This window comes from Malania oleifera, chromosome 6 (genome assembly GCF_029873635.1).
Source record: "Malania oleifera isolate guangnan ecotype guangnan chromosome 6, ASM2987363v1, whole genome shotgun sequence".
NCBI classification, from domain to species: Eukaryota; Viridiplantae; Streptophyta; class Magnoliopsida; order Santalales; family Ximeniaceae; genus Malania; species Malania oleifera.
The window spans coordinates 59,589,752-59,661,840 of NC_080422.1; the positions used below are offsets into that span (position 1 = coordinate 59,589,752).

Below are 72,089 nucleotides of genomic sequence, written 5' to 3' on the forward strand. Positions count from 1 at the left end.
AGATCAGAAATAGACTTACTGGAAGAGAGACAGTACCAGGCGAGTCTAAAAGTTGCAGCATACCAGAAGAAAGTAGCTAAGTACTACAACAAACGCGTCAAACTACGAAATTTCCAGTCGGGAGACTTAGTCCTAAGGAAGACGTGGAACAACCCTTCCGAGTCAGGGTCGCACAAGTTAAAGCCCAACTGGGAGGGCCCATATAGAGTCACAACCGAGATAAAGCTAGGGATATACAAGTTGGAAGATACAGGGGGGAAAGAGATTAAGAACACATGGAACTCGGAAATGTTAAAAAATACTATTCTTAAAAAGCGCTTCTTACAGTGCTGTAATAAAAGTATCAATTACAATAGTTGTACTACGTCAATAAAGTTTGAAAAATTACAAGTTCAGTTCCTACAGACTAGTTTGCTTTATTTCCCTCTCCAGCTTCCTCCTCCTCTCCCTCCTCATCCTCGTCCAGATCTTCGGTGGATTTAGGACTCTCATTGCCATAACCATGTGAGCTCACACCATCCAGCGGAAGCTCAGGGTGCTTGGTTTTGACTTGGTCCTGGCACCTCCTAAATCCCACCCGATATGCTTTGGAAGTATCAATGACGAATTGGTTGGAGTCCTTGTACTCCTTTACTACAGTTCGGGAGGCAGTAGCAGCAGCGGCAGCTTCCCTGGCAGGCAACTCCTCCCTACGAAGGTGCTCAATCTCAACTTGCAGAGCCCGCTCACGGACATTCTGAGCAACAACGTACTTCTCCCTAGAGTCCAAGGCCTACTGGTACATCTCGACAACCTTCCCCTCTTGGGCCAGGGCCATCGTTGCCAGCTGAGAAAAAAAAAAACACGGAACAGTCAGCAAAACTATGTATTAAGGGGAGAAGAATAAAGCCAGTTAAAGAATATACACCTGGCATGAGGTGTGGCGGATCTTCGCGGAAATAGCGTCAAGAAGAGTGCACTGGGCCTGCACAAAATCCTCAACATGCACCCTCCAATGGAGAGCAGAGGTAGAATGGGTCGGTTAGTGAAAAATCGCTTCAGTAAGAGGCTAAGGGATCAGAGGAGGAGCAGCGTTGACCTCTTCCTGATGAACACCTGAATCATCTGTAGCAAGTGCATCCCTTTGGGAAGATTCCCCCTCAATCTCCCTTCTCTTCTTCCTACTCCTGTTCACCCTTTGCTTTCAAGCTTCCCCCATGAGGGATTCATATCTGGTGAAGTCCATATCTACAAGTATAAAGAGAAAAAGAGTTAACACTAACAATAGAGATAATATCTGAACATGTACATATAGAAATCAGAGGCGAGGAGAGACTTGAGGAAACGGGGCTGATCCCCTACTGAACGAGGACACGCTCTTGGAGCAGCTCCTCATGAGGGATAATACCCTACTCGCCAAGGGTTCGAAGCTCTTTCAGAATGGCCTGCTCATCGGGTGAAAGCCTTGAAAGAAGGTGGCGCACCCGAACTACAAAGGAAAATGAACGAAAGGAAAAAGTTGAGTCAGCAGATAACCTATTGGTAGCCCTACTGAAGAAGGTGGAGAAGGGAGAGACCACGTTACCATTAAGAGGAGAAGACCAGACCAAGGAGCCCTTGTAGTTTAACTCCCCCGAAGCAAAGAAGTAACGAGACTTCCAGTTAGGTATGGAAGAGCTGCCCAGCGAAAAAAGTTTACAGCCTGGTAAAGAGTTGAAATAGTACAGCTCTTTCTCTACAGAATGTGTTCGCATTTGGAAACAACTCCTAAAGAAAGGAACTGTTGGTTGGTAGCCAAGGCGGAGCAGAAGGACGGCAAAACAGGTGAGCGAGAGATAGGAGTTTGGAACAAGCTGGGAAGGCACCATCTGATAGAAACGTAACACGCTAGAGACAAAGGGGGAAAAAGGAAGCCTGGGACCCAAATCTAAATAATCTGTATAGAGGCAAAGCTCTTCGGAACCTGGATCAAGGGCTGACTCGGAAACGAAGGGTAACCTAACAGTAATACCCTGTGGTATAGCAAAGAAGTAACGAACATTCTGCAAGTCGGAAGGGGTGAGGCCACAACGGGCGTTCCTCACCGTAGTAAGAACCCTTAGAGGCTGTGAAGAAGACTCCATGAGGGGAAACAAAGCGTGTATGAGACAATACCCTTACCAGCGGATCAAATGGGCAAACACCAATAAAAACAAAGAAGAAAAGATGCCCAAGCAGATCAAAACAGTAAAATTCCGCACACAAACAGCAAGGCCATCTTACAAAAAAAGATCAAACACACAAAGTTAACGCAAGAACAGAGAAGAACATGAAGAACAATAAAACAAACATATAATAGAGAGGGGAAGCATACCTACGACGGATGGGAGACCATGGGGATTGAAGAGGAGAAAAGAATGAAGGAGCCCTCTACTCAGAAGATGTGTGCAGAATGAAGGAGTCTCCTGGCCTTTATAAAGAGAGGATGGCGCGAATCCCTGAGGCGGGAATCTTAAAATTTCTCGTCTGCAGAAAAGGATTACTCCTCAAGGTGAAGAAGGACACAGATGATCTCGTAAACCCACAGAAGATCTCTAACATATGTATACCGTGACTTCCCGAGGACAAACGGTGCCTCAGAAAGACAACGTCGCCTCGGACACAACGTTAGACAAGGAATCATAAATAAGAACATTTCATCCAATCCACTTCCCAAGGTATGGTACATTCAAAACATGCATTTATCAATCTTTCGCAGGAAGAGAAGGATGTGACCACGTCTCGGGAAAATGAGTAAACGAAACACCTAATAAAGGAGCACGACTCACTAAGCATGACACATTTGTGGCTGAGAGGATGCTACGAAGCGTGGCCCCAAAAACGGCCCAACAGATGAGCACGACTCATCAGGTCTACAGACCCAAACGATGAGCACGACTCATAAGGCCAGAAACGGCCTAACAGATGAGCACGACTCATCAGCCTTATAGGCCCAAACAACGAGCACGACTCATTAGGTCTACAGACCCAAACGGCGAGCACGACTTGTAAGGCCAGAAACGGCCTAATAGATGAGCACGACTCATCAGCCTTATAGGCCCAAACGACAAGCACGACTCGTAAGGCCAAAGACAGCCCAGCAGATGAGCACGACTCATCAGGCATTGAGGCCCAAATAACGACCACGACTCGTAAGGACAAAAACATCCAAGTAGATAAGCGCGCCGCAGACAACTCGTCTAAATCCCCTCCGTGGGACAGATCGGCCAATTTCCCTCCATAAAGTAGGTCGACCAACTTTCCTCAGGGGGCAGATAAGACAGGTCAGCAAATTTCCCTCCGTGGAGCAGGACAGACAGCTCGACCAATTTCCCTCCATGGGACAGGTCGGCCAACTTCCCTCCATGAAGCAGGTCGGCCAACTTCCCTTCATAAAGCAGGTTATACAGTTTGGTCAATTTCCCTCCATGGGACAGGTCTTGCAAATACCCTTCATGGAGGAGGTCAAACAGGTTGGACAAATTCCCTTCATGGAGCAAGTCAAACAGCTCGGTCAATTTCCCTCCGTGGGATAGGTCGGCAAATTTCCCTCCATGAAGCAGGTCGGCCAACTTTCCTTCAGGGGGGCAGATCGGACAGGTCGGCTAACTTCCCTTCAGGGAGCAGGTTAGACAGCTCGGCCAATTTCCCTCCATAGGACAGGTCGGCCATATCCCCTTCACAGAGCAGGTCGGACAAGTCGGCCAATTTCCTTTCATGGAGCGGATCAGACAGGTTGGCACGAGGAACTCGGCAAACTAACTCGGCACGAGGAACTCGACAAAACAGCTCGGTACGAGGAGCTCTGCAAAATAGTTTAGCACGAGGAGCTCGGCAAAATAGCTCGGAATGAGGAGCTCGATAAAACAGCTCGGCACAATCAGTTCGACAAAACAGCTCGGCTCGAGCAGCTCGGCAAACCTGCTCGGCACAAGCAGCTTGGGAAACCAGCTCGGCACGAGCAGATTGGAAAAACAGTTCGGCACTAACAGCTCGGCAAAACAACTCGACACGAGTAGCTCGGCAAAACAGCTTGCCTCGAGCAGCTCGGCAAAATAGCTCGGCACGAGGAGTTCGGCAAAACAGCTCGACAAGAGCAAGTCAACAACCCATCCCATGCAAAAAATGAAAAAATAAAAAAATAAAATAAAGAAGAAGAAGAAGAAGGAGAAGAAGAATAGAAACACGATGGAGCATTAAACCTTATAAGGGAAAAAAATGCAAACAAAACCATTATTCAAAATTCTGTCAAGAAATTTGAAACTGAGGGGGGGACAACTAATATGCCCAAAACAATCTAACTAATGAGGGCAGGTCAACACCTATCTCGCACCTTCTTTGGGTTTGACATTCTGACGAGTGATTAGCTCCAACCTAATAAAGAGGAGGAGAGATCCACGCCAATGGCCTTAATAACCGAGTAATAGGCGCACGCACTTATTGTTAGAGAGCGATCCACGCCCCCGTGCAATAAATTCGAGCCAACCTGCGGTAAACTCGAGCCCCTATAAAAAGGGATTAGGAGAAAAGGCAAAGGTAAGTCATTCAACACAATTATACTGTTGCATTCAGCCTCTCTAAAAGTATTCCTTTTACTTAAGCATCGGAGTGATCCCCCGGAGTACACTCCGGGTCTTCAAAGCCTTTCTTTTCCTCCTCTTTCAGGTCAACGGGAGTCGAAAAAGCATCCTTGCTATTTTTACCCCGCAACAATTTCCTTTCATAGAATCTATAGGCCTCTCCAATGCACTGCCAGCTTCCTGGATATCAATATGCTCTGCCATGGTTGACTGAGTCACTGTCTGTGAGCATATTCAGATTCAGATAGGCATGATTATGACAAGGTGCAATATTGAAAAGAGAGTTTTTTTGTGGAAAAAATTAAAATATTGTTATTTTTTTTTTAACTATAAAAAATTCTTGCAAAAAAAATTGAAAATTTGAAATAATATTTTGTGTTATGTATAAAGAAATAAAAGGAAGATATTTTGATGAATGAGGGCTTTATCTCAAAAGACTAGTATGTTGTGGATTTTCCCAATCTCAATTATTATTTCAAATATGGGATGATGAATGGACCAATATTAAATAGGGAGTCCCAAGGAATCCTGTGGCATATAATGGAATTAAAAGCCTCTCTAATGCGCCGAATGAATAAAAACTTGCAAAATAAAACCACGTTTAGTGGTGAATGAATAGGAACTTGCAAAATAAAACCACTTTCAATGGGTTTCATGCAATGACTCCATGATGTCTAAATCAAGCAAGGATTTAAAGAATCCTAAATGTAGAAAGACAAAAGAATTAAAATTACCTTGCTCTTTGGATTGTCATTTTTTTTTTTTTTTGTATGTGTTTCATCTCTAGCTACTCTCATTATAGGTGCATTAAGCAACATGAATCATTATGATGAATGCCTCAACTCAAATTATCCTCACTTTTTTTTTTTTTTCACTAAGCATCCTGCTAGGGCTAGAATTGTTTTTCTTATACCCCCATACGAGACTATTCAAAGCATGGCCCTTGGGAGACCTAATGCAAGTGATACACCATTTGCCCGACATGGCACTTTGGTTTTTCAATCAAGATGATGGGGCATCTCAAGACTTTTTTTTGTACCTCATTAATTGATTAAATGATAGTTTTGAAGATGTAGATCCTAAATTATTCTAATAAAAATATGTGAATTCTTATATTAATGTTGAGAAATTAGAAAATAAGGTAATAATTTTGTAACTTTTTAATATAATTAAATATGAGGAATTAAGTATTTTTTTCCATAATTACATTTTTTAAAAAAAAATTATGTGCCTATACATGAGTGTATATACATATGCACACTTGTAGGTATGCATAATAATAGGCACACATGATGTGATTAAACATTTTTCACTCTTTATTTGTTGCTTTTTGTTTTCCCAATCCTAAGTTGAGGTCCACATTGATACTATATTTGAAAATTTCAATTTCATGCAAGCAAAATAAATTATTTTTAAAGTTGAGATGAAACACATAATTTGGTGGGGGAAAAAAAAAAAAAAAAACTTGCAATAGATAAAAAATTCATAATAGATCAGCTATTTACTTCCGCTAGGAAGTACGTTGCATGCATCGCCAATCGAGTAATTTTGACTAATATTTCAATAATTATGATATTGTTTAAAGATTTTAAAACAAATTGATAATACACTTTTAAGAGTGTCCCTGAATTTTCAATAAGTTTCAAATATTAAAAAATATTTTTAAAAAATTGTACAATAGATTTTCGAAAGAGACGTATAAATATAATAAATTATTACATGTGATAAGAATGTAAAATAGTTTTTCAAAATGTGAAAAGTATTGTTATCAAAATAATGTCTTTTTCTTTTCTTTTTCATGTCAATGGATCATATGTTTGATCTATAACATATTTAAATAATCAAGAATTTTTATACACAATTCTTTTATTTACCAATAATTAAATACATGTGTAAGCAGTAATTTACCAACTAATAATACCTTTATGGTTACTTTTTTTAATTAATCATTAATAAATGAGTCTTCAAATTAATCTTTTTTTATTTATTTAAAAGGTACTTCTAAATTCGTTGCCCTGTTAATAATATTATTATTTATTTAAATTATTTTAAATGTTCAATCTTACTTCTAGAAAATATGTATGCTCTGTAATATTTATATTATCTTTGACAAAATAATCTACACCAATTATATTTTTTGTTATGGAAGGCTTGCCTGTGAATCAAATGACTGCTTAGTCTTCTTGCACAATCTTTGACTCAAATACGGTTTCTGTTTAAATACAACTTTAATCTTGCAATAAATCAAAACTCTAGTGTTCAAATTGACAGTTTTACCTCAGAAATTTGCCCTAACCTCTAGGCTGCCAATACTTCAATCCTAGTTTTATTGAGCAGGCAAATTCGAATCTGCTGATACTACTGAGAAAAAAATTGAATTTTTAAGAAACATACTCACCAGCTGTCTCAGTCTTCACTCGCGGCAGAGACAATTGTTTCTCACTGTTGTCAGTATAATCAAAGTCATCCAAAAGGAGAGGGAGAAGAAACAATAAAATTAATATATATATATGATATGAAGTGCAAAACCTCTATTAAACGTGAGAATTATCAAAGTTTGTCTTTCCAAATCATGTAGTTGCGGCGGTCCTGAATATTGTTTGGGGTTTCGGATGAAAGGGCAACTTTCTCGACAATGACGTTGCGATTACTATCAATTCTGTAAGAGATATCCATGCCTTCCAATACCAGGTGATAAATAATGTCCCCAGAAAGATGAAAACCATGGTCAGTTTCACGGTTAGGAAATTCTTCTTCATGGTGGCTGTCCAAATTTAAATTTCCATCGGCTGCTTCACCATTTCCCGCTGTCTTAACGGAGTTATGAGGCAACGTTCGTTGAGATAGTGAGCGTATATCCCAGGAAAGAACCTGAATGATCAAGCTTTGAAGCTCATTAGGCGATCCATAGAGAGACCACTTCTCCTGAAGCAAGCCAACAGGAAAATCAACCCAGAAGGCCGAATTATGTAGAAATTCAGTTTCTTGCTTGACTAATGTAAAGATGACATTTAAATGTGTCAAATCTTCACAAATAAATTTTCAATTCAATGATTTTTTTAGAGAAAAAAAAAAAAAAAAAAAAAGAAGAAACATACCTAGAAAAAGCTTATATTAGCATAAAACTAAGAATGTGTGGACAGCCTATTTCAGACCACTCAGCCCGTGCCAAGCCCATAAACATGTAACATTGCATAACTTGAACGCCCGCAATTGATAAGTCCAAAATCATTGAATAACCTTTTTTTTAATCAAATAGATCTTGCATACATATTTTGAAGATAAAATGGATTTAGGGGCCAGTCCTAACCTAATTTTAAGTTGTTCCACAAGTAATCACAGGAAATTGCACCAACCTGAATAAGGGTTGAAGTGGGGAAGCCAAGGAGCACAACTCACTGCTCACCGCAAGAAACAGTCCCCACCCTCTACCGCTCACAACATCCCCCCACCCCCCAACATACACACACCCAAAAGAACTCTTTGGTTGTGTTTTCAAGCATTTTTCAACCCTTAAGAGAGCCTCCTTGATCACCAAAGGAAAACCCTAACGTTATTTGTCAACATAAACCCCACAGTTAGTTGGCATTCAGAAAGCAAAGGACATAATGCTGCTAGGGATGCATGAATACAAGCCCAAATCAGGTCAGGTGTTTCCTTTCAGAGCTCAAGGTCTACTTTCATGCTATTATTTTTATTCATTTCTTTCTAAAAGCGGAGCACAAAATTGGTGCCTTGGCTTGGATTTGTGCAAAGTTCGATGAAACTTCATTCAATTGTGTATACCATTTTGTTTAAATCCAAAGCAATTCCAAATCCATGCCGCCAAACATAGGGTAAGATCTCCTAAGATGATTCTTTCAAGCAAAAAGATACCTTAATAGGTGTCATTTTTTTAGTTCAAATTTTTAGCTTGAGACAAGCCCATAACATTGTGTAATTTGAACACCCACAAGTAATTGCATGGTTTAAGTTAAAAATCATTGAAAGACATTTTTTCTTGTATTTAAATTGACCCTGCATAGGTGAATTTTAAGTTGCCCCGCACAAGGAGCCAATTGAAGAGGCAAAGCCTTGGCACACAACTCACTGCTCAATCCACTGCATCCCCACCCACCCCTACCCCCAAAATGCATGTGTGCTCCTCTTCCTATTTGGTTTCATGGATGTTCTTCTCAAAAACAGTGCACTGCATTCATGGACACCCATATTTTGTTGGTATTTTGTAGTCCCACCTCCCCAACGCATACATGAGGCAAGACATGGCCCATTCATTTTGGGGAAGCCTGATCTGGAAACGCTTAACTAGGTGCAGTGCACAAGTGCATCAAGTGCAAGGGAACCCCCTCCCCCATGGGCCCCATCCCAGCTCACTTACTATTTGGCCCATTAGCATTTTGACTTTCCACTAATGATTAATCCTCTTAAAATCAGTGTTTAAATTTCATTACTATCAGTGCTTAATATTCTCTTTAATTGTCATTTCTTTGCTGACAGTGAATATTCCTTTTTGATTTTATTTTGCTTGTCAGCCATTCTTTTTCTTCTCTAGAAATTTATTTAATTATTTATTATTATTTTTTTCAGTTTGATCACTGTACCTTTCTTGCCCAGTCCCATCACTGTACTTTTCTTGTGATTACAGTTTATTTTTGGAAAATACTACTAGCGATCACTGTGCTGTGATCGTTGTACCTTATATTGCTCATTCATCTCTATCTAGGTTAATAGAGCTATTGCTATTTCTGTCTCCTGGTTGGTGAATGCATGCCATCGAAAGGGTTGTTGTATCATGGGGGTTGATGTCGACAAGCCTTCAGCAACATGTTGGAGGGGCCAAATCATCTACCCTAAGGGCAGTGCCAATAAGTTTCCAGTTTTATTCTTCACATCTTGTTTTCAAATTAAATTTTAAGACAATCTTAGGGTAGATTTCCTGCTTACTGTAGATACATTAAGATAAATCTTTTAAGAAATAAAAATGACAATGCCGAGATATTCATTAAATATAAGAATAAAGTTGAAATCAACTAAATAGGAAAATTAAAAATTCAGATTTGATAGAAGGGAATATGAATGTACACTTCTCAATGAGTTTGTGAGAAGGAATGAATAATATATGAAGTCACACCTCCCTATTTTTTTGGATAATAAATGAAGATATATTAAGAGAATGTACAATCAGAGTGAAGATGCTAACTCCTCTAAAAGTAAAAGAAACACAATAGCAAAGAACAACCAGAAAAGAATAAAAATAGTTATAAAAAAATTTAAAAAAAACTAAACTTATCTAAGGAAGCCCCTCTTTAATCCCTTCCCATCATAGTTCACTAAACACTTCAAATTCCCTAATTCCCTCTGACCCTTCTTCACCTTAGATTTACCACCATCAAGCCGAACTTCATTTCCTCCATATGATTAGATAACATGAGGCCAAAGCTATCCAACAAATTCTGAGTTTGAATGTCTTACTCAGCAGATTCTGGAACTGGATTAGGCAGAATTCCATCTTTTACCTTCAATTCCTCTTTAGAAGCATCATCCTCAAAAATACTAATTCCATCTAAACCTTCTAGAGGAGGCGGAGCTACATAAGATAAATCCCTGAGACAGACATTAGAGGAATCGAAAAAAAATCCTTGCTGCTGCTGAATTTGATTCAAATGTAAACCCTTGTCAAGTTCAAATTCATTACTACCTACACTATCGTCCTCTGAAACATCCCTCCCATCTCTTACCATCCTTGTATTAATATAAAATACCTAATTTTTAAATCCTCAAACGAAATATGATTGCGTAGAATTATGAACAAGAGATCCTCCATCAAGCTCCCCTTGTTGTTATAGAAAACTAGACCTCGAGTTTTACAATGGCGCAACAAAAGCAGGGAATATATATTCATGAGCCATTCAACTTGTAATTTCACACCATTTCCAACAGACATGAAAATATGAACAGCAAATTATCAAATTCCTCATCAAGATTCCAATCCTGATAAATTTGATAGGTGGAGAATTATCAAAATTTGTAACATGATTCAAGGCTTGGGGCCTATGTATCACAAACTTATCACAGATTCAACCATTTCATCTTCTTAAAGGCTCTTGCTTTGAATTGCATTCCCAGTTTTAATATTGAATTTTGTTGCCTGCAGCTTGAACATTGCAAGCGGAACTGTGCTTGTTGCTAAGGATTTTCATATTTCCATTCCATCTCTATAGCTCCTGCTTGTGGCTCTGATAATGCAACCTAGTTGCTGTCAGTTCCTATTTTTGCCTGCACATGCAACCAGTAGCTGCTTTTTTTTAAATAAGAAAAAGGTAACTATATTGAAGAGGCATCAAAGGGATGCCGGCCCATGCTACACTGAATCAAGCACCCTGAAAGGTGTCACACAAATCAGAGATTACACCAAAATCATTAATAACAATCCTACCATGCCAGCTATTGACCACAGTAAACCATTGTAGTTAGCTGATTTGAATTGTTGAGGATGAACTTTTGAACACTCACCTATTTCTCTCTTTCTAAACGCACCAAAAAATTTGCAAAGGGAATGAGGGACAAGGCCTTTCTCTTTGCTTTTGTGGTCCAAATCCCTTTTCAGGCCCAGAGTTCTCTTCCCACAGAGCTAGAGATAACCCAACTTTGTCCGATCAGAGTCAGCTCCAAATTCCAGAGATTCCTTGTCCAAGCATAGTGAAGGAGGATGTGCTCTACCGATTCTACGTCAACCATGCAAAGGGGACATCTATTGACAACTGATAGACCCCTTCTCTGCAAGTTATCCATGATCAAGATCTTACCATGGGTTGCCTCCCAAACAAGGAAGGCGACTTTTGTGAGGGCTGAAGTCTTCCAAATTTGATTCCAAGGGAAAATAAAGTTGTTTGGCACCAAAGGGAAGAGCTTCCTCTAGAAGGATCTAACAGTGAAGGCACCCTTCACATCTAATGTCCAAATAGGAAGATCGGTGCTATTGTGTTGTTGGAAGCTATAGAGAAAGCTGTAGAAATCCTTGAGCTGGATGAGTTCCCAATCAACCACATTCCTAAGGGGATGTTCCAAAAGAGCCCCTGATCTGAGATTTGAAGGTGTTGACTAACCCAGGAATCTTTATCACATGCCGAGTTTTAGATGGATGGGAATAGGAAATTAAGAGCATCTTGATCACACCACGAGTCATGGAAAAAGTAAATATTGTCCCCCCTCCCACCTGCAACCTGATATACGATGCAAAATCATTCCAGCCTTTCCTAATGGAAGTGCATCCTCTGTTAGGCTGGGAGATCCAACAATGTTCAAGCCCATATTTCACAGCAATGATTCCCCAGCAGATGTTATCTTTCTCAATCATGAATCTCCATAGCCATTTCCCTAACAGGGCTTTATTGAAAGTATAGAGGGACTTCAAACCGAAGTCTCCAAAATGAAAAGGTTGTTTCACCATGCCCCATTTGAAAAGGTGAAATTTGAATTCTACCCTGAAGCGTCCCCAAAGAAACTTCCTTTGAATTTCTCCAAGTCTCTCGATAGCTGAAGTTCGAAGGGAGAGGGGGGGAGGGGGGGGGGGGGGGGAGGGAAGAGCATGAAGTAAACACGTAGATTTGTCAGGGTGCTTTCGATGAGAGTGAATCTGCCACTTTTTGATAAGAAATTCTTCTTCCATCCAGCCAGCCTTCTTTCAAACCTCTCAATGAAGGGATCTCACTCCTTTGTCTTTGAATTTGGCGCCAAGAAGTAGCCCAAGGTAATTAATAAGGTAAGCACCCATTTTGCAGCTTAGAAGACCAGCAAGGAAAGGCCATCTACATTTTCTCCAATCAAAATGATTTCACTTTTTCCAAGGTTAACTTTCAAAGCCGAAACTGCTTCAAACCCTGCCAAGATACAAAAATTCAGAATGCGGAGAGGGTCATTCTCACAAAAAACATTAGTGTCATTGGTGAACAGGAGATGTGTGACCTCCATAGGTCTATTGTGTCTACCAACTCTTAAGGCCTTTGAGCAGCCCTTCTCCTGTAGCTTCTATCAACATGAGGCTCAAGACCTCCATCACCACAATAAACAAAAAGGGGGATAGATGGTCCCCTTTGTTGGCCTAACTGGGCTTCTCAATCTTGTTTTGATGATAACAAAATGAAGGATGCTTTAACATGTGGTGTTGAGTGATTTGATTTCAAATCTAGGTAAAAGGACACTTGCGGTTAAACATGGAGGTAAGCTGAAGATCAATGTTAATCTAGTGAAAGCTCCTCAGCACTTTGAAGCAATGAACATCAAATGAAGAGATTAAAGGCCAAACAAATCTTGAAGTCAAAAGTGAACCTCGAGAGGCTGAAGGACTTACTGAGTAAGAATACCAAGCTTAGAAGGATTTTTGTAAGTACTTCAAAGTCAATGCTATTTAGATATGTGAAGCTCCTTAAGAATCAAAGACCTAGAGATCATTATTTGAAAAACTCTTAAAAATGGTTTTAAAATGTTCCAATTAAGTTTTTCAAGTAAACTAGAGTTTTAAAGAAATAAAAAATTGGAAAATGTTTGAAAATGAGGTCTGTCCAACCGACTGACAAGACCCAGCCGACTGACAGGTAAACTTCAGAAAAGTTAACTGCTCAGCCGACTGACTCAAATGAACTACAAAGGCCCAGTCGACTAACTAATTTGAACGTGGTTCAGTCAACCGATTGACAATTAATCTGAATTAATTTTTGAAAGTCAACATGGTATCAGCCGATTGTCCAGTCGACTAACTAGAGCAAAAATGACCCAGTCGAGTGAGTCAGCCAACTGATTCTGTAGGGAATTTCAAATTTCAAAAACGTGCGAGAAATCTTTCAAATTTAATTTCCTGAATTAATATTTTTTTGAAAAGTTGCCTAAATGGTCTGTATTTAATGAGGAAACTTTTAAAAAAAATATTCTATAAATACCACCTTTGATCAATGAAAAAATAACAAGCCAAAAGATCAAACGAGCAATACGTCGAAGCTATACACAATTCCTGTGTTGAAATTCTCCTAAAGTTTTTTCTTGTTCACATCATTTTGCTGGAGAAAAACTCCACGATATTGGTGGAATGAAAAAACAAAGTTTGGTTCTGAGTTAGATCTAGAATTTTTTTTAAGAACCATTGGTCACTTCTAAACCTTAAAGCTTCACATTTTCTATTTAGCTTTGGTTTTTGAAGTACGATTTAGAAATTAACTTGTACAACCTGTTCTCAATTTTGAGAGTGCTTTTGTATGCAGAATTTATCTTGTACTCTTGTAAATTGTGACAATTCCAGGCTTGTTGGATCGTTGGCTGGGCGAGGGGATATCACTTAGAGAGGTGCTGCTCTAGCCTAATTGAAGGAGTGACTGAACGAGGGTATATCGTTTGGAGAGGCGGACTCTAACCTACTGAACTTGGAAGGAAGAGGGTATAGTGAATTCCTTAGGTGGTTGACCTAAGGCGAGGACGTAGGCTGGGATAAGCCGAACCTCGTAAAAGTTGTGGTGTCACTCTCTTTTAAATTTTAGCAAAGATATAACCTGCGTGGATGTTTTAATACCTTTTAATCATAAAGTAACGCGTATTGGAAATTAAATAAACCTAAAGCCTAATTTGTTCTTGAGCTTGCGGAAACCGAAAGGGACTACGTTGGTTAATTGATCTTTTGCGGAAACCGAAAGGAAGTACGTTGATTGGTTAACAACTCAAAACCTATTAGCAGAAGGTTTATTTAAATTCTGATATTGAAAAAGTGTTTGGATGTCATTTTAATATTCAAATTGAAAAGCCAACTACAGGGATTGCACATTCATATACAGGGCCACTAAATATTCCAAATTGATTTCTTGTTGTATGGTTGTTGTGCTTAAACAGTAAATTAATTGATTGTCTTTGTTGTGATTGGGGATTGATTAGAGGAAATAGGAGTTTGTGTAGAAATCTTTAAGAGAGTGTAAAAAGGGGCAAGAACTCTTAAAAAGGAATTAAGGAATTTTTTAAATAACCCAATTCATCCCCCCTCTTGGGACTACACCTTAGGTTTCACCCTGGTCTCAGACCTCTAGAGGAGCAGAAGAAATCAATGGGTCACTCATTGATAGACACAGAGAAGCTTGGTGTGTTGATACAATAAGCGATCCAACTAGACCAGCGCTCCCCAAAATCCATTTTCCAGAGAATAAAGAGAAGGAAGTTCTAGTTGACATGATCAAAAGCTTTCTCCATATCGAGTTGGCACACCACTCCATTTTTATTTTCCCTCTGGTAAGTATCTACTACATCATTAGCTATTAAGGTTGCATCCATTATTTATCCTCCTGCTACAAAGGCATGTTAACATTTCCCAATGACTTCTAGAGTGGCTCTTTTAAGCCCCATAGCAAGGATGTGCTCAACCGATTCTACGTCAACCATGCAAAGGGGACATCTATTGATAACTGACATATCCCTTCTTTGCAAATTATCCATGATCAAGATCTTACCATGGGTTGCCTCCCAAACAAGGAAGGCAACTTTTGTGAGGGCTGAAGTCTTCCAAATTTGATTCCAAGGGAAAATAAAGTTGTTTGCCACCAAAGGGAAGAGCTTCCTGTAGAAAGATCTAACAGTAAAGGTCCCCTTCACATCTAACGTCCAAATAGGAAGATCGGTGCTATTATGGTGTTGGAAGCTATAGATAAAGCTGTAGAAATCCTTGAGCTGGATGAGTTCCCAATCGACCACATTCCTAAGGAAGGGGATGTTCCAAAAGAGCCACTGATATGAGATTTGAAGGTGCTGACTAACCCAGGAATCTTTATCACATGCTGAGTTTTAGATGGATGGGAATAGGACATTAAGAGCTTCTTGATACACCACGAGTCATGCCAAAAATAAAATTGTCCCCCCTCCTACCTGCAACCTGATATATGATGCAAAATCATTCCAGCCTTTCCTAATGAAATTGCATCCTCTGTTAGGCTGGGAGATCCAACTGTTATATTCAAGCCCATATTTCATAGCAATGATTCCCCAGCAGAGGTTATCTTTCTCAATCATGAATCTCTATAGCCATTTCCCTAACAGGGCTTTATTGAAAGTATAGAGGGACTTCAAACCGAAGTCTCCAAAATGAAAAGGTTGTTTCACCATGCCCCATTTGAAAAGGTGAAATTTGAATTCTACCCTGAAGCGTCCCCAAAGAAACTTCCTTTGAATTCCTCCAAGTCTCTCGATAGCTGAAGTTCGAAAAGCGCGGGGGGGGGGGAGAGACATGAAGTAAACATGTAGATTTGTCAGGGTGCTTTCGATGAGAGTGAATCTGCCACCTTTTGATAAGAAATTCCTCTTCCATCCAGCCAGCCTTCTTTCAAACTTCTCAATGATGGGATCTCACACTCCTTTGTCTTTGAATTTGGCACCAAGAAGTAGCCCAAGGTAATTAATAGGGAAAGCACCCATTTTGTAGCTTAGAAGACCAGCAAGGAAAGGCCCATCTACATTTTCTCCAATCAAAATGGTTTCACTTTTTCCAAGATTAACTTTCAAAGCTGAAACCGCCTCAAACCCTGCCAAGATACAAAAATTCATAATGCGGAGAGGATCATTCTCACAAAAAACAAGTGTCATTGGTGAATAGGAGATGTGTGACCTCCATAGACCTATTGTGTCTGCCAACTCTTAAGGCCTTTGAGCAGCCCTTCTGTTGTAGCTTCTATCAACAAGAGGCTCAAGACCTCCATCACCACAATGAACAAAAAGGGTTGTCTCAGACCTCTGGAGGAGCAGGAGAAATTAGTGGGTCACTCATTGATAGACATAAAGAAGCTTGGTGTGTTGATACAATAAGCGATCCAACTAGACCAGCACTCCCCAAAATCCATTTTCTTGAGAGTAAAGAGAAGGAAGTTCTAGTTGACATGATCAAAAGCTTTCTCCATATCGAGTTGGCACACCACTCCATTTTTGTTTTCCCTCTGGTAAGTATCTACTACATCATTAGCTATTAAGGTTGCATCCATTATTTGTACTCCTGCCACAAAGGCATGTTAACATTTCCCAATGACTTCTAGAGTGGCTCTTTTAAGCCCCATAGCAAGGATTCTTGCAAGGATTTTATAGATACTTCCCACCACGTTAATTGGATAAAAGTCCTTAATGTTGGTTGCCCCTGGTTTCTTCGGGATTAGGGAAAGGAAAGTGACATTGATTCGGCTAATAAATCTTCCTAATCTAAAGTATTCCTCAAAAGTGTTCGTAAAATCATACGTAAGCTTGCCCCTATTTGACTGAAAGAATAAAAGGGAGAACCCATCTGGCCTTGGCACTTTATCTCCATTACAATCTCCAATGGCTTGGAGGATTTCAACTTCATCAAAGGGTCTTTCATGCCACTCTGTAGTAGAGGGGCTAAGAAATTTTAAATTGAAGACATCCCCTACAGATCTCCAGCTTTTGCATTTAGAATAAAGAGCTTTATAAAAGTTGCAGATTCCCCTTATAATGTCCTCCTCCTAAATTAAGGTGTCCTCTCCAATTTCAATGTTGGAAATGGTGTTCAGTACACAATGGGCAATTATGGTTCAATGGAAAAATTTGGTATTCCGGTCTCCCTCCTTGAGCCATAAGGCTCTAGATTTCTACCAAAAGGAGATCTCTTCAAGGCTAATAGCCTCAATTAGCTCCTTCTTTAATAAAATTCTTTCGGCCCTCTCATCAGAATTGAGCCCTTGTCATAGCTCTTGCTTATCAAAGATCTTGATTTCGTTCAAAATAACAATCTTCTTCATCAGAAAATTTCCAAAAGAGCTTTTATTTCACACTTTGAGCTTCTCACTTTCAAACCCTTCAATTTGAAGCTAGCATGAAGCAAGCTTTCCCCTCAATGTGTAGTGTGGACCACCAGATCTTAATGAGCTCTTCGGAGCCATTATGCTTTAACCACGTTTTTTCAAAGTGGAATGGGGTTGGTCCCCATTTGATTCCACCCATGTCAATGATGATAGGGAAATGAGTTGAGGTGGGCCTAGGTAGGAGCTCCTAAGAGGTTTTGGGAAAGCAGGTATCCCAATGCACTAAGATAAGGAATCTATCATTTCTCAAGGAGGGTGGGTCCCTAGAGTTGGACCAAGCGAAAGCACCACCAACAAGAGGGAGATTAATGAGGGCTGTTCACATTGGTGAAGTCTAGGAACTCTTTCATACATCTGCTTTTTGCTCCACCTCCACTTCTTTCATAGGGGTACAACACCACGTTAAAGTCTCCTCTAATAACCCAAGTGCATCCCAACAGCCTTTAACCCCAAAGAGCCCAATCCAAAACAAATGCCTGGGAGGTCCTTCTCTTGGGACATAAACCCCAATGAGAACCCATAGAAAATTGTCATCTAGATTTTTATACAAGCACGAGACAGAGAAGGAGTTGATGGAATAATCAATCATCTCCACCACATTGAGATTCCACAAAATAAGGATGCCTCCTATGTTGCCCATGACATCAAGGGAAATCCATCCACAATTCTATTTCCCCCAAATATCTCTAAGAATCGATCCATAATTTCCCCTTTAGTTTCCTATAAGCAGACAATGTCACCTCTCAGTTCTTTAAGAAAGGATTTGATTAGGTTCATTTTATCTTTGTCATTTAATCCCCTCACATTCCAAGAAATGAGTTTCCCTGACATGGTTTAGTAGTGCACACCCAACTATTGATCGCCTCCACCAAATATGTGCAACCTCCAATTTATCATAATTAATTGTACATTCCAGGCATTTCAGCTCCCTGTTTGTGTCCACTTTCTTGTTGCTGCACATAGGTTTTTTGGAGCCAAGTTGTGCTTCCTCTCTTATCTTCCTCTCGATCTCTTCAAACAATGTCAAAGCCCCGTCTTCAAAGCCATTAAAGGACACATCAATGGATTTACTGTTCATTTTCCTTAACACCCACTCAGAGAACAGCTCCTTAAAAAGTGTACTTTATGGGTCTAAACCGTTCAACATTTCAAATCTGGGATTGTCTTGGGTATCAGCCAAATTGGGGCTGGATTGAAGGGCCTCCGGGTGGTTAGAAGGAGCTGGAATTAAGGTTTAAACAGAGGCATCAATCTACAATAATAGAGGCTCTGGATCTGGTTCCTTCTTGTCTTTGCTAGTAGCAAAGGTCTGGGAGTGGGGCTCAGTTGCAGGGTTTAACATGAAGAAAGAGAACTTTACAGTTGCCATGGAGGGACCTTTTGTGGAAGGTAAAGGGGTTGTAAGCAAAAGGTTTGGTTCAAGGGAATTTAAGAGAGTGGGGAGGCTAAAGAGGAGTTCCCCCTCAAATAGGCATTTCCTCACCTTCAGTTCCGTCCCAAGCTCAACGAAGGAGGAGAAAAAATTAGGTTTGCCTAGACCAATGATGTTCTTCTCAACAATGTTTGCACAGGAATGTGAAGATACAAACAGCTTCCCACCCCAAGAACTTCTTGGGGCTAGTCCATTTTCGAGATCATAAGAAAGCATTCTCCACAACAAGGACAGGCGCAATGGGTGTAATTCTAGGCTGTAACTGGCTTCGGCAAGGTCCCAGGGGCTGCAATAGAAGATGAGGTCTTCAAAACCTCCTAGCTCGAGGAAGGGGGCAAGGGTCTAGATTGCTGTCTAGAAAGGGGCTTCCAAAAAGAGGGTGGAAGTAGGGCCTGCTCAATTTAATAACTACATTCGAGATTCAAAGCCACCCTTTCAAATCAAATCCATTCGGGAAGATCAAATGCCTCCAGCCTCCAACCTCCAGTATTGGTTTCCAAAAGGGAAACGAACTTGCCATGTTTGTTCAACTTTAGTTGGAGAGAAAATGTTTCTCCTTGTTTCGCATTCTGCAAAACCATGAGGGTGAGTGAGGGCCTCTTCTCAAGCTCCTGAAATTAGTTTGTAGGAACCAAGCAAGCTCCACCAAGTTCAGAAAGATAGATGTGTGGCAACCATTCTGAAGTCCATGAGCCTCACGATGTCAGTTTTCTCTCCTTTGATGGCTAAATCAAGAGTCTTCCTCTCAATCCACACCAACAGCTTCGTGCCTACCATGGACAAAGGCAAGAATGGGAGTCTCCATGAACGAAAGTCAAAGATGCGGAGGGGAAAGGCGACACAAGGGGTTTAGGGTTCACAGAGAGCTTAGGGTTTCTAGCGTCAAGAGAAGGAGAAAGCAGGGGAAAGGAGGGGGGTGAAGAAAAGCAGGAGGCCTCAGGTTTAAGGGTACCTCATGTCGTCACGAGTGGGAGGAGCCCATTGTCACGAACCAAGAAGGGCACCTCTCTCTTTTCCTATCTTACAGATTTTGATTGCAGCAAGTAATGCACCTCTATTCTTTTGTGGTGTCACAGCTGAATTTTGAAGGACCAATCTACTCATACTTGCGATATGCATGTTGCAGCTGCTGTCTTGTTGTCTTGGCAACTTCTTCAATTTCTAAAGTACTTTTTCATTTTTAATGACGAAATAAAAATGTATTATGAAGAAGATAAAGAGATTACAACCTAGGAGAGGATAAGAAATCCTCAAAAGTGAAATTGCTAACAAAAGAAAGACAAAGAAAAAGCCTAACAGAAACTAAGTAAGACAACCCTTTTCAAACCCTTTCATCTTAATTAAAAGGTGCATTGTAAGTTCGTTAATTCCTGCATGCATTTCTTCACCTTTCTTTTTCAACCATCCAATTGAACTTCTTTTTCTCCAGGATCAGACTACCACAAGCCCCTCTTGTCCATGAGCAGTTGTGCTTCTAAATGCTTCGCACTAGTCTCCTCCGCTCTGGTAGGCAAAATCCCATCCATACACCAGTTACTCTCCTTCTGCTCCTTATCCAATTCATCATTCTCAAAAATAATAACACCTTCCAAACCTTTAGGGTTTATTCATGAAAATCTTTTTTTGATCTTCTGACTAGTGCTAATATCTGCTTTCAGCTCCATGAAAGTATTTGGAAGGCCAAAAGTTCCTCCAAATTAAGGATTTTATAAGGTTGGTTGCTCTTAATAGAGTTAACACCAACAATCTATTGCAGAGTAGGAGACCTTTGAAGCACTTTGTCTTGATGTGTGCTCATTATGTTTTGATAGTTCAGAACTAGCTCTCATCTGTTTTAGCATTGTGCCTTAGCTTTGAAGATTTGGAATACATTTTTAGACTACTGGGAAAAATGGGGTTTGTCCAGATTCAGTGGAGGATTCATTGGTCATTTCCTTTTCTGCCTTTGGTAGAAGCAAAGGATATAGATGCTTTGTGGAGATGAGTGGTTTTTGCAGTGCTGCGGGGATTATGGCTCGAATGGAATGCACATACATCTACAAGAGAAAAGTTGAATTCCTCTTTGTTAAGGGATAAGATCCGCTATTTAGCATTGCTTTGCTTTGCTATGCTGCTGCTGGCTGCTTTAAAGGAAGGAGTGGGGTTCTCAGACATCCAATGGGATTGGCTAGCCTTGTTAATTTGGTTGTTTTTTTTCTCCTTATTCTTTTTTCCCTTTTTGTTGAAGAGGATTCCTTTTTCTCCTTTTTGTACGTTCCTCCTAATCTAATGAATCCTCCTTCTTTTGTTATCATAAAATTAATAGTTACTAAATTTTCATAAAATAATCCCACACTTTACTCTTAATTTCCAATGTTTTTAAAATTGAAATCCAAATTGACATCATAATTTCCCTTCAAATTTCCATAGTTTTGAAGCCACAAAATTTTTGTGAAATCGAAATAGATTTGCTAGATGACAGTGGCATGTAAAGAGCTAGACCAGCTGTACCCCATGGCTATATCCCATGGACCAAATGTGAAGTTATTCAGGGATGATGGACCATATTTAAATAACAAGCGCCAGTACAGCAAGTTGGTTGGAAAACTTATTTATTTGACTATCACTTTGAGCTGATATATCCTGTGGTGTGAGGGTGGTCAGTGAGTTTATGGAGAACCCCAACTCCCAAGCAAACACATTGGATGCTTTGTTTAGGATCTCAGTACCACAAAAGCTCTCATAGTAAAGGGTGGTTGTACAGGTGTAATAGGTGCTCTAATATTGCAGGATGTGCAAATGTTGACTTGGCTGGTTCCCTTGAAGAATGGAGGTCTACCATTAGGTCATATATGTTTGTGGGTGGTAATATTGTTGCATGATATCGTAAAAGCAAGCTAGAGCTGAAGTAGAATGAAAAGCTATGGCCACATGATCAATCTGTCAGTGAGTTAATTTAGTGGAAGTTTCTTATGCCAGAGATGGTATTTTGGGTGACAAAGCCTACATATATGTTTTTTTATAATAATCAGGGTGACATCTACATTGTGATTTGCAAGTAACCTTGACTTCTGTTACAGGACTAAGTGCATTGATTTCTGGCTCCTTTGCTTGTGAAATCCTGCAACCTGCTAGGAGATTTGTTTACTGAGGCCATGTCTAGACCTGCCTTCTCCACTGCTTGTATCAAGCTGGAATCAGAAATTATATTGAGGAGCATGGCTGGTCTAGGGATGATTTTCTCTTCTCTCTCCTATACCACTTTCTCTAACCCTAGTTCCTTTTCTATATCAAATCATACCACTTGTATGGTTTCTTATCACAAAAGAGAAGGAGCTCTGCTGGCAAGGCAGGTATCCTAATCCCCCAGTCCTAGGTTTGAATCCCCTCTTTGCACAATTCAAGATTTTTTTTTTTTTGTTAAAATGTAAATAGATTGGGTCAATGTAGCCATTCCACTGGATTTAGCCAAGTCATGCCGAGTTGTTCAGCTCTGGCCAGGTTGACTCTGGTTATCATTTCCAGGTTTAGGATGTAACCCAAACCAAGACTATGACTGGTCCCATTCCAGTCTGGCCCAGTTTTCAAAACCATGGGTAAAATGACATGCCAATAGGATTGTAGCAAGAAAACACATCCTCTTGAACCCCGACAATCCGCCTCCAAACCAAAATATCTGTAGCAACGGTAGTCCGAACAATTAAACCTTCTCATTTTTCCATCAAAAATGGAATTTATCCATCCCTCACATCCCGGGATCTCTCCAACCACCAAAAGTCAACCCAACCTAGGGGTGGATTTTCTTGCAAGCAAAATAGTGAAAAGTCTCAAAGTTGAGAAAATCATGGCTACCGATAAAGCATTTTTTCTATCCAAATTGCTCTAGTGTAGTCAAAATTCACAGTAATTCAAGCCTTTTGTATTTGGAGCAAATGGCTTCTAAGGAAATTGTATTTTATCGAAAAGTTTCTTTTGTTCTATCTCCACAGTCTACATAGTTGCCTCTGAATTTGAGACTCTTTTGATTAAATTTCTTGATTTTTCCCCACCTCCTAGAGTTAATAACAACTTGCACATTCCAGAAAAAACGAATGCTAATAATTGAGGTAGTTTGTGGAATTGCACATGCACACAAATAAAGGGGAAGCAAAATGAAATAAAAGAAAAAGTAGGGAGACTAGAAATGCTTACTGCTGTAACCCAACAATCAGATAGAGTGGGAGAGAAATCCTCAGAGAATCTAACAGAAGCTACAGTTAAGAAATCATCAACCTGTGCAAACATTAGGTCTTAATTTCAGAAAATGAAACGAGTGATAGATCATATCAGAGAAAACAAACAGACAAATTTGCAAATGCTCAGTCCTTATGAGTGCGTGATGTAGAGGATGTTTCAAGTTTACATCAAGTACAAGCTTAACTAGTGTTTCAAAATTAAAAATGAAGCCAAGGATGTCAAATATGAACAATTTTGAAAGCAAAATAAATTGCATACATGAAGTATTGATGAAAAACAGGATAACATTTTCTCTATGCAAAAGATCACAAAATATATTAATCAGGTCTTGGGAAGAGGAGCAGAGATGAATGGACTCCCATGGTTTCATGCCCTTTCCCATGGTTGAGCGATGGCTCCTAGTTGGTTGCATGACAAGCAATCACTTCTGTTTAAGAGGGATTGGTTGGAACTCACAAGTAAGGGGGAGATTGAAGAGAAATCCACTTGTGAGTTTGTCCCACGTTAGAAAAAATAAAGTGGAGGATGGGTGCTTATATACATGGTTGGGTCTAAGATCCAATAGGCTTAAGCTTTTAGGTAAGGTGGTAATTTAACATGGTATCAGAGTTGGTTACCAGGAGATCCTTGGTTCTAATCTTGTTGCCCGCATTTATTTGTGTGGTTTTCTAAAAATTATTGTGTTCCTTTTAATGGGTGTATTTGTTGTTTATTTATCTTTCCACGTGCTGTTGGGCTGCACGAGCGAGGGAATGTTAAAGCGTGATATACATTATTGGCCCACAACCTAACAGCTTAAGCTTTTAAGTAAACTGGTAATCTAACATGGTATAAGAGCTGGTTACTAGGAGGTCCTGGGTTCTTAGTCTTTTTGCTCGCATTTATTGTGTGGTGTTTTAAAAATTATTGTATTTCTTGTAACGGGTGTTATCTATTGTGTGTTTATCTCTCCACTTAAAGTTTGATATACATTGTTGGCCCAAAACCTAATAGCTTAAGCTTTTAGGTAAAGTGGTATTCTAACAAAAAGAAGGGCAAAAGATACTAACCTCCCCTGAGGTTCGGCAAAAAGACAAGGACCTCCCCTAAAGTTTGTTAAAAAGATAGAAACCTCCCCTTATATTTTGCAAAAAGACAAGTCTTTTGTGGGAGGTTTGTGTCTCTTTGACAAATCTCAGGAGAGGTCAATGGGATTTTTGAAGCCTCAGGAGAAGTCCCTATCTTTTTTCCAAACCTCAAGGGAGGTTTGTGTCTTTTGCCCTAAAAGGAATACCCTTTCTACCCCTCCTCTTCACATCCTCTACCACCTCATTAGCCACCAACACCATATCTAAGACACATCAATCATGAATAAAAGCGAATTGAGCCCAAAAAGATAGTTTCCCGTAAGACAATTCCAATTCTATTAGCAAGGACTTTAGACAAGATTTTATAAAGGTTTGTAGCAAGGCTAATCGGTCTAAAGTCCCCAACTCTTCTATGAATTAGCACTAGTGTTAACCACACCCTTATGATGAAACTCTTCAAAAATTTTAAGGATATCTGCTTCCAACACACCCTAATTTTCTTAAAAGAAAGCCCTCGAAAAACCATAAAAAACCAGGGCCTTGTCTTTACTTATATCAAAAGTCGTTTTTCTAATTTCCTCAACCTCAAATAGCCTTTCCAACTACCAAGAAAAATTCTCCATAATGGGGCCCCAATAAAGGCCTTCTGCCATCAACTTGTATGGATTTTCCTCAAAAAATAGGTCTTTGCAAAAGTTGGTGATCTCAACTCCTATCTGGTCTTTACCCCTCACCACCTGACCTAGGTCCAAAATCAACTCCTTGATGTAGCATTTTGTCCTTCTCCCATTAGCAACCTTGTGGAAGTAACTAAAGTTACAATCTCCATTATTAACCCAATTAACCCTAGATTTTTTAAACTAGCAACAAACTCATGTCTTGTCTCATAAAGAGGATGTTTAACTCATTGCTAAGCTTGACCTTCCTACACCTACCCTCTTCCTCAAGGATAACACACCCATCCAACCTGTCCAAGGCAGCAGTCTCGGAGAGGATGTCATTTTTAGCGACTCTGACATTCCCAAAAGTCTCCATATTCCAAACTTTCAACTTGGGAGTCTAGGAATTTCATATTCTTGAAGAATTTAAAACCCTCCCAATCCTCCACTCGACACTCACTCCACCAACTTCTAACATTTTCTTGAAAGAAAGGATAAGTCAACCACCAGTTCTCAAAATGGAAAGGAGTAGCCCCCCACTTCGTGGGGTTGGATTCTAAAAGGAGGGGAAAGTGATCAGAAGTGGGCCTACAGAGGACTTGTTGGACGAGATGTGGGAAAGCATCCTCCCATTCAATAGTGAACAAAAAACTGTCAATACAAGAACAAGCCCTATTATCCTTAGAAGTCCCCCAAGTGAAACAACCATTATAAATAGGGATATCTCTAAGCCCACACTCACAAATAAAACAGTCAAACTTCCTCATGGTCGAAGAGGTAATAGAACATCCCAAGATTTCTCTAAAACTGCTAACAACATAGAAATCCCCCACTGCCACCCAATGAGGACCACACAAATCAAATGTCCCACAACTCCTCAAAGAGTTGGGTCCTCAAAGAAACAGCATTTGGCCCATAAACCGATGTTAACCACCACTCCCCTACACCTCTGATATCAAGGAGAATGGGCAAGGAAAAAGGACCCCTTAAGGACATCTACTAGTCTAGAGTCTCACATAGTAATCTAACCCTTAGATGTGCACGATGGAGGGAGACATACCCACTCTCTATTTCTTCTACACCAAAGACTTCTGACCAAGGAAAAATCCACATATTTTATCTTAGTTTCCTAAAAAAATATGTTGTTATAACAAGAATTAGAGATGAGATCCTTAACCACTCTTATTATATCCCTACTACCTAGACCTCTAACGTTCCAAGAAAGAAGCTTCAATTTGTATGCAAAAAGGCCTTGGCTGGAATTCCATCCTTGTCATACTTAATTGAAGACACTAGCCTCCTCAGCTCCCTCCTTAGTTTCTTAGCCTTCTTTTTATCCCTCAAATCCCCCTTCCTAAGCCCGATTATTCCTTCCTCAAACTAACCAAAGCTAAGTCCAACTCATCTAGGAGAACCTAGACATCTAGGTTGTCCCTCTCATCCTCTAAAAGGTCCAATTAAAAAGAAGAATCCTCCTCAAATCTCTCATGCGAAGAGGAGTATTCGAGTTGTTTTGGATTACCAATGGAATGGATGGATTATGCTCAGCTGCAGCAACCTATCTTGCATGTCCTCCAGAAGTTTGTTACTTAGACCACAAGAGTTCAAATTACTGATGGTATTTGGTTCAGATGAGAACTTCAAATTATCAACAGAGAGAATATGATTTGAGGGAATTTCCAACTTGAGGTTCTCATGGCTATGGACCTTGTCAGAACTTGCCTCTTCCCAAAAGGAATAACTCGCCATCATTTTCAGAAGATGGGACCCCTGAATAGGACTCATTAATCTCCATTCCTTTGCACCTATGATTATCTCTATTCTCACTCCTCCTATAGAGACAGTCAATAAGAAGCCTTTTGTTGCCTGAAGAAAAAGGGCTGAAATCACCTTCTTCTTCCTTAAAGCTTCACCCTCTAATAGGGCAATTTGTTTACCCTTAATCTAATCTAAACCCCCCTCCTAGCTGAGCTCTGACTCTCCTATAGGTAGACAAAAGTCTCTATAGCACCTCTTCCTTTGATCTTGTATTGGCTGACCGTAAGGGAGAATTCCTCCCTCACTTTTTGGTTATGAGCTTCAAATTCTCACTCATGGGAGTCAACGATTTTGCCTCGAGTGAAGGCCTCCTTATAAGAGTGAACACGCACAATTTTTTTAGGCTTGAAATCTGTTAATTACTCGGCTAAAACTCCCTTTTGCTTGGTCAACATGCCCATCCCTCAAATATTATCTAAGTTCATATTTTATTCTTCCTCACAGCCCTGAACGTTTCCCCTAAATAACCAGCTTTCTCACATTAGGATTTCTCTTCAGCTGTTTCCTTGAATGCAAACACTGTGCTGCCAATCTAGAAAACACCGATTTTCTTTCATGGAATCTTGGAAAATTACTGATATTATCAGAACCACAATCAAGAGATCTCAACTGCTGGAATCTAATGCCTCTTACACAACCTCTGTGTGCACTCCTAGTAGCTTCCCAGAAAACTCTCCAATCAAAAGCCACCTTTCTGTCTGGTAAGCAGATCGTACTCAAAATCCCTTTGTGTGGGATTTTCTCAAGCAAAATAAACCTCTCAAAGCTATTCACCCTCAGTTGGAGCAAGAGAATGTAGCTTGGGGCTGAATGGACTCTCGCCCAAGGGTCCAGAGTTTTTGCAAAACAGGAAACGAAAGAATTCAAGTTCCAGCCAGCTACAATCATCTTCAAAAATGGATAAATCAAATCTCCGTCTTCTGGTCTTCTCAAAAATGCAAGGCTCTACCATTCACCTCTAAGGGGAAGCACTTGTTATGGATGAAGAAGGTGGATTCCATGCAGGAACCAAAGGACTAGAGTTGAGATGCAGGAATTAGGTTTCTGGGGAAGACAAAGTGGTGAACAGAAGAAGAAAAATACAGTTTCAGAAGAGTCTTTTCTGCCATAGACAAGATGGTGATTTTGAACATCACAGGATTCTATGGAGATTTGGATTTTAGAAAGAAACACTGAAAATTGAAGAAAAAAACGCATGACACAGAAGCAAACGAAACACCATAGCTTTTTACAAAAAGACAATAGAGCATAAAGAAGAAGCTAATGAGACTTCTAGGAACAACCAAGACATAGAATCTTACCACGAGGAGATGAGAGAGCGAAAAGAAGAAATGAGTATAGATGAAGATTTTGAGAGAGGGAGTGGGGATCGAGGGAGAAGCTTCCATGATCGCTCGCTAGTTGGGTGGGAGAGATGATGGAAAGAGTCATCAAATGCTTGCAAATACCGCTTCATTCTTCCTCTGCTTCTCTTAGAGAAGTTCCATGATCCACTTATTTCAAAATATTCTCCAATAAATTGATGTAGTTGAATTCAGGCATGAGACAACAGAAAGAGGCAACGAACGCTCGCAAGTGAAGTGACTTTAATACCATAGTCAAGTCAGGAAGCATACTAGAAATTGCATGGATGGAACTTTGGTGGGTCTTAAGTCATAAAAAGTAGGGGAGCTGGAAGTGTCACCTCTTAAGTTGCATCGATGGAACTTTGATGGTTGTTCAGTCGTGACAATAGGGGGTCTGGAACTAGAAGTGCCACTTACCTATACAATCCCCTTTTCCTTTACCAACATATCTGATAAGGAAATAAGGATGCCCAACTGTTTGCTGAATTCTGCATTTGTCTATCAGTCTTGATCCACATTCAATTTCTCCTTCATGGCATACATATGATCCCTCCAGTCCTTGAGATCAGCAAGTTGCATTGCACAGGTTCAAATTGGTCCTCAGTAACATGTTTTTTTAGGGGCCTGATTGACTAGGCTTTGGCCGCCTTGTGTGAGCATTGGGCTTGCTAAGTGTTAGGAAGTTTCAATACTATTGCATTCGGGCTATTGAGCTGTTGAGTCTAGGTTTTAGGTTTAAGAAGAGGGTGTGGGATGGGGCCAGGGGTTAATGTTAAGGTAGCTGGTCAAATATTTGGGTCAAGTAGAATGATATTTATATAACCAGTTGATCAAGCGATCCAAATGCAGAGCTTGCAATCTGGTCTGGGTATCAACAATCCAATGCATAGGTGAAATCTTAATCATTGGCCACATTGACGAAGCACAACATTGCAGAGAAATGGAGAAGGCAACGATGACAATTACCAAAAGTCAAGGGTGGTTGGCAACAACCTGCATTTCACAACTATTAATGATAGTTTGGTCAATTGCAAAGATGAGGACATTGTTTGACAAAGGAGCCCCCCAACAAACATTGAACTCCTAACAAAGAGGCTGGAGTTTGATGGTTAGGGGCTCAGCCAATCATTGCAACAGATGCAGTGAGGACAGTGCAGCTGCTCAACAAGGACAGATGACAGTGCCGCAAGAGATGGTCAGAGATGCTCCTTTTTTTCTCTGGTGGCAAGGAATCTTCGACAAGTGTTAAACGACGCTTATGTGGGATCTCGCTGCTTTCTCTTGAAAGAATAGAAGTTGAGTTCGAGTTGTTATCATGCCAGATCAGAAAAGTAAAAAGCCGTACTAAAAGTCAGCAGACCTGCTCACGGGAGTCAGGCCTGCTCTGTAGCAGGCAGACGTAGCAAGGCCATCTGAAAGAATATAGGAAAAAGAGCCGCAGGAGAGAACAAGCAAAGGTTGTTAGCAACAGATGAAGCTCCAGCTGAGGTCAAAGGACGATAAGGACGGGGCTGACAGTGGATGATGATGTTGTGGCTTCAAGAGTGGCTGAGGCCAATGGCATAACTGCAATTGTGATGGCAACCTTGCTGTAGTACCAATTGATGCCAAACAATCAGCAAGAACTCACAAAGGAAAAACCCAAACCCCTACCCAATTAACTCATCCTCAGCCATAACCATATAAATAAAGAGCAGACTTTCTGAAAATCTACTTTCCAAATATTAAGGAGACATACTTGCCTAAAAGAAACAAATGGAAATAAAACAAAACCAAATAAACCAAACTTAAGATATCCTAAATAAGGAATAGGGTTACTGAACTGGCCCTCTTCTCCATGATGAACTATCCCCTCCATAAAAAAATCAAGAATGAGAAATAAAAACTGATAAAAAATAATTAAACATTTATTTGGTTATTCAGTTATTTTAATTTGGTTTTATTCGAAAACCCATATCAAAATAGAATGTTCAAATTAAAGAATCTTAAAATCAAACCGAATAAAACCAAACATTGGTTGGGTTTCGGTTCAGCTCAGTGTTCAGGCTTGCAATAAAATTTGAAGTCTTTGTTAGGAATAATGCCCATCTTCAAATAGTGCATTCAACATTCTCAAACTAATAATTTACAATTATAAGAATTCTAGTATTAGTTTATTACTGCAAATAAAAATTAAGAGCTGCTTTATATTATTCGTCAATACAATAAAGATATGTGATGCGACATGTTGCTAAAGAACCATGGAGGGATAATACCTCCACCCACTTGGGAACTGTGGCTCCTTGGATGCTGTCACAGTATGGTAGATACGGCTTGATATCCAATACAGGCTGTTGACATTTTTTAAACACGCATAACTTCATAAGCATTGTTACCACATGTAAATGTATTCAGTTCAAATGCATGCCAAGTACATGAAAACTAAAGTAATATATATTCATCCAACTTAGACTAGAAATAACGAAAAATGGAGAACTTACTGTGCCATCAACCAGATCCACACCAGAAAGTAGAACCATACGCCCTTGCACTGCCTCCACCTAAAGTACAAGGACACAGAGTATTAAACTTAACTGATTTGAACCATTCCATAAAAGTATTTTCGCAGGTGTATCTTTTGCATGTAAAAACATAAGATTGAAACCTTGAAATAGGAACACATTTCAAATTAATCTAAGGTTTTACTACTATGAAACCCATCATTTTTCATACAAGGGGTTTCATAAACCCAGATTATTATGAGCAAGGTGGTTTGACAAGCCATATTCAAGTAAAATAGTTGTTAGGATGTCCATGATTACATATTTCTTAGAGATATCCCACTTCAAGTGTGTGAGGCTTTCAGCCTATCGACTATATATATACATGTCAGTCTACGAAACCTCAGTTAACCAATTTATAGCTAATCATGCAAGAAACCACTATGCATTCACAGAAAATTGCAGTACCTTTGCTACAGTAAGCCCTATAGGGCATGGTCGATGTGGTGATCTTGTAGCGAAGACTCCCATCCTTCCCCCTTTCAATCTAGGTACTCTAACCTATCCATTAGCCAACCTTTTTCTAGAAGTATGAACCATAAAACAGACAACAACAAATAGAATCCGCAGTAAAGTGTGTGTGCGCGCGCGCGCGTGTTTGTGTATATATATATATATATATATATATATATATATCCATAAAAGTACAACATACCTTTGCCTTAAACTTTGAGTTAGCAGGATGCTTCCACAGCTTCTCCAGATCAGTATTTAAATGAAATACATATATAATCCAGCAATGAGAATATCCTTCAAGACCCTCAAGTGATGCTGGAGGGACCTGAGCAGCATCAAATACCAAGCATGCCCTAGAAAGAGGTACAAGTAATGGTTGCCTTGGTGTCCCATTCCTGCAAAGGCAAGAAGCTTCTTTATGAGATATTGCACAAATATTTGTGACAAAATCTCAATATTCACATGCTTGTTCAGTCTTTGAATGCATATGTATGCTCATGCATTCACAAGTGACATTTAATATATTAGGAAACAGTAACCATGCATGAAGGGACTCAGTCAAAAGTCAAAGCACTAACATTTGCCCCAATATGAAATCCCATAACCAGGAAAACCATATTTTTATATTGACTTTTGACCCAAATGAACTTCATCTTTTTCCAGTTAAGGCATGATCATTCATTAATTCAACCACTATTAAGAAGAGATATGTCTATCTCTATCTCACACCAAATCAGAAAATTAACAAACAATAAATCTTGGAAGAGGGATCAACAAGTTAGTGAAAATCATTTTTCTATAAGATAATAATTTGGTTCAAGGGACAGGTTGAATTCTTCGTCACATGATTTGAAGAAATATCTTAGGTTGTTGACCCAAAACATAATGACTTGAGCATTTAGGTCAAGTGGTGACTTAACATGGTATCAAAACCATAGTTCCTTGGAGGCCTTGGGCTCTATTCTTGTTGGTCTAGTTTATTATTTGTCATTATATATATACATGTGTGTGTGTGTATAACATTATCCATGATGGTTGTTATTCATTGTCTGTTTACCCCTTTCCATGCAATTGAGCTGCAATGTGGATGAGTGTTAAGGTTGATATACATCATTGGCCCAAACTTCTTTTCCAGTTCTTTTTTTGTTTAATAATAGCTCATTAGTTTTTTGCTTGTGAATTATTGGGGATTTGGTGAGGGCAGGAAGGGAGAAGTGCTATGGCATGGTTCTGTGTTTGCTATTTGTGGATGCTTTGGATCAAAAGTAATGCGAGAACATTTATGATTGCATTACTTCCCCAGCCTTGTAGTGGGATAAAGCTGTCTCTTAAGCCTCCATGTTGGTCCACTCTTTCAGGTTATTTAGGGACACTGACCCGATCTTGTTAGGGATTGGCAGGCTGCGCTTTTATAAATACATTTGTAAGTTTTTTACTGTATTTCACTCTCTTCTAGGACCTCTTGTGCTCCCTTCTTTGTACATTCTGTTTCTTATCCCCAAAAAAATATATATATACATATAATAACAGCTCGCTAATCCATATATATCCAAGTTAATCATAAATTTTATTTGACAAAAATATCATATGACAATCAGTACTTCATAAATTTTAAATTTCTAATCATATGGTTGAGTTCTTCCAAATTCTTTTGTGTCAAATTATAGTGACCACAGTCACTGAATTAGTTTTGAGCCTTACCCAACCATTGGCTGATCTTACATACTAGATGCGCGCATCAAAATACAAAATAAATAATTGCTCCTTGAGATTGCTAGATTTTATCATCCCAAACTACCTGTTAGAGAAGCATGATTGAATGATACCAATTGGCATCATTGGATAGGAAGTAAGCTCCAAATTTTCAGAATTAGGTTGTATTAGGGCTTTCCTCAAAGCCTACAAATATTCAAAAGAAAAAACAAGAAGCATTATGAAATACTGCAAGTGTGTATTATATAGATAAAAAGGCCTAAATGTAAACATTGAAACTGTCGTTAGCTCAACAATAAAAAATCAGAGATTTAAAAAAAAAAAAATCAATTGAAGGAACTGTAGTTAGCTCAACAATAAAAAAATTTAAAAAAAAAAAAATCAACTGAAGGAAGAAAACAATTAAATTGATGTTTACATTTCTTGCACATTTCTAAGATATAAATGTATATTAATTAATATCGTACAGAGGATTAAATAAATAAGGTATTTTCAAGCCAAGAAGAACAAAATAAAACCAAAACTCAGAAGCTTCTTCAAATGATTCAACTAAGAATAAGGAGACACAAGCCCCAAGTAGAGAACTAACTTTTTAATAGACAATTCTTTCTATTATGATAACTCACATGCAGTTAAACAGTTCTATAAGAATACATGCACAACAATGAGACATGAAACCACATTTCTAATTTTCTAGGACCCAACCACAAATTAGCTCTTAACATCCTATCATCACATGAACCTGCTAAAGCAAGAAAATCAATCCAAACCAGTTAGCCAGGCAGATTTATAGTGAATGGCCAGGAATTTACTGCATGTGAGACATTCATATCTATTCTCATTCTATATATTAATGAAGAAAGCATAATAAAATCATTAACCAAACCGCATGATCCAACTGCCAATACCCATGGTCCGTCTAAATAATCCACACAAGATTTTCTCCAACTAGTTTGAAATACAAAAAGTAAAATCTAAATTACCCAAACAAAGCTCTAAACCATGCATAGCGTTTGATGCATAATGCATTAGTTGTACTTCTTGTTTTTTGCTGCACCTCTTCCGACATGTGTTTCTGTGTGTACACGTCTCCCCTGTACCTTGGTCTTTTTTTTTTTTTTTTTGGTTGAGAGCTGGGGTTTGGGGGTTCAAAAAATCAACAGCACAACTTATTAAAAATAAATAAATAAAAAAAATTCACAACTTATAAAAAAAATAAAAAACACACAAGATACATCTAAAACTTAAATTTTCTACTTTAATGTGTCTTATCAGGAAAAAAAATCCACAAAAATTTTGTAGGACCATGAATTACATTTATACAAATACAGCCTTGCCCCTGCATGTAGAGAAGCTGTTTCTAGCCTTCTGCTACTTGAACCCACAACACCCACCCAAATCACAATAAAGCAACTTTATTTATGCCCCAATGCCCATCTCAAAACTTATAATCCAATATTTTCTACAAATTATCAAATTTCATCGCATAATGGAGAAAGACCAGCCGCTGCATTGACGGTGCGCACACACACTGGAAAGTCAAATGGGTGGTTATACAGAAACGTTTTTTTGTCATGGACAAGCAGATATTTGCAACCAGACACAGCAAACATATCAATCCGTAATTCAGTTGCTCTATAAAACAAATCAGCGCATAGAATCATGATTCATGAATACAAGGAGAGCCAACCAAATTCGTTCCCATTCGAATGTGCTAACGTGGATCTTCACACGAAAAGAAGAAATAAAAAAAATCAAATGATTTCAAAACGTAAAGAGCAAACTGCCAAAAACAACGTGAGGAAACAAATTTGAAAACTGGCATAGCCATTTTCCTTCTGATTAAAATGGAAATAATCAAGCAGGTCTAGAACAAATATTTTAAAGCGCTAGTTTTGTGTTCTTCAGTAATCGTGGAGTATCAAATTTCTTTTTTTTTTATTTTGTTTTCTTTTTCAAATTTTATCGTAAGACACGCAGAGGGCAAAGGGTGACCTGCTGAGCCCTAATTCGACCTTGCCTCTCAGCAGCACATTTTTCCAAGGATGCTCTGAGAGAGAGCTCAAGCTCTCTAAGCTTCAGTTCCATTTCTCTCCATTTACTTCTTAAGAAGCAATCTACAACGAAAGGGAAACTTTAGAGAGAGAGGGAGAAAGAGGGAGGGAGGGAAAGGGCGAAAGAGAGGTAGTACAAGAAATGGTAGTGGTTGCGGAGATGGCAGCAAGAGCCAAGGTTACGGTGGCCGTTCGACAGGCGGAGTTTGCGTTGGGCGCCATCGACTGAGGTCTCGGCGCCACACGGGACAGCACCAACCCCAACGCCCTATTATTTTTTCACTCTTTTTGGATGATAGTGACATAGGAATCGAGTTTCTTACCAAATTGGAGTTGTGGCTGGGAAAAAAAAGAAAAAGATGTGGAAATGACACATAACAAATTGTTATGCTCATCTCCCACTCCTTCATCGTTCACCTCTTTATGTTTTCATCCCAATAAGTATTTTACTATTCTTATTATCCTATAAAAGCACACCCTTTCTTTCTTATTTGGAACACACATATTACATGCTTGTATACATATTTGTATGCTTGAAGTAAGCATATAGAAAGAATATGAAAGATGAAAAGAAGAAAGATGTCTTGTACAAGACCGGAGATATTTTGTGTAAGGTCAATTCAAAATCATCATGTAATTCCTTTCGAGATAATGAAGTACTTAATCTCATCCGCTTGTAGAGTAGGCATAGCCAAATTACGTAAATTTTTGTCTTATCTCTATTTATTTTCTTACATATTTTATAACGCGTTATTAACACAAGACTCTAACTATCTGAGATATTTCTTTAAATCATATTTAATTTGCTTTTTGTAAGTTTTACTCCACATGAGTATAATATTCTCCAAAAGAGAATGTGTCTTTTAAAGTTTAAAGAGTATCAATCTCGAGAAGAAATGGTAAGATAGTCCTCCTGAAAAGGTTATATATTTAAATATCTCGTCTATATATTTAATCTCACGAATAGATAGATTTCTTGAAGAGGCTATATATCTAATCTTCAGAAGAAATAGTAAATATTTACATCATGAAGAGGGTACATTTTTAATCTTTTGAAGAGATTTTAAATTCAACCTCCTGAAGATGTGAAACGTCTGTCCTCTAGATGAGGTAGTATATTTAACCTTCAAAAAATGTGGTAAATTATTATCCAATTTAATATTGTAAATTGGAATCATACTTTTGAAGAGTGCAAATTGAGGGAAAAAAAATAATATAATGTTCTTGAAGAAACATATTTAAGTACCCCCAAAATGGTGTAAATAATATTATATTATTATCTCAATTTTATTTTAGTTTTTACATCTTGTTTTCTAAGTTGTCTTATTATTGTTAATTTATTCAGATGTCGAACCTAAGCAAATTTGAATTTATTCCCCTTGATATCAAAGGCAACAATTATTTATCATGAATTCTTGATGTTGAAATCCATCTAAATGCAATGAACTTGGGAAACACTATTTTAAATGGAAATACAGTGTTGACCTCATTGGTCACAACAATTTTGATTATGATAAATACTTTTAGTACTGATGGTTGTATTGAGAATTGCATGCAGGTTCACCTTATGTGCGCTTTAAGATTGAAAGAGATATCATGATGGCATGAGGTGTTTGTGTCGAAAAAATGAAGATCTATGTGTTGTATTTTGTATTCATTTGATTATTTCTTCATTTTGGGATGTAATTTATTATGAACTGTGCGCATGTATGACTTGTAATAATTTGCATCATGCATGGTAGGTAGGTATGCTCAAAATGACCATAGTTGGACTTTAGGTACCTACACAGACCTTAGGGATCACCCTTCGGTCAATCGACACCGAATCCTTCCGATAGGATAGAAAGTCCTTAGGTCTCTAAACAAATGCACAAAAAGTCCCCATTATCATCTTCATATCATGGGAATAATAGGGACTGAAAATTGAAAAGGTTGAGAGGGTTTAAGCGACCGAACCTATGCCGTGTAAAGCGGCTCGGACGACCGAACCTATTTTGAACGTATCTTCCTCGGGCACCCGAAGGCTTTTCAGAGCACTTTTCAACTACTCGGGCGACCGAATGTTTACGTTCAAAAAAGGCTCGGGTGATCGAATTGCCTAGTTCGGTTAACCGAATTGAAAGTCTAGCACCCGAATTATCGAACATTTGCTATTGACTTTGAATTAGCTGATCGACTCTTCCTTCAGGCACCCGAACCTCTAAAAATTGAATTTTTGACTGTTTGTTCGGGCATCTGAACATTTGGTCGGGCACCCAAACCTCGCAGATTAAAAATATTTTTACTGATTTTTAAATGGGGTAAACTGGGTTAATTTTCTTAATGGTCTTTTAAACAATTCTAATTATACCCTTTTTGTCCCTAACTGTCAAAAATTCCTCCTTTCCTATATATACTCATTCATTTGTCTTAATTAGCAAGGATTAACAAACTTGATTAGGACAAAAATTCTCAACTCTCAAAACCCTAAAAACCCTATATTAGCCAAATACTTCTTGAAAACACTCACATACTCCACATTCTCTTTTTCTAAGCATTGTGAGTATCTCTATAAGGCTATTGTGCTTAAATTTCTCTAGCTAATACTCTCTCTTGGTATATTAACTGATTAATTTTACTTGAGAGTATAGCCTAAAGTTCTTCCACTGATTTCATTTGATAAATTGAGTGTGGAAAGACTTTGAGGGTTTTGGTTCTTGCATTATTGTTGCAAGTTACCCAAACCTAGATTTTGTGTGCAAAAATCCTTTTATAAAAAGATAGTCTTTCAAACAACTCCATTGTGCTTTATACATTGAAATATCCTATTGAGTTTGTTTGATTTATCTTGCTTAGCATATTTGAAACCTTGATCTAATTTTGTGATATTCAAATAGTGTGTTTCAAATCTTGCTTAGATATACACTCTAGATCTGGACCGAAAATATATACGTGTTTGAGTGTTTAGCACACATTAGAGCACTGAGCATATTTACATATTATTCGTGCTTGCATTATTGGCTGAGCTATATTGGTGCACACATATGCTTGTGTTGAAGTGCATTTTTGTGTACAAACAATTTACACATTGGTTGTATTCCAGGCACGGACCTGAAGAGGGAGACTAGCCCTGTGGAATAGTCCCGAATTGGTTTAGACCCGGTTAGGAAAGTTAGGTGCGTCATCCTGTTAAGGCGTGTCGATTGAGGTCAGCCCCTTGAATTGACCTGGTTTGTATAGGTGCCGCTTCACCCGTTTAAGTGAGCATTATAGTGGTAATCCTTGTGCTAGTGTGGCTAAGGCGGGGACGTAGGCACAGTTGGCCGAACCCCGATAACATATCATGCGTGTTCTTTACATTTCCACAATTTACATTTTACTACACGTGTATGTTTGCTTGATGATTGCATAGACTGACTCTAGGCTGAATTACATTTTTGTTAGCATCAGTAGACCTAGGCAACAAATTTTAAATACCTAATTCACTCCTCCCCCCTCCTGAGGTTGCACCATAATTATTAATTGGTATCAGAGCCTCATTACTTAGACTTAGAAGTTATTTACTAAAAGATCATGATGGCCCGTGTTAGTGCATCCCCTTCCTATGAGGGAAGATTGGTCACACACCCACTTGTATTTTATGGTACTGATTGTACTATATGGAAATTTAGAATGAATGTGTATGTGAAAGCTCTAAATTGGAAATTTTGTAAAGTCATTGATCAGGGTGATTATGTGCCTATGAAGTCTATTGGGTGTACTGATGTTCCTAAATCTAAGTTTGAAATGAATGATCATGATAGAGACTTAGTACAGGTAAACTTTGATGCCATGAATACCTTACTGCATGCTTCAGATTCTAATGTTTTATGTGAGGTTATGGCTTGTAGCAGTGCTAAGCAGATTTGGGACGAACTTGAGTGGAGATATGGTGCGTCCATGCAAAAGGGAGTCATCTCTCCATGCGACTTAGGCTCCACTGATCTTAAGGAAGGTAACTAGTGTTATGTAACTTTAACCAATGATGAGGTTACTTCAGTTCCTTCTGTCTTAGTAAATAAATATGAGCATGATTGTGTGCTGATTTGAATGTTGCATCTGATACTAAATCATATGATAGCACTAATAGTGAAAGCATGCCTACTTATGAGGAATTGCAAATTGAATACCTTAGGACTCATAAGTTACTTGTTAAATGTAATAAGAAATATTCTGTTTTAAAAAACAAGTATGAAGCATGCATGAAAGAATATGACTCTAAAGTTCTTGCTAAAGGAGAAAATACTTTGAAAATCAATAGACTAGAAAGTAAGAATGAATCATTAGAAAATGAGTTAACTGTTTTGAAATCTAAAGTTTCTAATGATGATAATAAAGATTACTTGATTGCAGATCTTGAAAGTAAAGCAAACAATATGTCTAAAGAACTTTTGAAACTTCAGAATGTTTGCAAAAATTTGGAAAACTCAAAAATTCAAGATCTAGAGAAGAAAATAGAAGACCAATCTAAGATCATCTATACGTTCACTAAAGGCAAGGAAAACTTTGATAAATTGCTAGGTGCACAAAAGATGACCTTAGATAAAGAAGGTATAGGTTATAATGGGATTGAAAATAAGAAAAGAAAGAACCTATACATAGGGTACTTTGTAAAAGAATCGAAACACTATACCAGTACCTCCTCTAGTCCATAAACTCACACCATATGCATCTTATGTAAAAAGAAGGGGCACACAAAATTTGATTTCCTATTTAAAAGAAAAGGTGTGAAACCCAGAAAAGTATGGAAAGCCAAAGAATCACCAACTCCTAACCCATCAAAAGTAAAAATAAGAAAAATGGTATGTGTGGTTAAAAAAGAAAAGGAAGGATTTGCTCAAACAGGAATTACATACTCACATAGCTCTTCCTTAGTAGTTAGGATTAGCTGTAGGGGGTAGCATTCTCTAAAGGGTTTCGTAGTGGTTTGGGCTAATTAATATGAAATCTTGTATTTTCACCATTCAAAAGCATACCAAACATCTTGGAGAATTAAGCCAATATGTAAATTCAAGTACAAAACCAATTTGGTTTAAATGAATATTCTTGTTGGTTTAAATATAAATCATTGGCAGTTTAAATAAAAATCCTCTCCTAAATGGACATGGCATGAGTGCCTTGCATTTAAACTTCAAATTGCTTAACCCCTTACTCAAATATGAACATCTTACGTTAAGCATACTTAGTCCATTGTTCATCTTTGAGGTTTGGAATTAAAGTCATAAATCTTGTCCTAATCTTACCTTGAAGCCATTTCATTGTCCTAACTCCTACAGATAATCCATAGGGTCTCTTGCATCAAGACACTGATCAAATAAGAATAAATAGACTCAGGTCAGGCGACTGAACCTATAAGTACATTTGTACTTCGGTCGACTGAACTAGAAGGTTGACCAAGTCGTTGACCACATTTTGGGCGGTTGAATCTTAGTGTTCAAATTAGCTCGGGCTACCGAACTTTCTTTGGGTCCCTAAATATATATTCGGGCTACCGAACTGAGCATTTTGGGCTACTGATTGAATTAGTTCAAAATCTGTTCGGGCGGCCGATCCTCGAAAATACAAAATGGCGCCTGAAATTTAGCCGATTGAACCCGTCTTCAAGCTTTCAAAAAGACTTAGTGAGCCCTCATAATTAAAGCTGGTCGGGAGACCGAACCAATGCTCAGGCGCCCAAACCGCACTGATATATATGGTTTTTCGCGAAAAATGGTTCATTTCTTCCACACATTAGAGAGCCTCCTTAGCTTTTCCTCTCACATCCTTCCCAGTCTTCTGTGAGACTTATTTCCATGGCCAAAGATGAGAGACATGTTGCCACGGGTGTTCCATTGGATCAGTGGTTTCCCATACCCAATCGGTGAATAAAATATGAGAGGGTGTTTCGTCTCAAGGATCCTATTTTGGGAAAAATCCTCGATATCGAATTCATGCAAACCTACTTCAATAATGTTCTAGACATGTTTCGATATCAGGGATGGTACGAGCTCATTGCCTTTTAGCCTAGGTGGATGTACCTACTACTCGTCCGGCTCTTCTATGCCAATCTTGCCCAAGATGGCCAAGGCTACTACACCAGGGTGCTGGAGATAGATATCCACTTCGATGATGCCTACCTGGCGGAGACTTTTGACATCCAGTGTGGTGACTTCATCTGCCCCGATTCTTCCTCCACATAGATAGCTGAGTAGGACTTCACTATGAGCACCTTTGTTAATTTGGTCATGACAAACCCTGTAGCTGACCTAACCTATACCCCTAGCTACAGATCCTTGACTTTGGAGGCAAAGGTGGTACACCACCTGATTTCCTATAACATTTTGCCCAAGTTAGGATCGAGGGATCATGTGTCCTACTTGGACTACTTCGTCATGTGGTGCCTTTTCACTGGGAAGAAGCTAGACCTGCCTAGATTGATCTTACGGTGGATGTTTGTCAAAACCGTGGGAAAGAGGATCATTTTACCCTACGGTGGGATTCTATCTAGGATATTTGTTAAAGAAAGGCTGAATAGGTCACCACTAGCTACCATTAAGAAGGTGCGACCCTCCGACGTCTTCAACTCCACCACCTTAAAGTTGATGGGATACGAGTTCACTGGCAACATGTGGTTGCCTATTGCACATGAGAGAGAACCAGAAGCTCAGGAGGTCCCACAGGAGCTGCCCGATGTACCATCTACTACCGAGATCATGGCAACCATCACCGATCTCTCCTCCTCGTTTCAGGAGTTCCGAGTCTCCATGACTGAGCAGGCATCTTCTTTTTAGGCTAGACTTGACTCCCTTTATTGCGAGTTCACTAACTTCTAGTCCAAGGTGCAGGCTAACTTCCATATCCTTGGTGAGCGGCTGCGAGAGATGAATGACGAGGACATCGGTGAGGATGACCAGATGGAGTTTAGTGGGGAGGAGGGAGATGACGATCATGATGATAGAGAGACCTAGGAGTGCTTCATAAGGATCAAGTCCGTCATTCTACAACTCCTTATTTAATCATCTATTTTGTTTTATTCAGATACATTTTCTTTTATTTGGTCTGTATCTATACTTAAAATAGCTTATATGTCTATTCCTATTTGACTTTCACATTCACCACACACACATAGATACTATGATATGGTGACTGTGCTTTTGATTATGATATATATCTGCAGTACTTTGATTTGCATGTGTTTGTGTTTAAATGGTTATTTTGTTGAAATACATGCTTAATATAGAATGCCTCCTACATGGCGGATGCAGTGGATGAGAATTGCCTACTAGTAGATTATAGGTTCTCGCATGCCTTACTCTTGAAATACTGCTTGTTTGAGAATCGTTTTTGTGCAGGTTAATTTTGGAAAATGTCGTGTTTACAGTTGGCATGCTGCCGAATTTTCTGTAGACATGTGCCCAAAATATTTGAGATGATTTTCTTTGTTGTGTGCAAATGTGATTTATACTTAAAGTCTAGATATTTACGCTTGGCTCGTTTGAATTAAATGGTTAAACTCCTCGGAGCTGGTTGTGCGTACTTATTTAGAATACTGGCAGATTCTTATGGATTGCTTACATCTTTAGACAAAATGTTGCCAAATTTTTTGAAACCCTTTGCACTTAACCTAATATCATTTTCTTAATACTAAACTCCTTAAAACTTGAGTGCGTTTCTAAGATAATTTGTGAATTTTGCTCAAGTTGATTTATAAAGAAAATGCATATTCTTAGGGGGAGTCCTTTATCTCAAAATCATTAGGTTCTAAGAATATATATATATATATATATATATATATATATATATATCTTGCATTCACCGCTATATCTTTTGGAAAATATAATAAGAATTGGTATCAATGTGCACATCTTGGTAAATCTATATTTGATATTATGTTGATTTCAAAACTAACAATGTGTCCTTATAACTAGTGGTATTGTTTTAACAATTGGTATCTTCTTTACCACGTAGTTATAAAGATTGGTATCAGACTCACACGTTTAATATACTATATCTTATGGGCATACTTGTTTGTTTTGGAAACTAGAGATGATTATTATAAAATTAACTTTAAAATATTTTTGAAAGGATGAGTGAAAACCAAATGAAAGATTAATCTTCATCCCTACATAATCACCCATTGGGGGAGTATAGAACATTAAAATTGTTAACGTGCTGCATGCTACTTATACTTCCTTGATGCATATTCTGTTTGGGTTAATTGATTGAAATTTGCTATATACTATTCATTATAACTCTAAACAGGTCACTTAGGTACAAAGTTATGATTGGGAATAGTCTACTTTCAAACGGCATGCTGCCGAATTTTTTAATCTTCCCAATATACCTCTTGTAACTAATTGATGTTCTTTGCCTTCGCACTTTATTGCTTAACCCTTTTTTTTAGTTGCCAAAAGGGGAAGAAGAGGCAAAAGTGGGTAATACTGTGCTTAATTATGCTTACATTTCTTATTACCTTTTACTTTAATTATCTTTATGCATAAAGTTAGGGGGAGCCTTTCTTGGCTGAACCCACTTTTGTATAAGGTATTTTTCATCATAAAAAAGGGGGAGATTGTTGACCTCATTGGTCACACCCAGTTTTGATTATGACAAATACTCTTAGTACTGATGGTTGTACTGAGAATTGCATGCAGGTTCACCTTATGCGCGTTTTAGGACTGAAAGACATATCATGATGGCGTGAGGTGTTCTTGCCAAAGAAGGAAGATCTATGTGTTGTATTTTGTATTCATTTGATTATTTCTTCATTCTGGGATGTAATTTATTATGAATTGTGTGCATGTATGGCTTGTAATAATTTGCATCATGCATGGTAGGTAGGTATGCTCAAAACGACCATAGTTGGACTTTAGGTACCTACACAGACCTTAGGGATCACCCTTCGGTCAACTACACAGACCTTAGTCTTTCAAACAACTCCATTGTGCTTTATACATTGAAATATCCTATTGAGTTTGTTTGATTTATCTTGCTTAGCATATTTGAAACCCTGATCTAATTTTGTGATATTCAAATAGTGTGTTTCAAATCTTGCTTAGATATACACTCTAGATCTAGACTGAAAATATATACATGTTTGAGTGTTTAGCACACATTAGAGCACTGAGCATATTTACATATTATCCATGCTTACATTATTGGCTGAGCTATATTGGTGCACACATATGCTTGTGTTGAAGTGCATTTTCGTGTACAAACAATTTATACACATTGGTTGTATTCTAGGCACGGGCCTGAAGAGGGAGACTAGCCCTTTGGAATAGTCCCGAATTGGCTTAGACCCGGTTAGGAAAGTTAGGTGCGTCATCCTATTAAGGCGTGTCAGTTGAGGTTAGCCCCTTGAATTGACCTGGTTTGTATAGGTGCCGCTCCACTCGTTTAAGTGAGCATTATAGTGGTAATCCTTGTGCTGGTGTGGCCAAGGCGGGGCCGTAGGCACAGTTGGCCGAATCCCGATAACATATTGTGCGTGTTCTTTACATTTCCGTAATTTACATTTACTGCACGTGTATGTTTGCTTGATGATTGCATAGACTGACTCTAAGCTGAATTACATTTTTGTTAGCATCAGTAGACCTAGGCAACAAATTTTAAATACCCAATTCACCCCCCCTCTTGGGGTTGCACCATAACTATCATACAACATCCTTGTAGGATCGCTTAAAAGTTATGATCTTCCTCCGTCATCATTTAGATTAAGAATTATATATTGAATACCTCAATATTAAAGACACGCTTATCTTATGAAAAAAATAAAGGATAGATTTAACTATCAAAAGACTGTGATTTTACCAAAAGTTCAATATAAATGGTTGCACCTGAGGTTGCAAGATTTTAAAACAGTTGGTGAATATAACTCAACACTGCATAAGATTAGTTCGAAGCTAAAATTATGTTGCAAAATTTGTAACGACCTGCCTAATTTACCATATATATATTTTTTCACGTAATAACATTTTAATAATTCTAATAACCTACTAACTGCCAAAGTCATGATCAACCTGGACCCATGGGTACCAGGGATATACCTGTCATAAAACTCTGATACCTAAGTAGCGGAAAACATAAAATCACATACATGCCACAAAACACCAAAAACCATACCATAGTTCTACTAAATCTATTATATATATATACAATCATCCACAAAGAGACCAAAAAGTATTCCTAGGGTCTCAATCCTAAAATTCATTTGACCCTAGCTTTCCCACTTACCCTATAAACAGGGTAGTTCAGTCCACTTCTACTGTTGCGGGGCTTAATCTGCCCTCTTACCTAGATTTCCTAAAATGTTGTAATGCTGGGGGTGAGACACCTCTTAATAAGGAAGACAAACTAATATCAGTGTGTGGTAATATGAGTATTTTCCGGGATATACATATAAATAGTACATAATTCATATCAAGGATAAGCAGTTGTATCATAATTGAATAAAACATGATTTAACATAACATAGTTTATTATACTAAATTCCTGTACTGGAAAATCATCATGTATAAACATATCATACTTAAATTATTACCCAGGATAGATAGATAGTTTAGCTATCGTCATATCTTACCCCCCATATAACAGGGTTGTGTGGCCCGAAGGCTGGACCTAGCAATGGCTGGCCGACCATGCTAAGTCAATATCGGTTATAGTGTAAATACGATGGGCCTTTTCCACCCGTATCGAACTACTAGGGGAACTACTGTTAGTTTTGGTGCAGCCCCAAGAGGGGGGTGAATTGGGTATTTAAAAATTCCGTTGACCTTATAGGTCACACCCGATTTTGATAATGACAAATAACTGTTGTATTTTATGGGTATTTGAGGTTATGTGCAGGTATACTGATTAGCAGATCATATTGTTAGCACAAAGAGGAATTGAAGTTGAAGTCCCAATATATGTTGTATTTTATTTCATTATTATTTGAAGGGTCTGTAATAGTAAATAGGGCTTGACTTGTAATAATCACACACATCACCTGCATGATTTAATGAGTAAGCTCAAACTAAAAAGAATCTAGAAATGACCCTTGGACACTCACTCATGCACATATCTATGTTGGTCATTTGAATAGGGTGATTGTTTACTTAAATAGGACCAAATGGCACTAAATGTGCACATTCGGTCGACCGTACTTGTATGTACAAAGATCTCCTGGTCGACCGAACCTCGGGTCAACAAATTGACCACAGACTAGTCGACTGAACTCACTTAGTTCATTTATACCCGGTCGACTGAACTCCCTAGGATTTAACTTAATTGACCTTCTGGTCGACCAAGCATAAAATGCATATCAATGCCCTAGTCGACCAAGTTCCCACGTGTGGGAACTCAACAGTCTGGTCGACCAACCGAGGTAGTTCAAAATGTTCCCAATCGACCGAACCGCGCTAAAAAGGAAAAATCACCCTGAACCACCAAGTCCGGTCGACCGAACTTGTAGTTCAATAAATCCTCTGTCAACCGAACTTCAAGCAACTTGGACAACCGAATTTGCAGTTCAATAAATCCCCGGTCAACCAAACTTCAAGAAACTTGGTCAATCAAACTTCCTTCGGTCGACCGATGCTCTCGGGTTGCCCCAGTATTTTTACCGTGGTTAATATTTTTAAACGGGGTTAAAATAATTAAATTGTATTAAAACTTTCCTAATAATTCCATATGTGTCCTGAATGGTTATATTTTTGGGGATGTCTATATATACCCCCTCATTTGGAATAATTAGCATGGAATTAGCAATCGTAATTGGGAAAAATTCCTTGAAATTCCAATATCTATAATACTCATTTTTTAGGCTTCAACACTCATTTTTACGAGGTTTTATCACTCAAATATCTTTGCCAGTGTGATTTGAGTGTTGTTGTTCCATAAGGTTTGCTCTCTCAAGATTGTGCTTGTTTGATATTATTTTATTTGAGAGCAAAACTTCAAGTGTTCTTAGGGGACTTCATTGATAAGTCTATCCTAAGAAGACTTCACTTGAGCTTCTAAGTATTGCATTGTCATTGTAATATCTTGAGAAGTTTTTTTATTTGATTTTGGTTGCAAAAATATTTTCAAATCATTTTCAAATATCTAATGTGTTTCACCTTGAGAAATCTTTGAAGAGATATTTGTTTATGTGGTGAAAATATTTGTTGCAATATTCATTGAGTTATATCATTTGCTGAATACAAAGATTAAATTCCTTTTTGCAAACCAAATACATATTTCTCGAGCTTTATACGTTGAGAAAATCTACTCGTTGAGATATCTGAAGTATTGCTAATATCTTTGTCTGAGCATCGTGATTGAATATATATTGTGTGATACAAAGATCATATTGTTTGCACTTTCACGCACTGAGTACATCGATGATATAACTATTTGAGAGTATAACTCTAAGACCACATTGAGCTTACTTTATCATATCATTTGGTGGTGTATATGATTGCGTAGATTGGGTACACATCTGCTTTAAATGAAAGCATAATCACTGTACCATTTCACTGTGAACAAATCTATTGTATTCCAGGCATGGGCCTGAAGAGGGAGACTAGCCCTAGTAAATAGTCCCGGACTTGCTTAGATCCGATTAGGAAAGTTAGGTGCGCCATCCTGTTAAGGCATGTTGGTTGAGGCCAGTCCCGTGAATTGACTTGGTTGTAATCGGTACCACTCCACCTATTAAGCGAGCCTTTAGTGGAATCCTCAGGCTTGCGAGCTAGAGGCGGGGACATAAACACAGTTGGCTGAACCCCGATAACATATCTTGTGTGCACTGTTTATCTTTTTGCAATTTACATTTCTGCACATGTATGTTATAGTTAGTGAATGCTGCGCATGATTTTAAATTCCGCACGTTATATTTATTTGCGCATTTGGAACTGTATAGACAGACCCTAGGTTGCGAATATACTGCTGTTAGATTAGCTGAACTTAGGAATAAATTTTAAAATTCCAATTCACCCCCCTCTTGCGAATACACCAAAGCTAACAAATTCCTTCCTAGATCAATCAGTCTAGCAAAAGTATTACACAACCTAGGGGCAGTCTAAGTATATATGAAATTGCAGATATGAAATATTTACCAATATTTAAAGCATACAACGCAATTTTAGTATTTCTTAACTCAATGCAATTCTATGTCTATTAGATAAGCAGTATATTCAGTAAGAAAATTAAATCAAGCACACAGCAGAATATAATACAGGAAATGTAAAAGTGACATCGAATATGATATTGGGATTTGGTTAATCCTGCATACGTCCCAGCCTTGGCACACTCGCACAAGGATTACACTATGGTTCACTTAACAGGTGGAGCGGTAACTGAACAACCAGGTCAATTAGCATAGGGCTGACCTTAACCTTTACAAACAATCCTTATCAGGCTGGATTACTGCCCCCTTAGGCCATGCCTAGAATGCAACAGTATTTTTCTCAATATAACTGGTACAATGATTATGCTTTCATGTAAAGTAGATATGTACCAAAATGCAACACAAACAAATATGCACTCACAGATGATATGGATTTAATGCTCATGTGAGATCCAATATGTAAACTCTCTAAGATGTGTGAGTGTATGTATATGTGAGAGTTCAACCTTTAATTCAAGATAAGATATTCAACACACAATTGATCAAAGGAAATTTAACACAATCCAAATCAAATATCTCAAGGATATTTTAAATGTAAAGCATAATAGATATGTTGGATTGAAGTTGGCAAAAAAAATATAATATGCAAGCTTGTGTAAAATAATATTTTTGCAAATCAAAATCCACAAGCTTGATGAGTCTTGCAATCAAGATGCAAAGACTCACTAGCTATAAGGGTATTCCTGCTCAAAGATTTATTGTTTAAACGGGGGGGAAAAACCCTAGCTAAGAACTCTCAATGAAAATAATCAATCAACAAGCAAGGAGAGTTTTAGCAATGTAAAACACTCAAGAACACTCTTGGGAACTTGATCTATCAAAGGGATAACAAAGTAGAATGTATGGAAGTAGTATGGGCTAAATGGGATTTTGAAAGTTTGAGAGAGTTTTTCCTTAATGATCTTGCTAATCAACCCTTAATTTTGCAAATGAGAAGATATATATAGGCAAGGGCAAAATTATAACCGTTGGGGACTCAATGGGTATTATTAAAAAGATTTTAAATGAGTTTAACATTTTAACCCTGTTTAACCCCTTTAATTTTTTAGTAAAAATTAATTTACCCTGTGAGATTCGGGTGCCCGGTCTAAGGTTTGGGTGCCTGAATAGACACACTCAAAAATTCACTTTTTAAAGGTTTGGGTGCCCGAAGTAAGGGTCAATCGGCTGAACAAAAGACAGAATGTTTCTGCCTGCAGTTTGGGTGCCTGAAGCTAAGTTTAGTTAACCGAACCAACATGTTTCGATTGCCCGAGGTCTTTTTGAACGTGAAGTTTTGGCAGTCCGAGTTGGTGAAAAGTAACCTTCTAAGGGTTTGGGCGCTTGAGGGCGATAGGTCATTTTGGGTTCGGTCACCTGAAGCCTGGTCAAACTATTGACTTTTCAGTAGTTCGGGCGCCCGAGGAGTTTTGAATTCCTAGGGTTCAATCGCTCGACCTCTCTTAAGATTTTCAATTAAGTCTAATTTTTCCTTCAATTAATTCCATTGATTATGTAAGTGATATGGGGACTTATTAGTGCATATGTGTTGGGACCTAAGGTCTTTTCAAGTACACCCAAAAACCTGGCGTTGGTCGACCTTTGGTCGATCGAAGTGTGTCCTATGGTCATTCAGTCCCTATGGTCTTGTTAAGCATTAAATCCTATCATGCATGCAAATGCATTATTACAGACCATATAAATTATTACAATCTTCATACTTTCGATTCTTCAGACGCCATAAATGAAGCTTGATCTTCATGGTCCGTATGGCTTGCTTGAGTTCCTATCAACAATGCATGCTAAGGATAGACCTGTTCAAGAAGCTCAATGCACAGGTGAGAAACATAGGTTTTATCATAATTAAAATAGGATAAGACTCATAGAGTCAACAAAATACGATAGTCCCATAAAGTCACATCAACTACCATCTCCTACACTCTACATAAGATGTGTGGTAGCACTAACATAAATGTAAACGTAAACATACAGCTACGATACCGTGCTTCATAAAACTAAACTAAGTTATCTAGGTTGTGATAACATATAATATATTTCTTGATATTGAACATAACAGTTTCATATTTCAGGGTAAACGTAACATAAACATATTCCATAATTTCTTACATATCATACATACGGAAAAGCAGAGGGTCTTATTTGCCACCTATAAACTGATAGGAGAGGCTGATATATGGTGGACTGTGGTAAAACTATTGGAGCAATAGAGGGCGATGCCTATATAGCTATCACTTGGTGCCGTTTTAAAGATTTGTTCTTCGACAGATACTTTTCGGCCACTATCAAGGAAGCCAAAGTGGAGGAATTCCTGAATCTAATGCATGGATAGCAAATAGTCCAGCAATATGTGGCGAGGTTTATAGAGTTGTCTTGTTTCACATCGTACGTCATACCCAATGAGGCAAAGAAGACAAGGTAGTTTGAAAGAGGTTTAAGGCGAGAAATATACAAATAGGTAGTGGTGTTGAAAATGTAGGACTTTGTTGAATTGGCAGACAGAGTAGTTATAGCTAAGGTCGGTGAGCGGGTGGGTGTAGAGAAGCAAGGACAGAAGAAGAGGTCCACGCCTTCTGGCTTTCAGTAGGGATCTAGTCGAGGCCAGTGGAGGAGAGAAAATTATGGCAGAGGACAGAGGCAGGAGACTGGGGGTCGTGAGGTTTAGGGAGTGCAGACCTACCCTGTGTATCAGATGTGTGGAAAGAGACACTTGGGAGAGTGTCGAGTGGGGAGATGCGTATGTTGTCGTTGCAGTAGACTAGGACATTTGGTATGAGATTGCCTTACACCACTTGGTACCGCTCCTGCTCCTAGACCATATCGAGGAGGTTAACAGGCGCCCGGTGGAGGCCAACAGAGGAATTTAGCTCTGGCGAGGGTATATGCTTTGACGCCAGGAGATGCAGAGGTTGTAGATGACGTCGTGACAGGTACCCTTACTATTTTATCATGTTAAGCTATTGTTTTATTTGATTCGAGTGCCACCCACTCTTTTGTGTCTATGAGATATGTTAAATTGTCTGGTATTGAGACACAAATATTAGATGTTGAATTGTCAGTAGCTACATCAACAGAGTTAGTGGTGAGGTGTTGTAGGGTGCTTAAAGGCTATCCTATAGATATTCAGGGGAGAGTATTACCAGCTAATATAATTGTGTTAGATATGCATGAATTTAATGTAATACAAGGTATGGACTGGCTGGCAGCTAATTATGCTAGTATCGATTGTCATCTGAAAAAGGTGAGATTCAGACCATCAGGAAAGTAGGAATTTAGATTTCTGGGGTCGCGGGTGCATTCCCTGCCTTAATTAGTGTTAGTCATACAGGTGAGAAGACTGCTCCTGGATGGATTTTCGGGGTTTATAGCATATGTAAAGGAGGTGACAAAAAATGAATTAAAGCTTGTCAATACACCAGTGGTAAAGGAGTTTCCAGACATTTTTCTAGAGGAACTACCCGACGTGCCTCCCGACCGCAAGGTAGATTCAGCTATTGATTTACTTCCAGGGTTGGCATCGATCTCTAAAGCTCTGTACCGAATGGCTCCAGCAGAATTGGGAGAATTAAGGATCAGTTGCACGATTTATTGAATAAAGGGTTTATTAGAATCGCCTTGGGGAGCTCCGGTGCTATTTGTGAAAAGAAAGACAGGTCTATGAGAATGTGAATAGATTATAGGGAAGTAAACAAAGTAACAATTAAATACAGGTATCCTCGACCCCGTATAGATGGTTTATTTGATCAACTCCAGGGGACCTATGTCTATTCCAAGATTGACCTCAAGTCAAGTTATCATGAGGTGAAAGTTAAAACTAAAGACATCTAAAAGACAGCTTTTAGGACCAAGTATGGGCATTATGAATTTCTAGTTATGCCATTTGGTTTGATAAATGTTTTGTTTTCATGGATTTGATGAATAAAATCTTTCACCAATATTTAGACCAGTTCGTTGTGGTTTTCATTGATGATATACTGGTCTACTCAAGGAGTTTTGAGGAGCATGAAATGCACTTGAGGTTGGTACTTCAAATGCTTACGGAAAGGAAATTGTATGCCACGTTTAGCAAATGTGAATTCTGGTTAGAGAAAGTTGTGTTTCTGGGGCATATTATATTAGGGGATAGAATTTCAATAGATCCCAGCAAGATAGAGGCAGTGGTGAATTAGGCCAGGCCGAGGAAAGTTCAGAAAATCAGGAATTTCTTGGGGTTGGCAGGTTATTACCATCGGTTTGTAGAGGGATTTTCAGGATTGTCAGGTCCTTTAATGCAACTAACCTGGAAGAATGTCAAGTTTGAATGGGACAACAATTGTGAGTAGAACTTCCAGGAATTGAAGCAGAGGCTCGTCACTGCACCTGTATTGACCATTCCATTAGGAGGTGATGGTTATGTGATTTATAGTGACGCGTCTTTGAAAGGACTTAGATGTGTATTGATGCAGCAGGGTAGAGTTGTAGCATATGCTTCTAATCAATTGAAATAATATAAAAAGAATTATCTCACCCATGATCTAGAATTGGCTGCAGTGGTTCATGCATTGAAAATTTGGAGGCATTATTTGTACAGAGAGAGATGTTAAATATTTCCATACCATAAAAGTTTAAAGTACTTATTCACACAGAAGTAGTTGAATATGCAGCAAAGAAGATGGTTAAAGCTCATCAAGGATTATGATTGTACTATTAGCTACCATTCAGGTAAAGCAAATGTGGTGGCTAATGCGCTGAGCCGAAAATCCATGATAGCTGCATTTTCAGCATCAGAAATTCAGCGCCCGGTCCAGATGGACTTGGAGAGGCTAGGCATGGAGTTAGTAGAGAGTGATCACCGGGCATATATTCCCAACCTGATGGTTGCCTACCCTACCTGAAAAGATTATAGCAGCCTAGAAGAATGACGTAGAGTTGATGAAATTGATAGAGAAGGTACAAAATGGACAGGGAGAGGAGTGCAGTTTTTTTTTATGATGGAGCACTGAGATTTCATACTAGGCCGTGCATGCCTGCAGATGTGGATATCAGAAGGATGATCATAAAGGAGGCTCACAGATCCTAATACACGGTTCATCCAGGCAGCACTAAAATGTATAGGGATCTGCGAGTGTCTTTCTGGTGGAGCGGCATGAAGAGGGAGATTGTCAAGTTTGTGTAGCTGTGTTTGACGTGCTAGCAAGTAAAGGTTGAGCACCAGAGGCTGGCGGGCTAGCTACAACCATATTACATCCCGGAGTGGAGATGGGATCACATTTTCATGGACTTCGTGATAGGTTTACCACCGGTGCGGCATGGGCAGAATGCTATTTGGGTGATCGTAGATTGATTGACGAAGATAGCTCACTTTATCCCTATCAAAGTCAACTACTCCATGGATAGACTGGTAGAAATATATATTCAAGAGATAGTACAATCACATGGTGTGCCAGTGTCTATAATATTAGACCAAGACCCACGTTTCACGTCACGGTTTTGGAGGAGCTTGTAGGAGGCTCTGGGGTCTCAATTATCATTCAGCACGACGTTTCATCCTCAGATGAATGGGCAGTTAGAGAGGATGATTAAGATATTAGAGGATATACTACAAGCATGTTTGCCAAATTTTGGGGGCAATTGGACCCAATATATGTCGCTGGTAGAGTTTGCATATAATAACAGTTATTAGGCCAGCATCAGCATGGCACCTTATGAGACGCTATATGGTAGGAGGTGACGTTCTCCTCTATATTGGGATGAATTAGGTGAGAGGCAAGTTTTGGGACTAGAGTTAGTGCAATAGGTATACGATAAAGACCAACTTATCAAAGACAGAATCAGTGTAACTCAGAGTCAGCAAAAAAGTTACGCAGATACTCACCACCGTAAATTGGAATTTGATATAGGAGATCATATGTTCCTTAAAACAGCACCACTAAAAGGAGCTATGAGGTTTGGGAGGAAGGGTCAGCTGAGCCCTAGGTTTATTGGCTTTTTCAAAATACTTGAGATAGTGGGGTCAGTTGCTTATCGGCTAGCTTTACCACTAGTTTTATCTAGAATACATGACGTATTTCATGTTTCTATGTTGAGGAAATATGTCCTAGATCCCTCCCACGTGGTTAGTTATGCAGAGATAGAGCTCGGAGATTCACTAGCTTATGAGGAGATACCAATGTAGATCTCATAACTGAAATCGCATGAAACTTTAGGGAGCAAGGAGGCCCGTCTATAGGCCACGGGTGTACGATAGAGAAATTCACCAAGATGAACCCTTCAGCATTTTCAAAAGGAGCTGATCCTGAAGTCGCCGAAAACTGGATGCAGGAAATTGAGAAAGTTTTGGCAGTGCTGCAATGCACGGAGGAGCAGAGGGTCTTATTTGCCACTTATAAACTGACAGGAGAGGCTGAAAGATGGTGGACTGTGGTAAAACTATTGGAGGAATAGAGGGCGGTGCCTATAGTAATGACTTGGTGCCAATTTAGAAAATTGTTCTTTTATAGATATTTTATAGCCACTACTAGAGAAGCCAAAGTAGAGGAATTCCTAAATTTGAGGCAGGGACAACAAACAGTCTAATAGTACACGGTGAGGTTCATAGAATTATCCCATTTCACCCCGTATATCGTTCCTGATGAAGTAAAGAAGGCGAGATAGTTTGAAAAAGGTCTAAGGCGAGAAATTTATAAGCCAGTAGCAGTGTTGAAAGTGCAGGACTTTGCTGAGTTGGTAGATAGAGCAGCTGTGGCTGAGGCCAGTGAGCAGATGGGTGTAGAGGAGCAGAGACAAAAGAAGAGGTCTATGCTTTCAAGCTTTCAGCAGGGATCTAGTCAGGGCTAGTAAGGAGGAGAGGAAATTATTTGTGAAAAAGAAAGACGGGTTTATGAGAATATGTATAGATTACAGGGAAATAAACAAAGTAACAATTAAGAACAAGTACCCCCTACCCTATATAGACAATTTATTTGATCAACTCCAAGAGACCTAGGTCTATTCCAAGATCGACCTCAGGTCAGGTTTTCATTAGGTGAAAGTTAAAATTGAAGACATCTCAAAGACAGATTTCAGGACCAGGTATGGGCATTATGAATTTCTAGTTATGCCATTTAGTCTAACGAATGCTTGTGCTGTATTCATGGATTTGATGAATAAAATCTTTCACTAGTATTTAGACCAGTTTGTTGTGGTTTTCATTGATGACGTACTGGTTTATTCAAGGAGTTTTAAGGAGCATGAGACGCAGCTAAGGCTAGTACTTCAAATGCTCAAGGAAAAGAAATTGTATGTCAAGTTTAGCTAATATGAATTCTAGTTAGACAAAGTTGCATTTCTGGGGCATGTTATATCAGGGGATGGAATTTCAGTAGATCCTAGCAAGATAGAGGCAATGGTGAATTTGGTCAGTCCAAGGAACGTTCAGGAAATCAGGAGTTTCTTGGGACTAGCGAGATATTATTGTCAGTTTGTAGAAGGATTCTCAGCATTATCGAGGCCTCTGACATGACTAACCAGAAAGAACGCTAGGTTTGAATAAGACGATAGTTGTGAGCAGAGCTTCCAGGAGTTGAAGCAAAGGATCGTTACTGCACCAGTTTTGACCATTCCATCAGGAGGTGATGGTTATGTGATCTACAATGACACATCTTTGAAAGGGCTCGGATGTGTGTTGATGTAGTAGGGTAGAGTTATAACATATGCTTCCAGACAATTGAAAGAATATGAAAAGAATTATCCCACCCATGATCTAGAATTGGCTGCAATGGTTCATGCATTGAAAATTTGGGGGCATTATCTGTACAGAGGGAGATGTGAAATATTTTCAGACCATAAAAGTTTAAAGTACTTCTTCATGCAGAAGAAGTTGAATATGCATCAAAGAAGATGGTTAGAGCTCATAAAAGATTATGATTGTACTATCAGCTACCATCCAGGTAAAGCAAATGTGTTAACTGATGTGTTGAGCCAAAAATTTATGATAGTAGCATTGTTAGCAGCAGAAATTCAGCACTCGATTTAGATGGACTTGGAGAGGCTTGGCATGGAGTTAGTAGAGAGTGATCACTGAGCATATATTGCCAACCTGGTGGTGCAGCCTAACCTATAGGAAAGGATTAAAGGTTCTCAAAGGGATGACATAGAATTAGCAGAGCTAATGGCTAAAGTGCAGAACAGATAGGGAGAGGAGTTCAGTATTTTTGATGACAGAGATTTGAGATTCCGTACCAAGTTGTGCATGCTAGTAGATGTGGATATAAGAAGGATGATCCTAGTGGAGGCTCATAGATCCTTATACACGGTTCATCCAGGTAGCACTAAAATGTATAGTGATCTACGAGAGTATTTTTGGTGGAGCAACATGAAGAGAGAGATTACCGAGTTTGTGTAGCAGTATTTGATGTGCTAGTAGGTAAAGGCTGAGCACCAAAGGCCGGCAGGCCAGCTACACCCACTTTACATCCCGGAGTGGAAATGAGATCACATTTCTATGAACTTTGTGATAGGTTTACCACGTGTGCAGCAGGGGTAGAATGTTATTTGGGTGGTCATAGATCGATTGACGAAGACTATTGACTTTATCCCCTATCAAAATCAACAACTCTATGGGTAGACTGGCAGAAATATATAATCAAGAAATAGTACAATCACATGGTGTGCAAGTGTCTATAGTATCAGATGGAGACCCACGTTTCACTTCACGATTTTGGAGGAGTTTGCAGGAGGCTTTGGGGTCTCAGTTATCATTCAGCACGACGTTTCATCCTTAGATGTACGGGCAATCAGAGAGAACGATTCAGATATTAGAGGATAGACTACGGGAATGTGTGCTAAATTTTGTGGGTAGTTAGACTAGTATATGTCGTTGGTAGAGTTTGCATACAATAACAGCTATCAGATGAGTATCGAAGTGGCCCCTTTCGAGGCGTTAAATGGTAGGAGATGTTGTTCTCCACTATGCTAGGATGAGATGGGTGAAAGGTGAGTTTTGAGACTAGATTTAGTACAGTAGGAGTATGAAAAAGTCTGACTTATTAAAGAAAGAATCAGTGCAGCTCAGAGTCGGTAGAAAAGTTAGGCAGATACTTACAGTCGAAAGTTATAATTCAAAGTTGAAGACCATGTATTTATGAAAATAGTGCCACTAAAAGGAACTATGAGGTTTGGGAGGAAGAGTAAGTTGAGCCCTAGGTTTATTGGCCCTTTCGAGATACTTGAGAGGATGGGGTCGGTTGCCTATCGACTAACTTTACCACCAGTTTTATCTATGGTACATGATATATTTCATGTTTTCATGCTGAGGAAATACGTCCCAAATCCCTCACACGTGGTCAGTTATGCAGAGATAGAGCTCAAAGATTCACTGGCTTATGAGGAGATACTAGTGCAGATCTTAGACAGGAAGGAACAAGAATTGCACAGTAAGAAAATTCCATTAGTAAAGGTCCTATGGGAAAATCACGCAGTGGAAGAAGCTTCTTGGGAGCTTGAGGAAGAAATACGACAGAAATACCCACACCTATTTAGTGGGGACCAGCAGTAGACAGAGGAAAGAGTTGTAATAATTTGGGTAAAGTAGATAAGGTTTGATTTATTTTATGCTAAAGAGGATAATGTATGTATTAGTGTTATTGCAGGTTATAGGATAGGTAATATTTTGGTTTTGGGAGAATTTTATTTTATATATTTGTAATCTCCCAGAACCCTGAATGTAACCACGGTATTCCTCCACCATAAGTGAGGGTAAGTAATAAAATAAGTACCCATTTTCCTCAAAGGATTGTGTTCAATACAGATAGTAAATTTCGAAGACGAAATTTTATAAGGAGGGGAGAATGTAGAGACTTGAAGAATTATAGTAATTAAATAATAAAAGATGGGAGAGAAAAGGAAATTTCCAAGGGGGACTCAGTAGGGTATCGTTGATGAGCGCAAAGTGTTCGTCAACGAGAAGCCTTCTTGGGCACATCGACATGGACGCGTGTTTCATCAACGAAAATTTACCGATAGGATTATTTTCAGGGCCTGAATTTCATTGAAGAAAATGAGGTGTTTGTTGAAGAACCTCCTTTTTGGTCTCGTCGACGAGACCACGTGGCTCGTCAACAAGGACATGTGGACAACACTCTATATAGAGCCAAAAACATACTTTCTGCGAGGGATTCACATGCATAACACACACACACACACACACACACTCTCTCTGTCTCTCTCTCTCTAAAAATTCGTCTCCCTTTCCTTCTCTCTAGATTTTCGGCTTCGTTCTTCGCCGGTTTGACGATCGGAAGTCGCCACGCTACTCTTAGGAAGATTCTTTACAAGTCTGCCGGAGTAGATTGTTGGTTAGGCCAACTTGGGCACCATCCCAAAATCTAGGTAAGTTGGTTATTTTAAGTTTTATAAGCTATTTGGTATTTCTGGACTAAGGAAAATGTATTAGGTGAGTTAATACTGGAGTTTTGTGGGGGAATTTGTGAATTTCAGGGTGTTGAGCTGAGAACACACACAGTAGCAAGTTTGGTTAATTTTGTGAGCTTCTCAGTAAATCAGGTAAAGGGATAAATTAAGTCAGTATTTTTCATGGAATAATTATTTAATATACAACATTTATTTTCAGAAAATATGTATGTTTAGTATAGTACTTGGGAATACTGCTGTTTAACAGGAAATTGGAATTAATACATTTTATCAGGAAATATGATTTCATATCAGAGTTTATGTATAGAATATTAATTGCATTGGTGCGACATGGGTATGATTTTCCATGAAAATTATGTTATATCGAAATATTATGATTTCCCAAAATAAGCATGTCATAATAGTTTTTAGAAAACCATAAAAACAGTACAGGAACTATGGTTTTTAAATAATACATTAAAAGTGCAGAAATATTAAGATTCAGTATGTTATGATTTATGTCGGCACAGATGTCATGATTTATGTCGACATAGATGTTGTAAATATGTCTGTTATGTCAAAATTCATGAAAATATGATCATGTTAGATATTTCTATGAGATATGAAACAGTTATGTGTTAGTATTATGAAATGTATTATATGTTAGTAGAACCTGGATGACTTAGTTTAGTTTCACGAAGCACGGTACCGTAGCTATATGTTCAAGATTATGTTTATGTTAGTAGCACCACACATCACAGATAGAGTGTGGGAGATAGCAGTTAATGTGGCTTCATGGTAGTGTAATTGTTCCACTGGCAGTTCGGACCAAGTGGGGCAAGCCCATTGTACTTAGAGACTTATGTTTGACTTAGCGTGGTCAATCCACCATTACTAGGTCCCATCTACGGGCCGCACAACCTAATCATGTGGGGGTAGCACATGACATTAGCTAGCTATCCATCCTAGGTATTATTTCAGTATTGTACAATTATATAAGATGATTCATATATGTATAAATTTAGTATGTTATAATATGTTATGTCAAATCATGTTTTATTTAGAAACTGTACAGGTAGTTTTACATGGTATACAATTAAGTACAGTTCATGATTACGTCACGATAATACTCATGTTGCCACACACTGATGTTAGCTTATCTCCCTTATTGAGAGGTGTCTCACCCCAGCATTATAAACATTTCAAGAAATCCAGGTAGGAGGGCGGATATAGCCCTGCAAAAGTTGAAATTGACTGATGTAAGAACCCGAACTATGATATATGGTTTAAATAATAAAAAGAATGATAAAATTGGAATTTGAGCAAGCTTCATTGACTAAGCTAGATTTCGTCAATGAAGGCTTTGTTTTGCTCGTTGACGAAGTTTAGAGGCTCATCGACAAGGAGAAGCTGAGAGATTTTGGGAAACCGAGAACCTCAGGCTCGTCGACGAGGTCACCATCTCGTCAACGAGCTGTCTATATGACCTCATCAACGAGGACGCTATTTCATTGACGAGGGCGGTAGGGTCAAGGGCTATAAATAGAAATTCCCATTACTTCTCATATAAGAAATCTAAATATCCTCTCCCTCTCTCTCTAGAACTCATCCTACTCTCGTTCTCTCTAGATTTCTTTGTCGTTCGTCGTTGGAATCGACGATCTAACGTTACCATGAGGATCACGGAAGGTTTCTCTACAAAACCTACGGTTCGAAATTTCGTTTAAGCGATTTTAGGGTTTCGGCTTAAAATCGAGGTGAGGCTCGATTTTCTTTTCTAATCCAGTAGTTTGGTAGAGGAAGAAGTCGTGAGTATATTTTGTACTGTGTTTTGTAGATTTTGAGAACTCGATTCGCTGTTTAAGAGTTGTAGAGTTTGATATTGGTCTTTTGGGGGAAAAGTAAGGGAATACAATTTATATTGGTCATTTTTGAAATTAGATTCGGTAGAATGGTGGTTCACAGTCCTGTGTGCATTTTGGTTACTCATTTGGGGTAATTTTATGGGTAAAATTATGTGTTTTTCATGTTACAGTTTTGGGAAAAAGGGGGGTATTGGGTTGCATCCCTGGTTTTGTTGAAAACCATTGGTATATTGTGATTTATACTGTGTATTAGGGATGGTTGTGCCTTGACTTTGTTTTAAACTGTATATGATTGGAAAACATGATTTTTGGATTACCAAATAGGTGTGGTATGTTTGGTTATATGAGCATGCATGAATGTGTTATGTTGAAATGCAATAGGAACTGGATTCTGAATTGTTCTAGGTACTGAAAGAGTGTCCGACTCTATATCCGAGGGCATGTGTTTATCGCTTACCATGTTAGTAAGAGTGTTCGACTCCGAGGGCGTGAGCCTATACCGGTTGATCACCGAAGGGTGTGGATCCACCAGATAGCGCTGATATGATGCCATGGGAGTCAGGGACTAGCCATGTGCCGGTGGCGCCATGTGTCGCGGGTTGGCTACTAGCCAACGCTGGATATCACGGACCAGCAACGGGCTGATAGGTGTGACGACACCGTGTAGATCATGTGCGTTAGTATGCGTGTGTGTGCGTATATACACTGTACTAGAATTGTATAATAAGAATACTGGAATTGCATGAACTGTATTTATTTGCTGTCATGATAACACTCGAATGCCACACACTAATATAACTTGTGTTTGCCTTACTGAGATATGTCTCACCCCTACTGTACGTACATTTTTTTACCGGTCCTTTGAGTAACCGAAACTAGCGTCCTAGAGTTGGGAGCGTAGTGGCCAGTGTACTGCGGACACTTGTGTTTCGTGGGTTGTCGTTTTGGGGGATGTTGGCACCAGGATGTACATTTTTTATGTATGGAGCCTAGACTCCGTTTTGTTTTGTATAGACTCTAGTATGGTATAGTACTTGTATAGAATGACCTTTGCTGCTATGTATATGATTATGTATGGATGCATATAGGGTGCTTGGTAACCCCACGGGGTCAGACCCTCATCCTTTGTACTGTATCTGTGGATGGTTTGTATGATATAGGGATATGTTAGATATAATTTTCCGAGTTTAGGGCGTGACAATAGAGCTACCCTATCAGAAGGGTAAGTAGTTGAGTTAGGGTCATATGGGTTTTTGGTTTGAGACCCTAGGATACTTTTTGGTCTTCTTGTGGATGATTGTATATATATAAGATAGACTCAATAGAACTCTGGTATTGTGTTTGGTGTTGGATGGCATGTATGTAATCTACGTTATCCACTATTTAGGTATCAGAGATGTATGAAATGTATATTCCCGGTTCCCATGGGTCTGGATTGATCATGATTAGTTTAGTTTTAGCAGATTATCAGGGTTATTATAAATGATGTTATGTTGAAAAAAAATATATATCGCAAAAATAGGTGGGTCGTTATAGTTTGGTATCAGAGCCTAGGTTGCTTGGTTCTTTAGACTCTAGAGTGCAGTGAAAACAATACCAGGGTATAGGAAAAGGATTTGAGGTTTTGTTCTATAGTTTGGAGGCAGGACTTCCATGGTGGTTTCTGTGTCTTTCCCGGGGTGACGATTTCTGGAAAGCCATAGTAAACTATTGCTAGGTTGTGTTTCTAAAGTGTAGGACTGAATCTTGAATTAAGATAAAGATTTCAAGTTAGAAGGGATATCATGAGTTTTGGTTAGATACGTAAATTATAAGGGTAGGGTACCTAAGTCATGTTTATTATCTTTTTAGGATGGACCCAAGTGGTGGTAGTGCTTATGCGAGTGGTAGTGAGGGTGTAGGGCCCTTAGGTGTAGGCAGAGCAGATTCAGATGCAGTATTACGCAGTGTAGCTCAACAAGTCATGGTTGAGATCGCACGAAACTCCATGGAGCAAGGAGGCCTGTCTGTAGGCCATGGGTGTACAATAGAGAAATTCACCAAGATGAACCCTCAGGCATTTTCGGAAGGAGCTAATCCTCCAGTCGCTGAAAGCTGGATGCAGGAAATTAAGAAAGTTTTGGCAGTGCTGCAGTGCATGGAGGAGTACAGAGTCTTATTTTCCATTTATAAAATTGACAGGAGAGGCTGAAAGATGGTGGACTGCGGTAAAACTATTGGAGGAACAGAGGGCGGTGCCTATAACCATGACTTGGTGCCGGTTTAGAGAATTTTTCTTTGAGGGATATTTTCCGGCCACTACTAGAGAAGCCAAAGTAGAAGAATTCCTAAATTTGAGGCAGGGATAACAAACAATCCAACAGTATGTAGCGAGGTTCATAGAATTATTCCGCTTCGCCTCGTATATTGTTCCCGATGAAGTAAAGAAGGTGAGACAGTTTGAAAGAGGTCTGAGGCGAGAAATTTATAAGTAGGTAGCAGTGTTGAAAGTGCAGGACTTTGCTGAGTTGGTAGATAGAGTAGTTGTGGATGAGGCCAGTGAGCAGATGTGTGCAGAGGAGCAGGGACATAAGAAGAGGTCTACGCCTTCAAGCTTTTAATAGGGATCTAGTTGGGGCTAGTGGAGGAGAGGAAATTATGGCAAAAGACAGAGATAGGAGACTAGGGGTCGTGAGGTTTAGGGAGTGCAGACCTACCCTATATGTCAGATATGTGGAAAGAGACACTTGGGAGAGTGTCAAGTAGGGTGTGATGTATGTTTTCGCTGTGGTAGACGGGGATATTTGGTACGAGATTGCCCTACACCAATTGGTATCGCTCCTGCTCCTAGACCATACCAGGGAGGTTATCATGCACCCTGTGGAGGCCAGCAGAGGAATATAGCTCCGACGAGGGTATATAGTTTGACGTCGGGAGACGCAGAGGTTGCAGGCGACGTCGTGACAAGTACCTTTACTGCCTTATTATGTCAAGCTATTGTTTTATTTGATACATGTGCCACCCATTCCTTTTTGCCTGTGGGATACGTTAAATTGTCTGGTGTTGAGACACAATTATTTGATGTTGAATTGTCAGTAGCAACACCGACAGGGTCAGTGGTGAGGTGTCGTAGGGTGCTCAGGGGCTATCCAATAGAAATTTAGGGGAGAGTATTACCAGCTGACCTAATTGTGCTAGATATGCATGGATTCGATGTAATACTAGGTATGGACTAGTTGGCTACTAACCATGCTAGTATCAATTGTTATCCAAATAAGGTGATATTCATACCACCAGGAAAGCAAGAATTCAGATATGTGGGGTCACAAGTGCATTCCTTGCCTCAGTTAGTGTCAGCAATGCAGGCAAGAAGATTACTCCGGGATGGATGTCAGGGGTTTATGGCCTATGTAAAGGAGATGATAGAAAATGAATTGAAGCTTGTTAGTACACTAGTGGTAAAGGAGGTTTTAGACGTTTTTCTAGGGGAACTACCTAGGTTGCCTCCCAACTACGAGATAAGTTTTCCTATCTACGTACTTCCAGGGACGACACCAATCTTTAAAGCTCCTTACCGAATGGCTCTAGCAGAATTGGGAGAATTAAAGGATCAGTTATAGGATTTATTGAATAAAGGGTTTATCAGACCTAGTATATCACCTTGGGGAGCTCCAGTTTTATTTGTGGAAAGAAAGACGGGTCTATGAGAATGTGCATAGATTACAAGGAAAAAAACAAAGTAACAATTAAGAACAGGTATCCCCTCCCTTGTATAGATGATTTATTTGATCAACGCTAGGGGACCCAGGTCTATTCCAAGATCGACCTCAGGTCAGGTTATCATCAGGACAAAGTTAAAACTAAAGACATCTCAAAGACAGATTTCAGGACTAGGTATGGGCATTATGAATTTCTAGTTATGTCATTTGGTTTAATGAATGCTCATGTTGTATTCATGGATTTGATGAATAGAATTTTTCATCATTATTTAGACCAGTTTGTTGTGATTTTCATTGATGAAATACTGGTCTATTCGAGGAGTTTTGAGGAGCATGAGACGCACCTAAGGCTAGTACTTCAAATGCTCAGGGAAAAGAAATTGTATGCGAAGTTTAGAAAATGTGAATTCTGGTTAGGGAAAGTTGCGTTTCTGGGGCATTTTATAGTAGAGGAAGGAATTTCAGTAGATCCCAGCAGGATAGAGGCAGTGATGAATTGTGTCAGGCCGAGGAACATTCAGGAAATTAGGAGTTTCTTGAGACTAGCGGGATATTACCGTCGATTTGTAGATGGATTCTCAGCATTATTAGGGCCGCTGACATAACTAACCAGAAAGAATGCCAAGTTTGAATAGGATGAAAGTTATGAGCAGAGCTTTCAGAAATTAAAGCAGAGGCTCGTTACCGCACCAGTTTTGACCATTCCATCAGGAGGTGATGGTATGTGATCTACAGTGACACGTCTTTGAAATGGCTCAAATGTGTGTTGATGCAGTAGGGTAGAGTTGTAGCATATGCTTCCTGACAATTAAAAGAATATGAAAAGAATTATCCCACCTATGATCTAGAATTGGCTACAGTGGTTCATGCATTGAAAATTTGGAGGCATTATCTATACGGAGAGAGATGTGAAATATTTTCAGACTATAAAAGTTTAAAGTACTTCTTCACGCAGAAGGAGTTGAATATGCGACAAAAAAAATGGTTAGAGCTCATCAAGGATTATGATTGTACTATCAGCTACCATCCAGGTAAAACAAATGTGGTGGCTGATGCGTTGAGTCGAAAATCTATGATAGCAGCATTGTCAGCAGCAGAAATTCAGCACCCGATCTAGATGGACTTGGAGAGGCTTAGCATGGAGTTAGTAGAGTGTGATCACTGGGCATATATTGCCAACTTGGTGGTGTAGCCTACCCTACAAGAAAGGATTAAAGGTTCTCAAAGGGATGATGTAGAATTAGCAGAGCTAATAGCTAAAGTGCTGAACAGACAGGGATAGGAGTTCAGTATTTCAAATGACAGATCTATAAGATTCCATACCAGGCTGTGCGTGCCAGCAGATGTGGATATCAAAAGGATAATCCTAGAGGAGGCTAATAGATTCTTATACATGGTTCATTTAGGCAGCACTAAAATGTATAGAGATGATCTATGAGAGTCTTTCTGGTGGAGTAACATGAAGAGGGAGATTGCCTAGTTTGTGTAGTAGTATTTGATGTGCTAGCAGGTAAAGGCTGAGCACTAGAGGCCGGTGGGCCAGCTACACCCACTTTACTTCCTGGAGTGGAAATGAGATCATATTTCTATGGACTTCGTGACAGGTCTACCATCAGTGCGGAAGGGGCAGAATGCTATTTGGGTGGTTGTAGATCGACTGACGAAGAGCACTCATTTTATCCCTTTCAAAGTTAACTATTCCATGGACTAACTGGCAGAAATATATGTTCAAGAGATAGTACGATCACATGGTGTTCCAGAATCTATAGTATCAAACCGAGACCCACATTTCACGTCACAAATTTGGAGGAGCTTGCAGGAGGCTCTAGAGTCTCAGTTATCATTCAGCACGAAGTTTCATCTTCAGACGGACGGGCAGTCAAAGATGAGCATTTAGATATTAGAGGATATGCTATGGGTATGTGTGCTAGATTTTTTGGGTAGTTGGACCTAGTATATGCCGCTGGTAGAGTTTGCATACAATAACATCTATCAGGCTAGCATCGACATGGCACCTTTAGAGGTGTTATATGGTTGGAGATGTCATTCTCCACTGTACTGGGATAAGATGGGTGAGAGGTGAGTTTTGCGATAAGAGTTAGCACAACAGGGGTACGATATAATTTGACTTTTTAAAGAATTAATCAGAAAAACTACATAGATACTTGCCACCGAAAGTTGGAATTCAAAGTGGGAGACCATGTATTTCTGAAAATAGCACCACTGAAAAGAACTATGAGGTTTGGGAGGAAGGGTAAGCTAAGCCCTAGGTTTATTGGCCTTTTCGAGATACTTGAGAGGGTGGGGTCAGTTGCCTACCGACTAACTTTACCACCATTTTTATTTATGATACATGACATATTTCATGTTTCCATGCTGAGGAATTATGTCGCATATGTCCCAAATCCCTCGCACGTGATCAGTTATGTAGAGATAGAGCTCAGATATTCACTGGCTTATGAGGAGATACTAGTGCGGATCTTTGATCGGAAGGAAGAAGAATTGCATAGTAAAAAAATTCCATTGGTAAAGGTCCTATGGGGCAATCACGCAGTGGAAGAAACTTCTTGGGAGCTTAAGGAAGAAATATGATAGAAATACCTGCACCTATTTAGTGGAGACCAACAGTAGACAAAGGAAAAAACAATAATAATTCAAGTAAAGTAGATAAGGTTTTATTTATTTTATGCTAGAGAGGATAATGTATGTATAAGTGTTATTGTAGGTTATAGGATAGGTAGTATTTTGGTTTTAGGAGAATTTTATTTTATGTATTTGTAATCTCCTAGAACCCTGAATGTAACCATGGTATTCCTCCGCCATAAGTGAGGTTAAGTAATAAAATAAGGTGCCCATTTTCCTCAAAGGATGGTGTTCAATACAGATAGTAAATTTCGAGGATGAAATTTTATAAGGAGGGGAGAATGTAGAGACCTGAATAATTATAGTAATTAAATAATAAAAGAAAGGAGAGAAAAGGAAAATTCCAAGGGGGACTTAATAGGGTGTCGTCGACGAGTGTAGAGTGTTCGTCGACGAGAAGCCTTCTTGGGCATGTCGACGTGAACACATGTTTCATCAACGAGAATTTATTGATAGGGTTATTCTTTGGGCTTGAATTTTGTCAACGAGGGTGAAGTGTTTGTCGACAAAACTCCTTGTTGGTCTCGTTGACGAGGACACGTGGACAACACACTATATAAGGCCAAAAACATACTTTCTGCAAGGGATTCACATATAGATCTCTCTCTCTCTCTCCCTCTCTCTAAAATTTCATCTCCCTTTCATTCTCTTTAATTTACAGCTTCGTTCTTCGCCATTTTGATGATCTCCATCACGGTACTCCTGGGAAGATTCTCTACAAGTCTGCTGGAGTAAATTGTTGGTTAGGCCAACTTGAGCACCATCCCAAAATCTGGGTAAGTTGGTTATTTTAAGTTTTATAAGGTATTTGGTATTTGTGGACTGAGGAAAATGTATTAGGTACTGGAGTTTTGTGGGAAAAATGTGAATTTCAGGGTGTTGGGTTGGGAACACACACAGTAGCAAGTTTGTGGGCTTCTCAGTATGTCAGGTAAGGGGATAAATTAAATCAGTATTTTTCATGGAATTATTATTTAATATACAACATTTATTTTCAAAAAATATGTATGTTTAGTATAGTACTTGAGAATACTGTTGTTTAACAGGAAATTGGAATTAATACATTTTATCAGGAAATATGATTTTAGATCAGAGTTTATGTATAGAATATTAATTGCATTAGTGTGGCATAAGTATGATTTTCCATGAAAATTATGTTATACCGAAATATTATGATTTCCCAAAATAAGCATGTTATAATAGTTTTCAAAGAAACCATAAAAATAGTATATGAACTATGGTTTTTAAATAATACGTTAATAGTGCAAAAATATCAAGATTTAGGATGTTATGTTTTATGCCGGTGCAGATGCCGTGATTTACACGATATGATATGCCGGCACAGATGCCGTGATTTATGTCGCCATAAATGTCGTAAATATGTTTGTTATGTCAAAATTCATGAAAATATGATCATGTCAGATACTTTTATGAGATATGAAATAGTTATGTATCAGTATTATGAAATGTATTATATGTTATTAGAACTCGGATGATTTTGTTTAGTTTCATGAAGCACGGTACCATAGCTATATGTTCAAGATTATGTTTATGTTAGTGCTACCACACATTACAGATAGAGTGTGGGAGATGGCAGTCGATGTGGCTTCATGGTAGTGTAGGTGTCCCACTGGCAGTCCGGACCAGGTGGGGTAAGCCCATCGTACTTACAGACTTATGTTTGACTTAGCGTGGTCAGCCAGCCATTGCTAGGTCCCGCCTACGGACAGCACAACCCAATTATGTCGGGGTAAAACATGACATTAGCTAGCTATCCATCCTAGGTATTCTTTCAGCATTGTACAATTATAAAAGATGATTCATATATATATAGAAATTTAGTGTGTTATATTATGTTATGTCAAATCATGTTTTATTTAGAAACTGTACAGGCAGTTTTACATGGTATACAATTAAGTACAGTTCATGATTATGTCACGATAATACTCATGTTGCCACACACTGATGTTAGTTTATCTCCCTTATTGAGAGGTGTCTCACCCCAGCATTATAAACATTTCAGGAAATCCAGGTAGGAGGGCGGATATAGCCTTGCAAAAGTTGAAGTTGACTAAGCTACCCTATCAGAAGGGTAAGTAGTTGAGCTGGGTCAGATGGGTTTTTGGTTTGAGACCCTAGGATACTTTTTGGTCTTCTTTTGGACGATATATATATATATGACAGAATCAGTAGAACTCTGGTATTATTTTTGGTGTTGGATGGCATGTATGTGATTTATGTTATCTGCTATTTAAGTATCAAAGATGTATGACAGGTATATTCCTGGTTCCCATGGGTTCGGGTTGATCATGATTAGTTCAGTTTTAGTAGGTTATCGGGGTTATTATAAATGTTATTATGTGGCAAAAAAATATATTGTAAAAATAGGTAGGTCGATACATTATCCTTCCCAAACTTGTAGATTAAAAAAGAAATACCCAAAGAAGAAAAAGACATGACCAAAAACGACCATAAGATGTTGCAAGTTAACTCAAGTGCTATAAATGCCTTATATTGTGCTCTTGACATAAATGAATTCAATAGGGTCATAACATGCAAAACAACAAAAGAGATATGGGACAAACAAGAGGTAACCTATGAAGGTTCTATTGATGTAAGAGATAATAGAATTTGTTGGCCTAACTAGGCTTTTCAATCTTGTTTTGATGATAACAAATGAAGATGGTTTAATGTGTGTTGTTGAGTGACTTTATTTCAGGAATACATAACTCAACTCTTACATTTGTCATGGAAGCAAGCTGGAAATCAAAGGCAAATCAAGAGAAAGCTTCACTGCGTATTTAAAGACATGAAAAAGCTTAAAGATCAAAAGAGACTTGAAGTCAAGTGGATCATCAAAAGACTTGAAGTTTCAATACTCAAATGCTATATTTAGAAAAGCTGTTTGTAAAAACTTCGTATGAAATATAATTTAGAAAATATGAAGCTCTTTAGGGGATATTTATGGACTTGGAGACCTATTTTAAAACCTCGAAAAATGTTTTATGAAAGATCAAAACATGTGAGCAAAACTAAATTTGAAAAACCAAAAAGGAAAATCAGTAAGAGGTCTGCCCAGCCGATTGACCAAAAACACTCTGGTTTAGTTAGCTGACTGACAAAGAAACAACAGAAAAATTAACTATCCAGCCGACTGACTCAATTAAACGAAAGTACCTAGCCGACTGATAGTACCCAGTTGGCTAACCCAAAATGAACTGTGTCACGCCAGTCGACTAACTATTTCCTGATTTAATTTCTGGGAGACAGAAGGGTGTTAGCCGCCTGTCCAATCAACTGACCTTGTGGAAACACACTACCCAGTCGCCTGTCTAGCCGACTCACTCCATGGGTTTTTATTTTTTAAACTCCAATGGGAAAATTTCAAAAATTGGTTTTTCAAATATGAACGTTGTGGAAACTTGGTGGACACTCTAAGTCACTTGGGGAACAAGGAAACTAATCCTAGAATTCCTATAAATACTCCTATAATCCTAAGAATTCAAACATCTAAGCAATTACATAGCACTTTTGCAATCAAAGCTTACAATCTCTCAAAGCTCTCTATTACTCACACTCCATTTGGGAGAAAAGTTTTGAAATTGTTGCTGAATCATCAAACCACGATTCTTACACTAAGTTTTCTCAATCAACAAACCTTTTGTGATCTCTATAAGTGAGCTTCATACTTTCTTTATTATTATTTGATTGAAGTATAGTCTGCGCTCTAACTTGTACAACTCTACTTTGTTTTGAGAGTTTCTTTGTACTCAGATTATTGTAGCATTCTTATTGTATCATTGACGGTTTAAAGCTTGTTTGGATTGTTGTACCAAGCGGGGGTTGATCACTTGGAGAGGATTCTCTTCCTGAAAAAGAGGGAATTTTGTAAAAGGCTTGCTCTGCTCGGAAAGGAGCACACTTAGTGGAATCCTTTGGTGGTATTGACCAAAGGCGAGGATGTAGGCTGGGGATAAGCCGAACCTCGTAAATCTTGGTGTTCTTATCATCCGTACTCTCTTTATTTTCTGCACCATATATCCTTGTGTATTCTAAGTGCGGGTTGCAGGGCTTAAAATCCATTTGCAAAGAAGACTCTTGATTTTAGAAAGTACGTTTTAATTAACCATTTGAGGAAACCCACAAGGGAGTACGTTGGTTAATTTGTGGAAATCTTGATTAAAAGAAGCGTAATAAAAATTTCATTCAAAGTAGGGTTTGCAAACAACTATAGGGCTGCTACCAAAAAGCATAACATTCTTGAATGATTGATTGATTTTTATACTTTGATTGGTTGGATTGTGTTTCAAATTTTTCGGTACTTTGTGGTGTGATTTGGTTGTAATTATTAGATGATTGATTTACTTTCTTATTGTTGTATTAAAACAGGTAAGAAGTTGAAAAGAGATTAAATTTTAATTAATCCAATTCACCCCCTCTTGGGAAAGCTATTCTAATTTCAATTGGTATTAGAGCCTAGTTATATTAAATCTTAACAAGAAGCTATAAAAAGATCTAATGGCTCATATAGGAGTAGCTCCCTTCAGAGAGGGCCAATCCTCAACCCGTCCCCCAATCTTTTGTGGACATAACTATACTTTTTGGAAAAAAAATGAATGCAAATCTATCTTCAACATATGGATTGGAAAGCTTGGGAAGTAGTCATAGATGGAGATCTAATTCCTACTAAAATAGTGGATGGAAAACAAATTCCTAAAGAGAAAAAGGATATGACCAATATAAACTACAAAATGTTTCAAATAAATTCAAGTGCCATAAATGCCTTGTATCGTACTTTAGACACCAATGAATTCAATAGCGTCATGGCCTGCGAAACGACCAAGGAAATTTGGGACAAGTTAGAAGTAACCTATGAAGGAACGGTAAATGTTAGAGACAATAGGATAGACATGCTAACCAGTGAGTATGAAGCATTCAAAATGAATTCAGATGAAACAATCACTAGTATGTATACTAGATTTACTCACATAATAAATTCTTTAAGTGCCTTAGGAAAGACCTACACTACCTATGAAATGATTAGGAAAATACTAAAAGGCCTTCCCTCCATATGGGAACCAAAGGCCATTGCAATTACAGAAGGTAGGAATCTTAAGACCACCTCACTAGATGAACTTATAGGTTCACTACTCACCTATGAAATGGCATTAAAAGAAAGAAATCCTGAACCTAAGCATAAGAAGTCCATTGCCTTAAAAGTATCCAGTAAAAGCTCAAGTGAAGATGAAAGTGAATCAAGTGACCTAGACCAAGAAGAATTAGCATTTATCACTAAAAGACTTGGGCAAGTTCTATAGGAGAAATAAAAGGTTCCCTAGAAAGTTTAGTAAAAAGAAATCTAGAAAGGGGAAATAAGTAGGAAATAAAACAAAAGTAAAAAAGATCCTCTTATATGTTATCATTGCAAGAAACCAGGACACATAAAGCCGGACTACCCTTTACTCAAGAGGGATAAAAAGAAGAAGAGGGAGGCCATGAAAGCTACTTGGGATGATTCAAGCTCAAGCGAAACAAAGAATGAGTCAAGTGAACAAGAGATAGCGAATATGTGCTTCATGGAAAATGATGAAGAGGTAAATTCGTACTACTCCTCAACGGAATCTAGTAATGAGTCTTGTGATGAATCTTGCGATAGCATGC

At 38.7% G+C, this 72,089-nt stretch overlaps 1 protein-coding gene across 4 annotated transcripts; it reads right to left on the reverse strand.

Annotated features, from left to right (window-relative positions):
* Positions 1 to 6,939: 6,939 nt before the first annotated feature.
* On the reverse strand, positions 6,940 to 35,022 carry LOC131158204 (uncharacterized). 4 transcript variants are annotated; one of them, XM_058112899.1, is made up of 10 exons: positions 34,845 to 35,022; positions 34,649 to 34,770; positions 32,739 to 32,839; positions 31,140 to 31,335; positions 30,893 to 30,985; positions 30,425 to 30,484; positions 30,200 to 30,274; positions 23,010 to 23,090; positions 7,107 to 7,448; positions 6,940 to 7,019 (listed from the first exon to the last, which is right to left on the reverse strand). In XM_058112899.1, the coding sequence occupies exons 1-9, from the start codon at positions 34,927 to 34,929 to the stop codon at positions 7,128 to 7,130; spliced, it is 1,134 nt and encodes a 377-aa protein (XP_057968882.1). In that variant the 5' UTR covers positions 34,930 to 35,022; the 3' UTR covers positions 6,940 to 7,019; positions 7,107 to 7,127. The 4 variants fall into 4 exon arrangements, with proteins under 4 accessions (XP_057968882.1, XP_057968880.1, XP_057968881.1 ...); XM_058112897.1 differs by having other exon boundaries at positions 7,107 to 7,502; positions 34,845 to 35,020; XM_058112898.1 differs by lacking the exon at positions 6,940 to 7,019 and having other exon boundaries at positions 7,063 to 7,448.
* Positions 35,023 to 72,089: the final 37,067 nt, after the last annotated feature.

Coding starts and splice junctions, on each gene's coding strand:
- LOC131158204 (XM_058112897.1), bottom strand. CDS start 34,929: ATGGCGCCCAACGCAAACTCCGCCTGTCGAACGGCCACCGTAACCTTG. Junction 32,840..34,648: donor GTCGAATTAGGGCTCAGCAG/GTCACCCTTTGC, acceptor GAATATTTGTAG/GCTTTGAGGAAAGCCCTAAT. Junction 30,485..30,892: donor TAGGGCTTACTGTAGCAAAG/GTACTGCAATTT, acceptor CTTGTACTTTAG/GTGGAGGCAGTGCAAGGGCG.